This window comes from Delphinus delphis, chromosome 19 (genome assembly GCF_949987515.2).
Source record: "Delphinus delphis chromosome 19, mDelDel1.2, whole genome shotgun sequence".
In the NCBI taxonomy this organism is placed as follows: Eukaryota; Metazoa; Chordata; class Mammalia; order Artiodactyla; family Delphinidae; genus Delphinus; species Delphinus delphis.
The window spans coordinates 49,435,945-49,508,033 of NC_082701.1; positions in this window are offsets into that span (position 1 = coordinate 49,435,945).

Sequence of the window (72,089 nt, forward strand, 5' to 3'; positions counted from 1 at the left end):
TGATCCTAATGAGTATATGAGCACCCAGGGGTGAGAACCACTGGCTTAGAGGAAAAAAAAGGTCATTGCTCAGAGTTAACTTTCAAAAAGGAGATTTTAAAGACTTCCATGGAACAATAGAGCATTTTTGATTTGCAAGAGAAACAGCTCTCTTTTTAAATGCCACCAAAAAAAAAAAAAAAAGATCAAAGCCTGGAGGATGCTGGACAGGAGGTGAGAGCAGTTTTTCCACTCCAAAGGCAATTAAATTCTCTTAGGAGAGAATTTCTAGGACTCTTAGAAAGGAGATCAAGCAAGGGAGACAGAGATGAATTTCCCTCGCTACCAGATAAGGTGGAGAGCAGAGGGTCTTCTCTATGTTTTCCACCTGGAACCTTGGCAACTACCTGGAGGAGTTGGGGGATGATATCAGTAGGATAGAAGTGGTGGCAGAAAGAGCCCTCCTTCTGAGTTGTCCTCCCATGTGGCCCAGAGACCTGTCCCCTGTCTGCATCTAAAGACTATTATTGTACCCAAACCTCATGGGCTTCTGCAGCTCCTGCTTCAGCTTGGGGAGGGGTCTGGAGAGCAGGGGACACCAGCAGTAGGTACAGAGGCTGCCTGAGAGTAGTAAAGGGACCAAGCACCCTTCCCACAAAGGCATGAGAGAGAAGACCAGAAGGCAAGATGCCTTCACCTAGAGGTGACTGAGCAGTGAGTTACTTTGAATCAAAAGTTGGTTCGTTTCTGCTGAGTGGAAATGGGGGCGCCCAGGAACAAGTGAAGCTTACTTATAAAAAATTAAGAAAGTTACATTTCTGCACATCTGAGTATAACTGTAAACCTTAAACCCACTGTGAGGTCCATCCAGAAAAGAAGAAATATACACCGCCAGTGAATAGGAAGAGGTGCTGGGCCTCAGCAGTAATCCAAGAAACACAAATCAAAACACCAGTAATACACCATTTGGGCCCCTGGCTGGGAGGTGTTTTAAAATCTAATACCTGTGTCGGCAACGGCAAAGAAACCAGCCTCTGCTATATTGATGACGAAATGCGTGTCCTCTTTCGTAGGGAAACCTGGGTAATGAGAATTAACAGAATTACAATGAGTACACTTTTGGTGCAGCCATTCTAGAAATTTCACCTAAGGAAATAAGGATTACAGAAAACTTTGGGAATGGACTTGTTAGAGTTTTTATTATTATGATCCTAAAAAATTGGTAAACAAAACTGAAATGTCCAATAATACAGAAATGGACCAAAATATACTGCATTATGAGATATTTGGTGAAGTATTATAAACCATTAAAATAATTTTAGAAATATATTTAGTGACTTGGAAAGGTGTTCATAATATATTGGTAAGTGAGGAAACTAGTTAAAAAACATGTTTACTGATTCCTAATCATTGTATATATGCATAATATATTTATATATAATTGATATATGTGAAAAAATGGAAGGATCTACCTCTACAATATTAACACTGGTCCTCCTGGAGTAAAGGCATTATTATTATGATTATATTTTCTTCTTTATTTTCTAGTTTTTCTACAGTAAACATGCATTATTTGTGACTTTAAAAAGAAACTTCCCATGAAAGGTGGTGGATGAAACACATACATTTGTTCTGTTCTATCTCAAACCCCACTAAAAGAGCAATAAAATTATTTTCTTTGGGCTTCCCTGGTGGTGCAGTGGTTGAGAGTCCGCCTGCCGATGCAGGGGACACGGGTTCGTGCCCTGGTCTGGGAGGATCCCACATGCCGCGGAGTGGCTGGGCCCGTGAGCCATGGCCGCTGAGTCTGCGCGTCCGGAGCCTGTGCTCCACAACGGGAGAGGCCACAACAGTGAGAGGCCCGTGTATCACACACACAAAAAAATTATTTTCTTTTAAGGCATAAGCCCATAAGGTTTTTTGGCTTTGTTTTTTTAAGTGAAAGGATACAGTTGCAACAAAATGTTGGAAGCTGGAGGAGTTATAACTAAGAAATCTGAATTCTCAATTAGGAGTAAAGAAAGTAACCTGGTTTACATCTCAGACCACCCACCACTACTACCCTGTGCCCCTGGAAATGGGGGTTAAAATGTGACTAAAACAATGCCATTGGCTGAAAGTCTATTGAAGTAGTAACAGCTAGATCCCAAGACCCTTTCTTCACTCCCACCGAAGGACTGAAGACTTAGCCTCTGGAAGGTCTATTCTCTGGGGAAACAAAAAGCATAGGGACTGGAGAACACCAAGAACAATTGAGAGCAGAGGGGGTTAGTAAAACTTCACATGTTTGATGTTGCCCCACTGCCAGCCTCTTCCCTCCCTCAGCTCCCAGAAAGTCAAGCAGGACAGGGGAAGACCTTCTCTAGGTCATCTGACAATCCCCAAAGGAAAAACCTGAAGATGCTAACATTGGAGGGGGGGGTCCCCAAAGACCACTATAGTAAAGCTATAATCTACCAGCTCCCCCACAAGCATAGCTTCTACACACCACAACCAAGTCCCCCAGATATTTGAAGAAAACTTTGATGTGAAAGAAACTTAAACAAACATGGGAGCAAAAGCAACTTGGAGGAAGCAGAGACCATGCAAGGAGTGGGAGGGAAGCTATCAATCATAGCAGGGAGGAGAAGATTGTCATCAAAAGAGGAATGAAACAAAAAAAACAACAAATAGCTCTTGAAAGCTAAAATTATGCAGAAATGAAAATAGAAAGGCAGAAAATAAAGTTGAGTGAAATGTTCCAGAAAGTAAAACAAAAGACAAAGATGTGAGGAAAATAGGAGAAAAAAAAATAAGATCTTGGAGGACTAGTCCGAAAGGTCCAACATGCACACAATAGGAGTTTCAGGGAATTCCCTGGTCGTCCAGTGGTTAGGACTCTGAACTGTTACTGCTGAGGACTCCGGTTCAATCCCTGGTCAGGGAACTAAGATCCCACAAACCACGTGGCCAAAAAAAAAAAAAAAAAGTAGGAGTTTCAGAAGTGGGGTGGGAGACAGAACATCATGAAAGGAAAAATTGAATAAAAATTTTCAAAACTGCAGGCCTTAAGCTGAAAGGGGCCATCAGGTGCCCAACAATGTGGATAAAATAAGCCCATACGAAGGCACGTGCTCCCAAAGCATCAGAGCACTGGGAACAAGAGGAAGTTTCCACAAGCTTCCAGACTTCATACAAAGGATCAAGAAGTAGAATGGCTTAAAACTTAACAGCAACACTGGAAAACTAGACAACAAATAAGTGATGTCTTTAATATTCGGAAGGAAATGATTTCCAACTGGTAAGTCTTTACCCAGCCAAGCTATCAATTATGTGTAAAGATTAAATAAAAGTACTTTCAGACATGTAAGATGTCAAAACAAATCTACTACCCAGGTAGTATTTCTCATGAAGACATTGGAGATGTGTTTCAGCAAACAAGGGGAGTAAACAGAGAAAGAGAAACATGGAACAGAGGAAACAGGAGCTCCAACAGGGGAGATTCCCTGCAGAGGGAATCTCCAGGATGCTGGGACAGGAGGTCCCAGATAACAACCAAGCAGCAGTCTGAGAGGACGCACAGCTCAGACCAGAACTGGTCAAAGAAATGGAAAGTCCAGAATTCCCGGTATGTCTGAACACCTTAAGAAGAGATTTAGACAATGGGCAGAGAGTTTGGTGTTGGGTTGGTGATAAGTCCATAGAAAATCAATGAAATAAAAAAAAAAAACCAAGACAATAATGAACTGCATGGAAGATTGGGCAAGAAAGGAAAAGTAAGCCTAAGAGATTAGATGATGCTGCTGTCAAGGGACTTACAGAGGCATCATAATGTGAACATTGCTGGGTGATCTCACCAAAACCATTACCATCTCCCGGGAGGAGAGGGAATGGGGTGGCCAGGGGGACGTGACAGAGGAATATCATTGCCATCTACAGAAGGAAACCAGTAGATAGTGCCTAAAACTGAAAAATCAAGAAGTTGCTACAAGCTCCGTATTTAAAAGATAAAAGATAAATACCAAAATAACGGACTGAGAAGTTGAAAATTTTTGCCCCTGGGGAAAGAAAAAAGGGAGAGGGACTCTTTCTAGTAACAAGCTTCATAGACATATTAGGCTCTTTAAATTAGGTATAACTTTGGACTTCCCTGGTGGCTCAGTGGTTAAGAATCCGCCTGCCAATGCAGGAGACATGGGTTCGAGCCCTGGTCCGGGAAGATCCCACATGCCGTGGAGCAACTAAGCCCGTGTGCCACAACTACGGAACCTGCGCTCTAGAGCCCATGAGCCACAACTACTGAGCCCGCGTGCTACAACTACTGAAGCCCGTGTGCCTAGAGCCCATGCTCCGCAACAACAGAAGCCACCGCAATGAGAAGCCTGCGCACCGCAACGAAGAGTAGCCCCCGCGTACCTCAACAAGAGAAAGCCCGCACGCAGCGACATAGACCCAAAGCAGCCAAAAATTAATTAATTAATTTTTTAAAAATTAGGTATAACTTTGATAAAAATAAAAACAAATTGTACATTTTTATATTGGGCATTTGAACAGAAGGATTTTTGAAGTCTCTTTCAGCTATAACCGTCCGTAACTCGAAGTTACTTTTTTAGGAATCACAATAAGCAGCTTTCTTGAACTTGAGGGCTTTCGGGGTCACTTGTCGATTGTGAAATGACCCCCTTAAGTCAGCAAACAGATCAGATTCTCATTTCTCTGTGTGCTTGGTTTTTGGGTTCATCTTGGCATGGCTGCCCTGAGCCATGTGATTCGGTGGTAAAGCATAGGATGGATGAGATTTGGAGGCAGGTCAGCTTTCCGCAGACTCCCCCCAACTCCTACCCCACATGGACCCCTGAACCTGGCCGGTCAAGGGCAGCTCCTGCCCGCACTGGGGACTCTCCTAGCCCCGCCCTCCCCAGCACTCCCTCTGCATCCTCACAGAGCTGCCGAGTACATTCCCTGCAACAGCACAGATCCAGCTCGATCAGGCACCAGCCTTGTCTTCACCACCTGTTCACCACTGGCAAGGCATCTGTACCCACTTCACATCCACAGTGTGTGCTGGGGACCGTGGCCTTGGGCTGACTCACTGCCGGGAAAACGTGGCCGCTTCCAGCCAGCGAACGGATGACACCAGGAGCCACCAGCTTGGCCATCCAGTGAACACAGCAGCCAAGCTTTTCTCCACCCTTGAGTTAGCATTTATTACTCTTAAAATAAGGCAGTGCTGTGCAGCATTAATTCAGGACAAGAAGCTGCAAATTCCAGGCCCTTTTGAAGGCTTGTTTTCACAATGAATTAATGGGTCTTAATTTAACAGGGTATCGACAAACTGGGCTGCTGGAAGAATTCCAAGAAGCTGCTTTCTGCCCTGGTCCTGACCCTCTGCAGCCACTACACCGACTGACCGACTGACCGACTGACGGCAGCATCACAGTGCAAAATAGTAACAGTAGTAGTGAATATTCACCGAGTGCTTCCTGTGTGTCCAAGTGTGGTGCTAAGTGCTTTATATGCATATAAATTTAATTTATAATTAAATGTATAAATTTAATAAATTAATTTTATGCACTTAATTTTCACAGAAAGTCTTTGAAGTAGACACAATTACTATCTTCACTTTACAGAAGAGAAAATAAGTTTACCAAGGCAAATTTGCTTAAGATCACATGGGTAGGAAGTAATAGTGCCAAAGTGTGAACGCATGTATTGGTAGAAGTCCCCAGAAAAGTCCTCTTTGGGGGATACGAGTGCCCTAAATACAGCATTTTGTAACCAGGTACTTTCCTTTTGCTTGAAGACCGTCCTCCAAGTTAGATGAAACTTACTGGCCTTAAACATAAAGCAGGCTGATTAAAAAAAAAGAATGAAATTTTGCCATTTGCAGCAACATGGATGGAATTGGAGGGTATTATGCTAAGTGAAATAAGTCAGAGAAAGACAAATACTGTATGCTATCACTTATATGTGGAATCTAAAAGATACAACTATTGATTATTTTTAAAGAAAGCAGACTCACAGATATAGAGAACAAACTAGTGGTTACCAGTGGGGACGGGGGGTGGGGAGGGAACCTAGGGGGAGGGGATTAAGAAGTACAAACTATTACGTATAAAATAAGCTACAAGGATACGTTGTACAACACAGGGAATACAGCCAATATTTTATAACTACAAATGGAGTCTAACCCTTAAAAATTGTGAAGTGTTATATTCCACACCTGTAACATATAATACTGCACCTCAACTATACTTCAATGAAAAGGTAAAAATAAAAAAATGTAAAATAAAAACCATAAAACAGGTTGATGCAACTTGATTATGCTGCAGCTCTTTGAAGTTAGGAGCAAATGCTCTGCTTGCCATGTAGAAGAAGTATAATCGCGAAGGATTGCCAGGCCACTAGTGCCCCAGCAGCCACTAGGCGCCTGGCTGTTTTCAGGAAGCGTTAGAATGAGACCCGAGATCAGCTTTCTGGGATAGCTTTGCTGGCGCCATGACCTTGCCAAGACCCTCAGCTGGGTTGCTGTCCCACCTGGCTAGAGAGGTAGCTCCACTTGCTCAGCAACTTGCAGGCTGCAGGTGTCTCCCCTTCCCAGGTATCGGTGGGCCTGCCAGGATGGGTGAGTCGCTGAGAACCCAGGAACCAGTCAGCCACTTCCACACCATGGTACGGCAGGAATTCCGTCATAGCTGGATCTTCTTTCTCTGGGCTTCCATTGGGTCCACCCAGGGAATGGGGCACAGATCTCCGCTCCCAGATCCCATGGACCTCTCAGGTGGTGCTGCCTCCTCAGGGCTATTCCAGGAGGGCCGGGGGTGCCCCACCTGGGACCCGCGTACAACTATACTCTCAGCCTTTTCCGCCACCATTTTGGGTTTTTTTTTTTTTTCCTTCTCCCAGCATTTGGAATTTTTTCAGTTCCAGAGACCAGATGGCAGCTACTTCTCTCAGCCTCCTAGATTTAAACATTTTTGTCTAAATGTCCAAAAGAGCTTTCTATAACATAACCTCCAGGAAGAAATTCACAACTGTTTCCTTTCCGCCACACCATGCCCCTTCTCTGAAGTAAGGAACAAAGATTGATGGGGCTGCTTAAAATTGGAGGGAAGGTTATGCTAAAGGAGGTAAAGAAAGGTCTGTAACGTTTTACAACTACTTTCCTACCATGCGAAGCTCTTCCTCTGTTAATTAATTGATTTACTTATGCAGTTGCATGCTATAGCAGCTCACACTGGCTCTCAGAGCTAATTGTTCCATTTTCAGGGAATCCACAAGCTGACTGGTAATCTATTCATAACTTGAAATCAGCCACGGTAAAAGTATTTACATCACGAAAAGTGGCCAACCCTGCAGGTGGGGGCACACCTCTCCCCTCCACAGAGCCGGTTGTTAAACATTTACTAGCGCACCACTGCTTACCTCCACCTCCTTCCACCAAGAATTCAAGGTGGATTTTACAAAGTTTAGAGTATCAAGGATGTTAATCACTGCCAGTCCCACTTACTTCTACTTTTTTTTTTTTTTTTTGCGGTACGCGGGCCTCTCACTGTTGTGGTCTCTCCCGTTGCGGAGCACAGGCTCCGGACGCGCAGGCTCAGCGGCCATGGCTCACGGGTCCAGCCGCCTTGCGGTACACGGGACCCTCCCGGACCAGGGCACGAACCCGCTTCCCCTGCATCGGCAGGCGGACTCTCAACCACTGCGCCCCCAGGGAAGCCCTACTTCTACTTCTAATGGAACTTCTTCTACCCACAGTTTCTGCTGAATAAGTAGTCGTGTTCTATAGCTCATGTGCCCGTGACCCTGAGCCATTCTTCCCCACATACAGCCACGGCTGACTGCCCTGGGCTGGGCACTTGACATGATGCCAATCTATTCACTGGCCAGAAAACCGTGTCTTAGAGCTGTTGACTCAAAATGATGAGCCTAGAGAGGGTTCAGTGGATGTGCCACTGGAGACATGCAAATTGCCTTGATTTCTAGCCGGAACGGCTGCAGCCGTGGCTCATCCTGCTCCTGTGGTCTCAGGTTGCCCTTGCCTCCACCACTGGGACGGATGAGGGACTTGCCTAAATCCCTCAGGGCGATGGCCCCCCTTATGCCTGCTCCACAGGCCTCTTGCCTCCCGACTTAGGACTTCCTTGTTGCTGCTGAGACAAGAGACACCACCAGACCCAACTGGATTTCCCACACCAACAACCCAGAAATGTCAGGAATTAACACCCTTGGGGTGGGCGAATTTTAACCAAAGGGCTATGGGAGCCAACAGATCGACCTGTCCATTGCTCCCCTTCGCATCTAGCCTAGATCAATGCTTCTCAACCTCAGCACTGTGGACAGTTTGGGCTGGATGATTCTTTGTTTGGGGGGCAGGGGTCCCGGGCATTGTAGGATGTTTAGCGTCATCTCTGGCCTCCACCCACTAGAGGTAATAGCACTCCCCTTAGTCATGACAATCAAGAATATCTGCAGACACTGTCAGGTGTTCTCTGGGGGACAAAAATCACCCCCGGAGAGAACCACTGTCTAGACAGACTCTTTGGAGACGCTGTAGTTTTATATGGCCTCTCTGAGATGACCCACAGTACCAAGGAATCAGCTTGTTGGAAGCTGTGGCAGCTTAGCCACTCTCCTCCAGGTGCCCTCCCTCAACTCCTACTCACGCCCTTTCCCTCACTCCTGCTTCCTGAGGTTGTATTTCGCAATGACGCATACGTTTTCGTCTCAGGTTCAGTTTTCTAGAGAACCTGTCTGCTCCTAAGCAAACCTTTTCTTTCAATCTAGGTCTTGTTTTTCTCATCTGTATAGAAAGAGATTGGATGTCATGCTTTGAAATATTTAGAAGACATGACGTTCACAGGATGCGTGTCAGAATCAGGAGCCCAAGTAGTACCAGCAGGCAAGAATGTAAGAACATCCCTGAAGGACAAAGTAAAGACCTGCATCTGAGTCCAGAAATCTGGCTGTGTTAGCACAGGATGCAAGAATGTGGCTCTGCGTCAACAGGCACAGAAAAGAACTCGGGAAGAAACAAGTTAAGTTCTACTTCATTGAATTAGAAGTGTGAGATGGCTACCGAGAAATAAGTGTCATCTGGGTCACATCAATAGAAACGTGGAGTCCAGAATATGGGAGGTGGCCATGTCACTCTCCTTTATACCGCTCCAGACTCACCTGAAGTACTGAGCCTCCGACACTCTCAGAGGGACATGAGCAAACTGGACTTGACCAAACGAAAGTGGCTGAAGATAATATCAAGGACCAGAATCCACTGTGTTGGAGGAACATTTGGAGGAGCTGGGAGTGTTCCTCCTGGAGAAGAGAAGACAGAGGGGAACGGGAGACCAGCTTCGAGGACCTGAAGGGCTGTCTTGGGTCAGAACGAACAGCCTTCAGCTGTGGGTTCTCATTATCCAGACCTAGTTCAGGAATCCAAATCGATGGAATCCACTGAGAGATGGATCACAACTAAACCTGAGTCTGTGTTTCCCATATTCCTGGCTTAAGCTGCCTTAAAAGGAAAGGGGCTGCACGGATTCTGCAGGGCCTGGACAGAAGCAATGCTCATAATCATAACAGCTCCCACTCATCGAGTGCTTTCTGCACACTGATATGAAATAAGCACTCTACATGTATTTCATCTTTACAGCAACCCCAGTGGCTAGGTCCCATTTACAGTGAAGGAAACTGAGGTTTGGAGAGATTAAGCAACTAGATGGCAGAAGAGCTGGGAATCAAGACCCTATCCTCTGACCCCAAATTATGTGCTTAAATGCTACTGAACTAGGCAGAGGTACCACAGAAAAAGACAGAAGCATCAGCTGAGAGAATCGTAATGGTGATAGCCAACACCTGCATGGCACATAGGATGGGATGGGCCCAATTTTTTTTTTAATTGATGTATAGTTGATTTACAATACTGTATTAGTTTCAGGTATACAGGAAGGTGATTTGGTTTTATATATACACATATAGGTATATATATTCTTTGTTCGGATCCTGAGTGTTTTACATATATCACAACACTTATTTCACCAACTCTTGGAGACAGTGACTATTATTCCCATCTACAGGAGGGGAAACAGAGCATGGAGAACTTAAGCAATTTGTCCAGGGTCACTGGTTAGTAAGCGGTGGAGCTGGAATGCTCCTAACTGCTACACTGCCCCCCACCCCAACCTGAACTAGGACGCAAGGGTCTCTATCTAAGTGGCCTTCTAGATTCCAGCATCTGTGACTCCCTTCTTAGAAGTCTCAGGTACAAACACACCTTTCCCAATGGCTCACTACACACTCTTATCAAAGTCACAAATGGGCAGGGTGTGCCCTTGGCCCCTGCAGTAGCTGGGTTTTGTCCCTTCCCAGCTCCAATCCCATCTGACAGCCATGCTCTTCAGGGGTGGTGGATGCTGCCCTCAGAGACCGATGCCGGCCACCCTAGCCAGCCCCTCCCAGAGCCCCAGCCTCTGAAAACTGCCCCTGCCTCTCTGCCACTTCACTCCAGTCTCCGACAAGGGTGGCTATTTTGGGTGAGAAATGGGGCAGGCAGAAAAAATTTCATTTAAGCAATTAAAGAATAACTGCATTTTTCAAGATTAACTTCATGTTCGCAGATTGAATGCAAAAGGCTGTTAGCCGAGCATTTCCATTTCTGTACCTGACATGAGGAATGGGAATATTTGTTCTGCCCGGGGGGATTACACCTTCCATTAATCTCCGTTTTATTGAAAGTTTAAATAACAGACCGACACAATGTGATCAATTAGCAGCGTAATTCCAAGGAGATGTCATAGTAAAATTAAATCTCGAGCACATCCGCTGCAAAGATGCCTGCAAGTTCTCTCCAGCCTCCCTCCACCATTGCAGTGTGTATATTTTAATTGAAAGTTTATTCTGCTATGTGCCTTGTCTACTAAATTTTAATTTAACACTGTAATGAGAAGGGTGTTCTGAGGAGCTCTTCACAGACAAGTTGAGGAGGTTACACAAATTAAGAGAACGAGTGAGTTTGTGGCACTTTCCAGGCAGCTGTGGCAGGAGAGGAGTCCCCCCCGATTCTTTGGAGAGGATCCCAGGAACCAGAGAATCAGCCCAGGGGACATTTAGCATCTGTGACAGCTAGACCAAAAGATGACCCCACCATAAAGGAAGAGATTTCAGGCAAAACAAGGACTGTGTCTCTTCTCCCTTCTCCTCCCTTCCAGAACCCTCCTAGCACCCCCTATAGGCAAAACCCAATAGGAAAGCAATTGGCCAAGTGAGAATGTGGTCTCAGCCCCAGCTTTGCAAAGGAGAGTAGAGAAGGGCAGGTCTGGAGGGGAGAGGCAGTCACTTTGTAACCAATATAATACTTTGGGGAACATGACTTTGCCCCTCTGACCCTTAGCTTCCCCTGCAAAATAGGAATAATAACACCCAGTCCTCAGGGTTGTGGTGAGAATCCAGCGAGTTGGACTGGGTGGGGGTTTAAAGCATAAGATTCAAAGGTGGGAAGGATTGTTCTTTTCCACTGCTTCTCAGAAAGATCACAAGGGAGCTTCTCTTTCTGGAAGGCTGACCTCAGACGAAAAGCAAAATGTCAGGTAGCTGAGGTTGCAGAAAGGCCTTGACTCGATTGGGAAGTAGTCTGAGGCCCAGACTGAGGAAGCAGGAAGATGGGGGACAGAGCCTGCGTTGTCCCCAACAGCAGGACAAGAGCAGAGTGGGCACCAGCCAGTTATGTTTCAGTAAAGTCAGAAGTCAGTTAATCACAAGGGTCACTTCACGGGAGCCTTGAACTTCAACTCCACCAGACTATATCTAACTTGTCATCATAGCCTAGGAGCCTTGCAGTACCTAGCCCCGGGCATGCCCTCAATAAATGTTTGCGGCTTGGAAGTAAGGGGAAGGGGAGAACTGAAGGCATTAGGCGCACTAGTGACGACTGCTGGTAAAAGATGGTATGGCAGCCCAGCTCTATGAGACCCCCATACAGGACCAGAAGTGAGCACATTTTTGGAAGCCGCTAATGTGGAATCCAGGAGTTTCCAGAAAACGTTTTTTCAAAAATGATAATATTCAGGATTTAAAGAGTTAAATGTCAAAGAGGAGGAAAGAGATGTTGTCTCTCTGACTGCATTCTTCCCACTCCCCTCCTTGCTCTTCACTCCATTCCAGCCACACTGCCTTCCTCCCTTCCTTAAACACACCAAGGAGGCTCCCGCTCAGGCCCTTTGTCTTCGCTGTTCCCTTTGCCCAAAATGTTTTCTCGAGTATTCCCATGGCTTGCTTCATGATTCCTACTCAAATGTCACTCCCTCCAGTGAGACTTCTCTGACCACTGCATCTAAAATAGCAACAATTCCTATCATTCTTGCTTCACTTTTCTCCATTGCACCTATTATCTGCCATTATTTTAAATATCTATTCAGTTTTTTGGTCTGTGCTTCCAGAATATAAATTCCCTGAGGGTATATGTCTTTATTGTTCTCTACTATATCCCCAGCCCCTAGGATAATATGATATAATAGTCACTCAAAAATTATGTACTGAATTATTAGAGAAAAAAAGAATGAGATGTGACTCAAAGACAGTACTTTGAAGGTAATTCCCACACCTCCTAATGCATTGGGTGTAAGTTGTGCTGTGAAAACATTTCTCGCTCTTTGTCTTGCTTCTGCAATCCTGTCCATCTGCCCCAGCTTGAGTCTACAAGGCCACCTGCAGACTCAAACCTGAGGGTGCAGAAGCTTCCTGTCCTCTCTTCCTCTCTTTACAAATTCCTTTCTACTCTCTTTTGACAAAGATTCCTCTCATTCCCTCGCATACACGGTTTACCTAAGTCCCTAGTCCAAGGCAGCTTTGCAGAGCCTAGAGGCACTTTGGTAATGTCAACCAAGGAGCAGAAGAAAAAACACGTGAGATCCACTCCAAAAATTTGGGATCTAGGAGCCCTGGATAGACACAGGGCTCCACAGGGTCCCCTCTGCCATGGAGCCAGGGCCGCGGAAGCCTTCTCCACTAAGCTGGGTTCTAAGTCCAGCACTGCTGCCAGCCCCCTTCCATCCAGGGGGGTTACTCCCCTCATGCTGACACACAGCCCAAATGAGATTCTTTCTCAAAAGCATCCAAGGAAACGCAGCCTAGAATCAGAAGATGCTGTTATTGTTCCCTTGTGGTAACCGGGTTGGCAGCAAACCCAACACAGCAGCCTTAGACACAGACATTCAGCAAACATGCACAGAACTGAACTGAGATCTGTAGAAACCCCAGGGCTGAGACCTCCATTCTGTCATGCACCCCGTTCCCAACTTGAACCCTAACTCCTCTCTCCTCCTCTGCAGTGGGGCACCCTCCTGGATCATGGGAGTCCCGTGGGTGATCACATCGAGGGGCTGCCTATGGAAGATGAGCCTCGCTGACCATTCCATGAATTCACAACTTTGCCAGGCAGCTAACAAGCTCTGTGGCCAGGAAGTGCAGCGGAGTGAAGGCCCAATTACGGCAGAGGAGAGCCTCATACAAAGGGCTTAAATGTGCTTACAAGGCATTTCGGAAGGCCAGGGAGCCCCTAATGGCCTGCCTGCTGTCAGAGAGGCAGGAAAAGGCTGGGAGTGAACAGGCCTCTCTGTGCTGCTGCCTGATGACGTTTGTCATGAATCTCTCTTGTTCAGAGTCAGTCTGGTTGTCAAAAAGAGGCAGGGGGAGGTGGGGCAGTGGGCATCAGTAACAGGTAAGGAGACAAGCACAGCCATCAGGGAATTTCTATAAAGCACAACTCCGGACGGCTTCCCTTCCCCTCCTCAAATACCTCTAGTGGTCCCCCATTGCCTGCAGAACAAAATACCAACTCCTCCCATCTGATGATCAGAAAAGTTCACTTCCCAATTGCTGGATTTCTCAAAGGACGTGGGCACCAGAACTGCCCAGGCATTTGCTTAAGAGGCAGATGTGTACACCCCGCCTCCCAGGTTTGGATTTGACTCTTAGGGTGGAGTAGGGGCTGGATTCTGATGTTTAACCAGCTTCCCCGGGTGATTCTCAACACAGTCATTCATTCATTCGCCAAGTATTCAGTGAATTCTTACTCTGCGCCAGGCACTGTGCTGGGTGCTGGGGAGAAGAGGTAAGCAAAAGGCATTCACTCTCTGTTCCCCCGGAGAGCCACTAGGGGATGGACGTGAATCGAATAATCACACACACGAACGTGCACTCAGTTACAGACTTTGGGTACAGCCGAGTGCACGCTCAGCGCCTGCAGTGGTGGCAAACCTGGGCTCCTCTCGGCTCTGCCTCTGCCTGTGTGACCCTGGGTAAGTTACGGTACTTCTCCAAGTCTCAGTTTCTTCCCCTGTCAAATGGAGCTAATCATGCATCCCTCCCTGTGAAGTCTGGTGCTTCCTAGGGGCACAAGCAATGCTGGCCTTGTGGGGCAGGGAGGTGGCAGCAGGGGTCGGACAGGCATTCGTTAGGATGCAAATGGCCTTAACTGGTGCTCAGTCAAGTTCCGTGGAATTGACCTAAATGTTTACAACTTCTCCTAGTTATACTTTCTGACTTACTGATGCTTGAGGAGAATTTCACCTGGCTTTCAGGGTCCCTTCCTTTCCTTCGGAGGGAACGACTTTAAACCCAGCAAAGAGCAAGTTTACTCCCGAGATTCTTGATGGGTTGAGATTCTGGCTCGTGACCTTGGCCAAGTCACTTACCCGCTGAGCAGGGCCTCCTCACCCAAAGAACAAGTAAGCTGGACTTCGTGATGTCTAAGACCCTCAGCATGGGCAGCTTCTTGTTTTCAGATGGGACTTTTAAAAAATCTGCAGTTATTAATATTTCATTGAAGAATCCCATGTTAGCACTAAGAGCATAGGAAGGACATCATTGCAGAAAAAGAAGATAACCTTCCACAAAAAGAAAAGTTGGCAACACTATACATATAATACACGGCATTTAGTTCTCACTTTGACTATAGCTGGTGAAAGCTTCCCTCCCAGACCAGCCACAGACCAGAGACCCATGTTTGGGGCTAAGAACCTAGTCTAAGGACGGTGGTGATGGTGATGATGATGATAATAAAGAAGAGACCTATCACAGACGTTTACGTAGCAGTCACTACGTACCTGGCTGGCTTCTAAGTACTTTGTATATATTAATTCATTTAACTCTCACTACTACCCTATCAAGTAGATTTATTATTGACCCCATTTTGCAGAAAAAGTAACTTTCTCCAGGTCTCACTGCTAAAAAGCTGTGAAGTTCCTGAGGGAGTTGAAACAATTTTTTGAAGAGTCAGCTCATCATTTGGATGACTTGATAGTTCTTTTCTGCCAGAATGTTCCCTCCAGTGGTCCGTGTTGCCTGACAAGCAGTCAGGGACCAATGGATCCTGCTAGACAGGTCTGCTTTGCCACCGGGCGAGTGAAGCTGGGATGAGATGGGCTGATGCCTCAGCATCCCCAGAGAGAGAAAAGCAATGTTCAGTTCATCACCTCAACGTCATGGCCAAACACCAAGCCACCCGGCATCTCCACAGAAACCCTGCAACAGGGCTGCATTTCAGCCTCAACCCAGAAGCCCAGTTTGGGTCCCTTGGATGCTGAGGGGGAAAGATGTTTCCTTGCCTCCCCTCTTGTCTCCACGTCTTCAGCTGGCCCCCAGTGAGCGTCTGCTGCCTGTCAGGGGCCCCAGAGGTACTCCCGAGCCAGGCCTGCAGTGGCCCACAGCTTAGGAGAAACAGAATAAATCCACAAGTGACTACAATGCCACGTGGACCGTGTCACAGCACACGGGTGAGCAGACACTGTGGCAGACGGGAGGAAGACACATCCACGTCAGCGTGGAGGCTTCTGCAAGGATTGAATCCCACTGGGACTTGAAGGGTGAGTGGCCAATTCGGGCAAGGTGAGGCCATTAGCAGACTGCTGAGGCCTTGCTGAGCCCTGGAACTTTCCAGCCTCAGAAGCAGGGTGGGAAGCCACACGAGCGCTCTCCCCTCCCCTGGGGGACAGCCAGCCTCTCTTCCTCTCACAGAGGAAAGATGCAACTTACCCGGCTGGGCCACGCAAGGCCACCACTCAGAGGGGGCTTAACAGTGGGGAACGGTACGGAGGCACAGATGGCTGGCTAGCAGGACCCGCTTCTTCAGCCGAAAGTGTTCTCGCATTGTACTTAGATTCACGGAAGCATAAACCAGGCAATTTGGATTTGACCTCAGAGGTGACTCTTCGACGCTGGGAAGTATCAGTCTGGCCCAGCAGAAATAACGATCTTTTAAATTTGCCTAACATTATATAGTTACACTTCATTTCATTTGGCTGGTACCTGCAGATGTAATCAGTGTTCACACTCATTCCTGTCATTACCCAAACGAATTCTCTGTGTCACATGGTGTAAAACACACATCCAGCCACCAGCCAGGACTTTTTACCCTAATCTTATGGCGCCCAGGTGGCCAAAAACCTCTGGGTTTGAGGTTTGGGAGGGGCCAAGATTCTGGTCCTTCAGCAGAATAAACTGTTCTCAGTCACTGAGGGAATCAGAGCTAACGGGCAGCCCTAATGAACAGCTCACACAACGCCCAGCTCAGTGGAGCACAGCGGACCTTACAGGAAATGTCTCATCTCCAAACACAAATGCAGTGTCCATCAGAAAGCAAGCAGCATGGGGGACACGCTTGACTGAGAAGGAGAAAAATGCCCGTGACCGGAGGAAAGCGTGCTACTGGAGCAGGGGCCACAGATGTGCCTGCTTGGTTAGGCCTCCCCTCTTGCCCTCCAGTGATCCACCATGGGAAGAAGTTTCCCCAGGTGGCCCTGAACCCAGACCCCAGAATGAATATGGAAGAGCGGTGAACCGGACCCACAGCCTGGAGCTAACGCACCAACCCAGCACAGTCTCAGTTAACAGAATCACAGTCGACCTGCAGACTCACGACCATGAGAATAAATGCTGGTTTTTAAGCCACTGAGTTTGGGAGCCATTTGTTATGCAGCGTTATCCGGCAAATGTTGATGTACCAGGGATCTGAAAGCTCTCAAAAGCACCCAGGAGAGAAAGGGTCAGTGGTAAACAGCAGCCAACACTAGAGGAAATAATTGTCAGATTCCCCACCGGTTATGGGGACCATTCCTGCCCTCTGACCTTTCCTCTTGCCCCAGCCCACCCCCGCGGGCGCCTCAATAGCTAGTGGCGTGGGGAGGGGAGAGTGGGAGAGCGCGGTGGTCAGGGTTATACGGCAGCTTGGCTAGACTGCAATCCCCAGTTGTCCAATCAGATACTAACGAAGGGGTTGCTCTGAAGGTATTTCATAGATGTGAATGAAGTCCATAACCAGTTGACTTTCAGGGATTCTGTCCTAGAAAATCTGAACGGGCCTGATTCCATCAGTTGAAAGCCCTATGAGCAGTGCCGAAACTTCCCTGAAGGAGAAGAAATTCCACCTCCAGAGAGCAGGGAGCTCAGGCCAGGGAGCTCACCCTGCTCCTCCTGACGGCCTGCCCTCCAGATGTCAGCTTTGCCTAGCCAGCCCCACAATTCTGTGAGGCAGTTCTGCTCAGTAAACCTCTTAATACAAATCTGATACTGGTTCTGTTTCTCTAGTTGCACTCGGACTGATACAGATTTTGGTACCCGGAAGTGAGGTGCCACTGTAGCAAACACCCAAAAGTGTCCAAGTGGCTTTGAAACTGGACAGTGGGCAGAGGGTGGAAGAAAATTGAGGAACATGATAGAAGAAGCCAAGATTGTCTGGAACAGACTGTTAGTAGACATGTGGGTGTTAAAGCCCTGCCAGTCAGGGTCTAGCAGGAAGTGAGGGGCACGGTAAGAAAACCTGTATCTTCTTAGAGAACACTTAAATCATCGCTAACAGACTACTGGAAGAAATACGGATGTTAACGATGCTTCTAGTGAGGAAATGAGGCACACGTTATTGGAAGCTGCAGGAAAGGGGATCTTTGCTGCCTAGTGGCAGACAGCTTAGCTGAATTGTGTCCTACAGTGTGTGGAAGAACTGGTAATACAGCAGAACTGGTAAGCAATGAGCTTGGAATGGGAGATGAAATTTCCAAGCAAAGTGTTGAAGGTTCAGGCTAGTTTCTTCTGGCTGCTTCTAGTAAAATGCAAGAGGAAAGAAAGAAATTGAGGAAAAGAACTCTTTGGGGGCTTCCCTGGTGGCGCAGGGGTCGAGAGTCCGCCTGCCGATGCAGGGGACGCGGGTTCGTGCCCCGGTCCGGGAAAATCCCACGTGCCGCGGAGGGGCTGGGCCCGTGAGCCATGGCCGCTGAGCCTGCGCGTCCGGAGCCTGTGCTCCGCAACGGGAGAGGCCGCAGCAGTGAGAGGCGCGCGTACCCCCCCCCAAAAAAAAAAAACTCTTTGGAGAAATGATTTGGGAAAATCTCAGCCTATTCACATTGCACATGATAAAATTAGGGGATTCGCTGTCGGGGTAGCACGCCCTGGAGAGAAGGAGATGTGACCATGGAGACAGAGATTGGAGTGACGTGGGACCACAAGCCAAGGATGGGCAGCCTCTAGAAAGTAGAAAAGGCAAGGACATGGATTCTCCCCTAGAGCCTCTACCAGGAATGCAGTCCTGCGACCCATTTTAGACTTCTGAACTGTAGTATCATAAATCCAGACCTGTAAGATAATAGATCCAGAACTGTAAGATGATACATAACACAAAATCATGGCCACTTGTTACAGCAGCAGTAGGAAGCTAATACAGAGAGGTGAAGAGACAGACCTCTCGCTACTCCCTTTTCCGACTGCAAGCTTGAAACGCAGTTTGGAGCTCTGGGTGTTACTCCAGACACAGGACATTTTAATTACTGAACTGAAACCATCCTGGGGGCTAAGGTGACCAGAGGATATTTTATGATCCAAGTGTACGCTGAGAAGTGTGGGGTTCCTGGAGATCTCATCAGAGCAGGGGGCAGTCAGGCCCCCAGTGACGGTTTAAAGGGGAAAAACTGAAGTTGCGCCATGAAGATGTCCAAGACGCCTGCTCATTCCAGAAAATATTGGTGCTTGAACATTCAGTGACGGAGAGAGATGTGTGGATTTGATCCCAGTGTCGAGAGGATGTGCGGGTAATGGAAGGGCTCCTGGGACCCACAGCCAGAGCTCAGAGATGCCGTCACTGCGGCCACGGCAGGGTCCCGTGGGAGAAGAAGATGCTGCTTCCTCACATCAGCTCCTCTGGACCCTCCTCATGGGTCTGGTCACCTGGCTCTTCATGCCGTGACCTCACTTCATCCTTCCTCTGGGTGGCGCTTTCAGCCTCTTATCGCCCTTCCTGAGCTTTCGCAGCTGCCTCCCCCATGGAGGGGTTGAGCCACACGAATTCCCTCAAGTCCGGGAGCATCGGGGGAATAATCAGCCAGGATCCCACCCACTCAGTCCAGGTCTGTTTTGCTAAACGTGAAAAAGGGACACTCTGGGACACCGCAGAGGACAGACAGACCCCACACAGTGAGGTGGGAGGCTGAGCGGTTTCAATAGCCGGGCAGGAATGACTCTGTATCCGTACTCGGCCACTTTCCAGCTGTGTATCCAGAACAAGAGACCGAACTTCTCTGGACCTCGGTGTCCTTACGATAAAGATCATAACACCCTGCTCATGGGGCTTTGGTGAAGGTTAAAGGGAGAACACGGGATGAGGGGGAAATGCTCGGTAAACTGTAGCTGCAAGAAGAAGAAGTAACGTTCTGGTTAGTGAGGGCACCCCCACCTGCATCGGCAATACCATCGCCACATCTGCCACCACTGCTCTGACCTGCCCCAGCCCCACTGGCCGCTAACGCAAGAACCCCCCTCCTGAAAGCCCCATGGCCACAAACAGTTAATGTGATTATTGCATTTATCCCCAATTTGCAATAGCTTCTTCTCTTTAATCACTCTGAAAGTGTTTCAAATTCCCTTCCTACGTGACTGAAATCAAAGTGGCACCTGTGAAGTCAGAAAGCCTGGCTGCCAGTGCGAGGTGGAGATGTAAAACCGTCAGGCTTTGATGGGGGGAAATTATGTCTTTCTTAATTCCTTTTACCCTATAATTACCAGGCACGACCACGTGGGTTAACAGCAAAAATAACTTGCACAGAAAGACTGTCTGATTCGAGTCCTCACGGGAGACCCTCAGGGGACGCTGCAGTGCAGGCCCCATCCAGACACCTTCCTCCCCAGCTCTCCGAGGCCGCTGACCCCCCCCCCCCCCCACAATGAGGGTCAATCGAGAGACGTCCTTTCTGCCTCCTGCTCCGCCCCTCTGGGCAGCATCTCACTGTGATCATCCTCTCCCCTTTCCTGGCCCGACTGCCCTGTTGCCCTTCTCCCCGCCTCGCCTCCACCCTCAGTCTCCTTTGCAGTCTCCCTCCTCCCCCCTTTAACCCCTGGGCACTGACCTCCCTGAGGTCCTCACAGCATCTCTCTTCCCCTCCTCCCTCCTCTGTTCTCTTTCCTTTTCCTTCCCTCGTCTCTCCTCCCTTCCCTTCACTCCCACTGTTCCAGAGATCACATCTACCCTGAAGACTCCCAAACCAGCCTCCCCAGCGTCCAGACGCTGGCTCACTGTCATCACTGGGATGCCCTGCTGGGTCCAAACCTGCTCCCCCGGACTCCCCCCTTCTCAGAGTAAGGCTCCACCACCCAGGCTGAAACCTCTGAATCTCCTCCATCTTCCCTTTCTCCTGAGTCTGATCCAGTGCCAGCCGACACCACCCGTGCAAGAGCTACGGCAGCGTGCTTTAGAGGAGACTGCAGGAGCTCTGGAGTCATGTGAACCCGAGTTCACATTCTGGCTGTGAACTTGGGACAGGTTACTTCAGTGTCCTTATCCATAAAATGGCAATGATAATTCCCACCACCAAGAGTCTTTTTTTGGGGGGGTGGGGGTGGGGTTGGTGTGCTGCCGGTGGCACTACACAGCTTGTGGGATCTTAGTTCCCTGACCAGGGATCAAACCTGGGCCCTCGGCAGAGAAAGCGAGGAGTCCTAACCACTGGACCACCAGGAAATTCCCAAGAATCATTTTTTAAGAACTAAATGACATAATATGCGCATACGGTTAATACATTCTCCCCGTCCCTTTCCGGCTGCCTCTGCCCTAGTGCAGGCATCATTTTTTACCAAATCAACGGCAACGATCTCAGAACTGATCTCTCTGCCTCCGGACACTCCTCTTCCCGTCCATCAGCCACCCCACTGCCAGAAACTTCTTAAAGCTCATTTCTGACCACGTCACCCTGCTCAGAACCCTTGGTGGCTGCCTGTGGCTCGCAGGTTAAACTCCAGAGCAGAAGCGGCGTGAATCGGACGGAGCGAGCAGAACCCTGAGCACGGAGTCAATTCCAAACCCTCACCTGCCAACTAATCAACAGTTTAGACTTTGGGCCTCGGCTTCCACAGTTTGATGAGACGAACATTTCCTAACTCACAAGACTAAGCACCTACCAGGGTTTCAGCCCGTAGTAGGTATTTAGCAGATTCTGGTTCTCTTCCCCTCTCTCTGCTCGCCTCCCCTACACCCTTGCTGGGGGAGCGGGGGGAAGGTGGACACAGCGCTTCGTGAACAAGCTTCATTACCAAGGTACTTTCTTTTTTAATCTTTCAATGAAACCTCTGGACGACCAAACAGCAAAACATGGCCATCACTGGAGAAAACCCGCAGGTTATAAGCCACATTGATAAAGGCAAATAAATCCTAAATATTGACTGTCTGCCTCCCCGTGAGAAGCCAAGTCAGACCATAGAGGGACAAGGCCCCAGATTAAAGAATATCCCAGGGTGGGGCACCGCGGAGGAGGGCCCAACCTACAGGCAAGCATTCCTACAGGAGAGAAGAATATCTCAGGGTGGGGCACCGCGGAGGAGGGCCCAACCTACAGGCAAAGCATTCCTACAGGGGAGAAGGTGACGGTTGCTTTTTATTGCTTGATTCACTAAGAAACATACTTACGAGTCTATTTTTCCCTAAAAAAAGTGTTTATATACTGTTCACAGTTTCATGCCATAGATCCTCGGCTGGGGAAGGAAATATCTGTGGTTCTTGCTTTTTCTTTCTTCTGAGGAAAAGTCATTTTCATCTAAGCATTTTTTTCAATTGCACCTCAGGGTTCACTGTTAGGGCTGTGAACTCGGCTTCGGTCTAGACTCGCCTTCTTTATTCGCTCTGTGCGTTCACAGCCCCCACCCTCTGTCCAGGGTCGCCCACCTGGTGTCCCCAAAACTTTTCCCTCCTTCCTCTCTACCAACAGCCCACTGGCCAGGCCTACATCCATCCATCCTGCCACTTCCTGCCTTTTTTTAATTGGACTTCTACAGGTCTTTTTTTTTTTTTAATTGTGGTAAAATACACGTAATATAAAACCCTCTGGCATTTCTCCTTAGAGGGAGCGGCCAGTTTAAAAAAGAGAGTGGGTCAGCTGCATTTCTCCTGATAGAGCTCTATCTCTCTGTCCAAAAAAAGAGGGCTGACCTACCACACCGCCTTAGTCTCTTCACAGAGCTCTCTCTCTGTCTCTATGTTAGATGGGGAGGGGGAGGGGAGGGGGAGGGGGAGGGGTGGGGGAGGGGGAGGGGTGGGGGAGGGGGAGGGGTGGGGGAGGGGGAGGGGAGGGGAGGGGAGAGGGAGGGGGAGGGGAGGGGAGGGGAGAGGGAGGGGAGGGGGAGGGGGAGGGGAGGGGAGGGGAGGGAGGGGAGGGGGAGGGGAGGGAGGGGAGGGGAGGGAGGGGAGGGGAGGGGAGGGGGAGGGGGAGGGGAGGGGGAGGGGAGGGAGGGGAGGGGGAGGGGAGGGAGGGGAGGGGAGGGGAGGGGGAGGGGAGGGGGAGGGGAGGGGGAGGGGGGAGGACCCATCCCACCCAGCAGCATTTGTCCTTATGAAGAGCTGCCTCCCTGTCTGCAAAAGAGAGCCGGACATCAGGCATTTCTCCTCAGAGGGCTTTCTCTCTGAGAAAGGCCGGCCATTAAGCCTTTGACCTCATTGATTGTGCGCTGTCTCTGCCTGAAAAGTGGGCTTTCCCTCCTGAATCGTTCCCCATACATGGCTGATCCTCTGTCTGAGGCGGAGGGCCTGACATCCAGCATTCCTCCGCGTAGAGCTCTGTCCCTCTGTTTGAAAAAGTCAGCTGGCCATCCCGAATGTCTCCTCATAGGGTGCTGTCTCTGACTGAAAAGAGGGTTTGAGTCTGCGGCATTTCTCCTCCTAGAGGGCTCGTCCTCTCTCTGAGGTGAAGGGCTGCACAGTCAACATTTCTTTGCATACAGTGCTGTCCCTGTCTGAGGAGGAGAGCTGGCGACCCACCTCTCTCCTCATAGAGCTCTGTCCCTCTGTCAAAAGAGGCAAGCTGAGTTCCCGCTATGCCTCTTCACAGAGCGCTGTCTCTGTGTTGGAGGAGGAGGGCCAAGCCTCTGACATTTCTCCTCCTAGCCAGCTGTCCCGTCTCTCTATCCCTGTCTCTGTCTCTGTCTCTGTCTCTCTCTTTGCAAGTGTGTCTCTCTTTGTCCATCTGTGACTATGGCTCTGATGTATCTGTGCATCTGTTTCCAAATCTTTTTGTCTCTATCTTTGTGTCTCTGCCTCACTCTTGTTCTGTATCTCTGTCTTCCTCTCTCTGTGTCTCTGTCTCTATCTCCCTCTCTCTTTGTCTCTCTCAAACCTCTCTGTCTCTCCCAGTTGCTCTTCTCCTCAAGACCAGGTGTGACCCTGCTGACACTCCCGGTTCGTTGCAGGGAAAACATTGAATGATCATTCTTTGCTCATGCAAGGAGCTCAACTGCTGGAACAAACAATGAGAAATTCAGAATTAATTGGGTGCTGATTATTTGCCAGTGGGAGAAAAAAAAATGTTGAGATATATATGAAACAAAAGACAACCTAGCAACAGTGGAAACCTCAGCTCGTAGCAACAAAAGCAATCCTAATGAAGCATGACAATGTCTGCTTGGTGCAAAGCCGGCAGCTGACCACTGCATGCAAGAGGAAGGCATACAAATATTACAGCTGCCAGGAGCCAAGTGAGGCCATTCTGGGGCACCTTGGGCCGCCAAGAGCCCAGCCACAGCCTCCCAGAACCTCTGTGATGGAGAGTTCAGAGATGTCCACCCCGGGCCCCGCACATGGACACCCCCATTCACTCATTCTCCAGAAAACATTCTCATAAGCACCTGCCTGGGCACTAAGGAGGTGAACTTGACCCAGACAGGATACCTGTATGCAAAGAACACCCAGTCTGGGAAGGAAGGGAGAGCAAAAATAAAACTATAATATAATACAAGAGTTCTAGCACCCGGCACCATGGAGCCCAGAGCATCTGGACCTAATTCTGCACGTGGTGTGCAGAAGGGGGCGTGGTTCACAGAGGTGACATTCGGGCAGAGTCTGGAAAGATGAATAGAAGTTCGTCAGGTGAAGAAGGGAGAATGAGCGTAATATTCGGAGGAGCGCCACGTTGGGAGGCACACAGAGGTGAAAGGGCACACTGGGCGCAAACAACATCAGGAAACCACAGCCAGGGTGCTTCCTCAAAAAGTTAAACATAGAGCTACCATATGACGCAGCAATTCCACTCCTAGGTATGGACCCACGAGAACTGAAAACAGGGACTCAGATACTTGTACACAAACGTTCACAGCAACGCTACTCCCAAGAGCCTAAAGGTGGAAACAACCCAAATGTCCATCAACGGAAGCACGGAGAAAAAAAAGTGATGTGTACGTACGATAGAATGTTACTCAACCACCAAAGAAAGAATGAAGTACTGACACACGCTGCAACATGGATGAATCTCAAAGACATTATTCTACGTGAAAGAAGCCCGACGCAAAAGGTCACATATTGAATGATTCCATTTGTACGAAATGTCCGAAACAGGCAAATCCACAGAGGCAGAAGGCAGACTAGTGGTTGCCAGGGGCCAGGGGAGGGGGCGGGGCAAGTGACTGTTAGTAGGTACAGGGTCTCCCCCTGAGGTGATGACAGTGTCTTGGAACTGGATAGAGGTGATGGTTGCACAACATTGTGAAGTACTAGATGCCACTGAATTGTACATTTTTAAAGGGACAGTGGTTAATTTTAGATTATACAATGTTTACCTCAATAAAATCAAGTAAAAATAAAAGTAGAGAAGCCACAGCTGAGGTTTAGCCTACGGGTGGGAGCTGGGCAGGGCCAGATAACCAAGGGCCTTCCATGCTGCTGCCTCTGTCTCATGGGGGAGGAGGGGCTCTTGAGGACCTCAACCCAGTCTTAGAACATTCAGCCAGAGGAGTGACGTCACTTCAGGTACTTGAGGACATTTCCTGGGGTTGCAAATAGGAAGGGCCAGGAGGAGTGCAGGAGAGGCAGCAAAACCCATCAGGAGGCTGATGCCAGATGGGAGTGTTTTAAGTAAGAGTTAAAAAGATGGGTGGGCAACAGGCACATTTGAAGGACAGGCACCAAATGTTCTTGGACTCAGAAAGCCCCTCAGAAGCCTTGGGAAGGCAAGGTCCTGTCCCTGAGCTGCCTGCTTCAGGGAGGTCTTGACAGGCTGTGCACTGTGCCTCCCCAAAGCCCCGGTTGCAGGTTCCTGGTGGGCGGGGAGGCAGGGGGAGGTGTTGGGTGGCGGGGCGTAAGGATCAGGATCCTGAGACCTGAGACCTGGGCCCTTTGCTCAGTAGCCAGGATGCTCTAGGAGGAGCCGGGGGAGTTGGAGTCAGGGTGTGTACCCTGGCATCACTACCCGCTCACCCCAGGAGGAGTGTCCATCTCAGAGACTTCCGTTCCCTCTGGGGCCAACTTCCAAGTTCTGTGCTTTAAAGATTTGTTTTCATTAGGCCTGCCTTAGTCAGAGGCATTGAACGTTATCTCCATCTCAGCTGGCTCCTTTCCTTTGCTTTTTTCTGTTGACTTTCAGAAACTCTGCCAGCCACATTTGGGCTTTGATTATTTTTTCATAAAGGAAAAAGCAGAGCTAGTTGTCAGAAACAGCTCCTGACAGAAGCACGCGCCTGCCCCTCTGGAGAGAAGAATGGAGAATGGCGAGTGGGCCCCGGGCTGACTCCTCCAGCGTTTCAAGACATTGCTGCACACCTCCTTGCCCAGGCTGGCTCTCATCCATGGCTTTGATCATGAGTGGCACTGCTGGAGGTGCCTGGCACACGGCAGGCCAAATTTGAGGATGGCAGGGACCGGAAACCAACCAGACCCGCCAGCACACCCCATACACCTGAATGGGGGCACCAGGCAAAGATACAGGCAGGCGGGCAGGAGCCGGGGACAGGCTGGCTGTGGCCAGAGGTGCCAGGATGAGGCAGTGGAGTGTGACAGTGAAGGGATCTGGGGCTGCAAGCCAAGCTCATCGTTGCCAAAATGAACCCCACCTCTGCATCCACCCACCAATGTACTTGATGTCCGTCCTCCAGTTCATCCATCCATCATCACTGCATCACTTCATATACCCACCCAGCCAGCCAACCATTCTTCCTCCAAGTCATTTTCCACCCATCCATCCAATTACTATTTACCAAGCACCCATTCTGTCTGGTAACCATGCCTTAACTTAAGAGAAGATTGATTGGAAGATCACAGTACGAATAGACTAGGTCCAGGGGACAGGAGCCCCCAGACTCCCAGAGGAGCTGAAATACACATGAAATTTGAGATCAGACAAAACCTACAATGCCTGGAGTCACAGAGGAAATAGAGTCAGATTTCACATGGGGCCAAGCCATGGGGAACAAAACACAGCAGAAGACCCTGATGGGAAGTGGTACACAAGGTCAGAACTAGACTGCATCCCAGAACAGGAGATGAAGGCTTTAAGACCCCTTCTGGCTGGGCCCAGGATCGATCCTGGAGCTTCAGAGGAGCTGAGCCCACTGGTGGGGTGAGGGCTGAGCCCAGTTGAGAGATTCTGAGGCTTCAGGACAGGACAGAGGCAGGGACTTGGGTTAAGGGGCCCAACCCTTGGGGCCCCCTCCAGCCTAATCTGTGGTCACCTCTGAGCTTCCTCCTCTGGCTGCATCATCGTGGCAGCCAGGGACCAACTCGGGCTCAGAAGCCATTCAAGTGCTTTGCTTGTGAAGCCTCTTCTTACTCACTCTACAGGCAGAGCTGACAGAAAGCAGTGCCCAAGTTCTCAGCCTCAGTTTCCTCAAGATTTAATAAGTCAAAAACCGAAGAGGACCCAGGTAGGCCCTCGGTGATCGAAACCTGTTATTGATCTCAGTATCCAAAGGGAAATCTCCTTCCTGAAGTGATGTGATGATCGGGAGAACAAGGGCAATTCCTGAGTTCCTGAGTTCCTAAGTAAGCTCCAAATTGTGTTCAGAGTTCACAGCAACTTGCCAGAGTATTTTGGAAGGAGATATACTAGCAAGTATCACAGCCTCCCTGGGGTGGGTATTTGACAGGCAGGCCTGGAGTTCAGAAGGATTACACCACCAGGCACCAAGTCCACTGGAAGTTTTACATTTGTTTCCATGGTTCCCTGGATGCTCCCTGCAATGCAGAGAGGGAAGGAGAGCCATTTCAGGGAGTGGAAGTTTGTATTGGTTATGCCACTTGTCCAAAGTCATTTAGTTATGAGTGGCCCCACCAGATGGAGACTCAGTTCTCCCGACTCCAGCCTCACTGCTCTGACCACTGCATCATGCTTCCCCCTGGGGACAGACGTGAACAGAGATCAAACAGGACTCTAGTTACTAGAAGGTAGTGCAGGAGATCAGAGCTAGAAGGGGATGGACATCAAACCTATCTGTGGAGTCCCTCCCATCAGGAAACTTGCACAAGCTTCTTAGCCTCATCCACCAGAGGGCAGACAGCAGAAGCAAGAACTACAATCCTGCAGCCTGTGGAACAAAAATCACATTCACAGAAAGACAGACAAGATGAAAAGGCAGAGGGCTATGTACCAGACGAAGGAACAAGATAAAACCCAGAAAAACAACTAAATGAAGTGGAGATAGGCAACCTTCCAGAAAAAGAATTCAGAATAATGATAGTGAAGATAATCCAGGACCTCGGAAAAGGAATGGAGGCAAAGATCGAGAAGATGCAAGAAATGTTTAACCTACTAGACCTACTAGACCTACTAGAATTAAAGAACAAACAAATAGAGATGAACAATACAATAACTGAAATGAAAATACACTAGAAGGAATCAATAGCAGAATAACTGAGGCAGAAGAACGGATAAGTGACCTGGAAGACAGAATGGTGGAATTCACTGCCACAGAACAGAATAAAGAAAAAAGAATGAAAAGAAATGAAGACAGCCTAAGAGACCTCTGGGACAACATTAAACGCAACAACATTCGCATTATAGGGGTCCCAGAAGGAGAAGAGAGAGAGAGAGAGGACAAGAGAAAATATTTGAAGAGATTATAGTTGAAAACTTCCCTAACATGGAAAAGGAAATAGCCACCCAAGTCCAGGAAGCACAGCAAGTCCCATACAGGATAAACCCAAGGAGAAACACGCCGAGACACATAGTAATCAAATTGGCAAAAATTAAAGACAAAGAAAAATTACTGAAAACAGCAAGGGAAAAATGACATATAACATACAAGGGAACTCCCATAAGATTAGCAGCTGATTTCTCAGCAGAAACTCTACAAGCCAGAAAGGAGTGGCATGATATACTTAAAGTGATTAAAGGGAAGAACCTACAACCAAGATTACTCTGCCTGGCAAGGATCTCATTCAGATTCCATGGAGAAATCAAAAGCTTTACAGACAAGCAAAAGCTAAGAGAATTCAGCACCACCAAACCACTCTACAACAAATGCTAAAGGAACTTCTCTAAGTGGGAAACACAAGAGAAGAAAAGGACCTACAAAAACAAACCCAAAACAATTAAGAAAATGGCCATAGGAACATACATATCGATAATTACCTTAAACGTGAATGGATTAAATGCTCCAACCGAAAGACACAGGCTTGCTGACTGGATACAAAAACAAGACCCATATATATGCTGTGTACAAGAGACCCACTTCAGACCTAGGGACACATACAGACTGAAAGTGAGGGGATGGAAAAAGATATTCCATGCAAATGGAAATCAAAAGAAAGCTGGAGTAGCAATACTCATATCAGATAAAATAGGCTTTAAAATAAAGAATGTTACAAGAGACAAGGAAGGACACTACATACTGATCAAGGGATCAATCCAAGAAGAAGATATAACAATTATAAATATATATGCACCCAACGTAGGAGCACCTCAATACATAAGGCAACTGCTAACAGCTATAAAAGAGGAAATCGACAGTAACACAATACTAGTGGGGGACTTTAACACCTCACTTACACCAATCATCCAAAATGAAAATAAATAAGGAAACAGAAGCTTTAAATGACACAATAGACCAGATAGATTTAATTGATATTTATAGGACATTCCATCCCAAAACAGCAGATTACACTTTCTTCTCAAGTGTGCACGGAACATTCTCCAGGATAGATCACATCTTGGGTCACAAACCAAGCCTCGGTAAATTTAAGAAAATTGAAATCATATCAAGCATCTTTTCTGACCACAATGCTATGAGATTAGAAATCAATTACAGGGAAAAAACCATAAAAAACACAAACACATGGAGGCTAAACAATACGTTACTAAATAACCAAGAGATCACTGAAGAAATCAAAGAGGAAATCAAAAAATACCTAGGGACAAATGACAATGAAAACATGACGATCCAAAATCTATGGGATGCAGCAAAAGCAGTTCTAAGAGGTAAGTTTATAGCTATACAAGCCTACCTAAAGAAACAAGAAACATCTCAAATAAACAATCTAACCTTACACCTAAAGGAACTAGAGAAAGAAGAACAAACAAAACCCAAAGTTAGCAGAAGGAAAGAAATCATAAAGATCAGAGCAGAAATAAATGAAATAGAAACAAAGAAAACAACAGCAAAGATCAATAAAACTAAAAACTGGTTCTTTGAGAAGATAAACAAAATTGATAAACCATTAGCCAGACTCGTCAAGAAAAAGCGGGGGAGGACTCAAATCAATAAAATTAGAAATGAAGAAGGAGAAGTTAAAACAGACACTTCAGAAATACAAAGCATCCTAAGAGACTACTACAAGCAATGCTATGCCAATAAAATGGACAACCTGGAAGAAATGGACGAATTTTTAGAAAGGTATAACCTTCCAAGACTGAATCAGGAAGAAATAGATAATATGAACAGACCAATCACAAGTAATGAAATTGAAACTGTGATTAAAAATCTTCCAACAAACAAAAGTCCAGGACCAGAGGGCTTCACAGGTGAATTCTAACAAACATTTGGAGAAGAGCTAACACCCATCCTTCTCAAACTCTTCCAAAAAATTGCAGAGGAAAGAACACTCCCAAACTCATTCTATGAGGCCACCATCACCCTGATACCAAAACAAGACAAAGATACTACAAAAAAAGAAAATTACAGACCAATATGGCTGATGAATATAGATGCAAAAATCCTCAACAGAATACTAGCAAACAGAATCCAACAACACATTAAAAGGATCATACACCATGATCCAGTGGGATTTATCCCAGGGATGCAAGGATTCTTTGATATATGCAAATCAATCAATGTGATACACCATATTAACAAATTAAAGAATAAAAACCAAATGATCATATCAATAGATGCAGAAAAAGCTTTTGACAAAATTCAACACCCAGTTCTGATAAAAACTCTCCAGAAAATGTGCATAGAGGGAACCTACCTCAACATAATAAAGGCCATATATGACAAACCCACAGCAAACATCATTCTCAATGGTGAAAAACTGAAACCATTTCCTCTAAGATCAGGAACAAGACAAGATGTTCACTCTCACCACTATTATTCAACATAGTTTTGGAAGTCCTAGCCATGGCAATCAGAGAATAAAAAGAAATAAAAGGAATACAAATTGGAAAAGAAAAGGTAAAACTGTCATTGTTTGCAGATGACATGATACTATACATAGAGAATCCTAAAGATGCCACCAGAAAACTACTAGAGCTAATCAATGAATCTGGTAAAGTTGCAGGATACAAAATTAATGTACAGAAATCTCTTGCATTCCTATACATAATGATGAAAAATCTGAAAGAGAAATTAAGGAAACACTCCCATTTACCATTGCAACAAAAAGAATAAAATACCTAGGAATAAACCTACCTAGGGAGACAAAAGACCTGTATGCAGAAAACTATAAGACAATGATGAAAGAAATTAAAGATGATACCAACAGATGGAGAGATATACCATGATCTTGGATTGGAAGAATCAATATTGTGAAAATGACTATACTACCCAAAGTAATATACATATTCAATGCAATCCCTATCAAATTACCAATGGCATTTTTTACGGAACTAGAACAAAAAATCTTAAAATTTGTATGGAGACACAAAAGACCCCGAATAGCCAAAGCAGTCTTGAGGGAAAAAAATGGAGCTGGAGGAATCAGACTCCCTAACTTCAGACTATACTACAAAGCTACAGTAATCAAGACAATATGGTACTGGCACAAAAACAGAAACATAGATCAATGGAACAAGATAGAAAGCCCAGAGATAAACCCACACACCTATGGTCAACTAATCTATGACAAAGGAGGCAAGGATATACAATGGAGAAAAGACAGTCTCTTCAATAAGTGGTGCTGGGAAAACTGGACAGCTACACGTAAAAGAATGAAATTAGAACACTCCCTAACACCATACACAAAAATAAACTCAAAATGGATTAGAGACCTAAATGTAAGACCAGACACTATAAAACTCTTAGAGGAAAACATAGGAAGAACACTCTTTGACATAAACCACAGCAAGATCTTTTCTGATCCACTTTCTAGAGTAAAGGAAATAAAAATAAACACATGGGACCTAATGAAACTTAAAAGCTTTTGCACAGCAAAGGAAACTACAAACAAGATGAAAAGACAACCCTCAGAATGGGAGAAAATATTTGCAAATGAATCAACAGACAAAGGATTAATCTCCAAAATATATAAACAGCTCATGCAGCTCAATATTAAAAAAACAAACAACCCAATCCAAAAATGGGCAGAAGACCTAAATAGACATTTCTCCAAAGAAGACATACAGATGGCCAAGAAGCACATGAAAAGCTGCTTAACATCACTAATCATTAGAGAAATGCAAATCAAAAATACAATGAGGTATCACCTCACACCAGTTAGAATGGGCATCATCAGAAAATCTACAAATAACAAATGTTGGAGAGGGTGTGGAGAGAAGGGAACCCTCTTGCACTGTTGGTGGGAATGTAAATTGGTACAGCCACTATGGAGAACAGTATGGAGGTTCCTTAAAAAACTAAAAATAGAACTACCATATGACCCAGCAATCCCACTACTGGGCATATACCCAGAGAAAACCATAATTCCAAAAGACATATGCACCCCAATGTTCATTGAAGCACTATTTACAATAGCCAGGTCATGGAAGCAACTTAAATGCCTATCGACAGATGAACAGATAAAGGACGTGGTACATATATACAATGGAATATTACTCAGCCATAAAAAGGAACAAAATTGGGTCATTTGTTGAGATGTGGATGGATCTAGAGACTGTCATACCAAGTGAAGTAAGTCAGAAAGAGAAAAACAAATATTGTATATTAACGCATATATGTGGAACCTAGAAAAATTGTACAGATGAACCAGTTTGCAGGGCAGAAATTGAGACACAGATGTAGAGAACAAACGTATGGACCCCAAGGGGGGAAAGCGGCAGCGGGTGGGGGTGGTGGTGTGATGAATTGGGCGATTGGGATTGACATGTATACACTGATGTGTATAAAATTGATGACTAATAAGAACCTGCTGTATAAAACATAAATAAAATAAAATTAAAATGTTTTTAAAAAAGAAATAAAAACACTTGCCTTGTGCAGACAGGCAAATTTATGATAAAAAAAAAAAAAGACCTATCTGTGGCACCAAGATGACCCCTCTGTGCTCACCGAGAGCCAGGTGGGTAGTGGCAACGTGCCACAAGCTTCAACAAGCCAGCAGCCTCCATCCTGATGGAGCTCCCTGGGTGATCTAGCCAACACACTAATCTAGAAATTTGTTCATTAAAGATTTACTGATGTTTCTTTGGTTTCCTCTATAAATTCCACCCTTCCTTTCTTCTCAAGGATATTTGAAGCCCCTTCTCTGTCCGCCATATTCTTTCAAGACTAAGTACATGGTAGGCATTCAATACCCGCCTGTAAATGTCATCCTGGCATGGTCTTTAAATGCAGTCATCAAAAAGAACACTCTGGAAGCGCCACGCTTACTCCGTCCCAGGTTAGTAACTGAAGCCAAAAGAGAGCTTCCTTTTCCAGCCATTCCAACAGGACTGAGTCTCATTGAAACTACTCAGATCACGGGCCCATTCCTGAGCGGACGGTGGGGCTGGGACCCAAGGCCATCTGAAAGTGGGGGATATGTCACCCTGACGACTAGACTGAGAGAAGAGGAGGTGAAGTGAGATGTCACGGTGGAAGAAAGGGGAGTGGATACAGGTAAAGCTACCAGCTCTGCCCCACAGAGGGGCACGGGCTTCAGGGTCCTGATGGAGCATCAGAGCCCAGAGAGGCTGGGGCCTCTGCCATTCTGGTGTGGCGTGGATGGAGCCCCATAAGCTCTGTCTGCACTGCCTACAACCACCCCAGCAGTGGACGCAGAGGCAGCCCTAGGCTCGCCCAGGACCAAGAGGAAGCGAGGCAGAGAGGAGAGAGAGCTCCCGGGCCAGCCCCTTGTGCCTCCTCTTTGTACAAAGGCCAGACATGCCACCATCTAACTCCACACAAGCCAGGATGGCTGGCCGCTGCCGAAGGTCAAGAGGAAACAGCCCTCCCCTTCCCAAAGAGAAGGGGGTATTGCAACTCTGGGAAGTCTAGGCAAAACTGTAGGAAAAGGTCACTGTGGAATAAATTATGTAGATTAAAAGAATGCCCAGATCTACAGAGGCTGGGTCTGCACTGCAGCCTCTCAGTTTTTCTCTTTCATCATCAGCCTCTAATTCTGGGACATAAAACTACAAGCTCATTGATAATGATCAGTGATTTATTGGAGAAAGCCCAGCCCTAATTAAGAGTGGGAGAAGCTGACACTGCTTTTCAACTTCCCACCAAGGTCCAGCAAGGAAATTACCTGGTTCTGCCGAGCAAATAACAGCAGCGGGCACGCACAGGCCCGGGCTACCTAATGCACACGCTCTTGCTGAATTAATATGCAGAGAGAGTGGCTTCGAGGGTTTGCAATTTGCTGGTAATTGGGATATTGGTGGAGGCTGAAGGAAAGCAGCAAGCCAGTGTGTGAACACGGAGCTGCGCCGTCTGCTCTTACAGGGGACCGAAGCTTAAGACCCCTTCTGGCTGGACCCAGGAACCATCCTGGAGCCTTCAGAGGAGCTGAAGAGGTTGTGAGACTTCAGGACAGGACAGAGGCGGAGACTTGGGCTAAGGGGTCCAAGACTTGGGGCCCCCTCCAGCCTAACCTGTGTTCACCTCTGAGTTTCCTCCTCTGACAGCATCATTGGTAGCCAGGGACCAACTGACCCAGAAACCACTTACATGCTTTGCTTGCGACGCCTCTTCTTACTAACAGTACAGGCAGGGCTGACAATTATCTGTGCCCAGGATCAAGAACCACCTTTTCTCTTTCCAAAACCATACACTAAAATTCTAAATAAACAAACGTTCAACTTAAAATATAGGTGACCCTAAAATAAAGAGCTATTTTATACTTCTAGCTTAAACCAGACCTAACTTTGCTACAACTATAGGCTGTTAAATTATCTTGACATCAAAATGGTGACAACTATAACTATATTGCTTGCTATTCAAGGATCTTATAAAATCTATTATTTTGTCCATGTATGTTTCCCTTCATAATGGCAGATTTCATGTATTATCAAATTTTAGCAAATTAGTTATAATACTTAAGTCCTTTAATATACGAAGAATAGAGGAGCAGAAAACTCAGTTACAATAAACTAAACTATGTTGGAGAAGATTTGCAAACAAGACCCATGGACAACTCTCCCAGTAGCTGCCTGGGGGTCAGGGATCAAGGGTCAGTGTGTAGCCAGAGCCTGGGTCTTTGATGAGAGTCAGAGCTCAGTTGGTAGTCAGGGTTAGAGGTCAGTATGTGGCCAATCAGAGGTGACTGGCCCATGTCCAGGATGGGGGACTGAGTTGTTCCAAGCCTGGGGTGAGGGACGGAGGATCCGTCTGTTTCTCCGTCTTATCTGCTGCACCTCCCTGCCTCCCTTCTCATGCTCCCGGGCAGAATCTTTTCTCCTGTGTATTTCTCATTTCTTGCTGCAGACACAAGAAGAGTTTGAGATTGACCTTGCAGCCTTTGACTGTATAAACAGACACTAAACTACTCCATCACTATGGCATCCTCAGGGCATGTTTCGACCCTGTTTGGAATCATCACCAGGGAAAGGCAGGTGGTGGCATTCCCACTGGGGAACGCCCCCTCTCCTGGCCCTGTGGCCCTGAGCACAGGCTCCCACCAGGGCTCTCACCTCTCAGTGCTCCTAATCAAAGCACCGAGGAGATTAGCAGAGAAGACTTCTGATCATACGGTGGCTCCTCTCAGCTTAAATGTCAGTGATGGACCCGCCCCATGCCACCCCGCAGTGGTCTTCCCACCACGGCTCCAAGAATTCTTTCCAGAAGTAGGGTCCTGGTGATTCCAACCAGAAAGATACTAGGGAGAGAGGTGATGCTTTGCTCAGCATGGTCAAGATGGAGGTTCTGGTGAGTCCTGCCGTGGGGTGGCCAGCCTGGAAGTGAATGGATATCACATGCATTCCCGGTACTGTGACCAACCCTCCAGGTTTGCCTGAGACTGAGAGGTTTCCGGGGACATCGGTCTTTCAGTGCTAAAACTGGGACAGTCCCAGGCAAATCAGGAGAGTTGGTCACCCAAGATTCCTGGGAACATCAGCTCATCTCGTCCCTGGGATGCAGGACCATCCTGATCCTTTCAACTCTGAGTCTCAGATAAGGGAACAGAAAGACCGGCCAAGCGGAATGTTTGCACTCGGGGAGGAGGCAGGACAGAAGGGCAAGAAAAAGAATTAGATCATTGAGGGTTTGTAAATTGCCAGGTAAGCTTGGAAGCAGGTCTTATATCTGGACCCAGGTGGTATTTAGGCTTCTTTCCAGATTGATTTTCATTTGAAAATATTATTGATCTTAGCAACACTAGATCAGCAATAATTCTGATCACTTCAGCCTCTTGTCAGGAAACTTGTATTCTCTCCCTAATAAAAGTAGTAAACAATAACAACTGCTACGCTATTTAACAACAGTTAAGATAGGGAGGGTGGGAGGGAGGGAGACGCAAGAGGGAAGAGGTATGGGAACACGTGTATATGTATAACTGATTCACTTTGTTATAAAGCAGAAACTAACACACCATTGTAAAGCAATTATACTCCAATAAAGATGTAAATATATATATATATATATAGAAAGCTTACTAACTGTTGTCTTAGTCACCTCAGGCTGCCATAACAAAATACCACAGACTGGGTGGCTTAAAGAGCAGAAATTTATTTCTCACAGCTCTGGAAACTAGGAAGTCCAAGATCAACGTGTCGGCTGATTTGGTTCCCGGTGAGAGCTCTCTTCCTGCCTTGCAGACGGCCACCTTCTCACTATGTATTCACATGGTACATGTTCTTGGAGAGACAGAGAATAAGCAAGCTCTCCAGGGTCTTTTCTTATAAGGACTAATCCCATCACGAAGGTCCCATCTTTATGACTTCATCTAAACCTAATTACCTCTCGAATGCCCATCTCTAAATACCATCACGCTGGGGTTTTGGGCTGCAACCTATGAATTTGGGGGAAACACAATTCAGTCCCTAGCATCTGCCAGGCACATGGTAAGCACTTTGCATGCAATATTGCTTCTAATCCTCACAACCCAATGAGAGAAGTGCTATTGTTACCCCCATTTTACAGATAAGAAAGTTGAGGGCTTAGAGAGGTTAAGTAAGGTTAACTTTGCCAAAGCCACACAGCAGGTAACTGGAGAGCACACAGGCTTAACCAGGATGCAGGCAGCAGGAGAGGCCCAGTCTCAGCCTAACTTAGAGTCAGCCTAGAACAGCCCAGTCATATCTGGGCCAGTCTGAAGGTCTTGTGCATCTATGTACACAAGGGATGGAGGAACTTCCTGGGGAAGAGCTCACTCTGACAAAAGAGTCAGACCCACACGCATAATTCAAAGACCAAGGGCCCGGGTTCGGGAGGAGTGATTCTGAGTATGGGTCATGCCACTCAGTGACTCAGAGAACGAGAAAGAGATGCAAGAGTAATAAAACACTGGGAGCATTTCTGGGAGCATCAAGAGCCCAGGGCATCCCAGCAGTGGTTCCCGCAGCCTCGGAGAAAACAAGGTAAAGAAAGGACCACACCCTCAGTACCAACATCACCACCACACGCCGGCAGTCCTGACCCAGGCAGCACTCTGCATTGTTGCTTCTCCCTCTGGGCGGACAGGGCCACGAGACGTCACCACCGTGAGCAGCGCAGAAGAGAGAGAAACACAGCTCCACGGGGTCCCTGAAAGGACTCATTACAGAGCACCCGGAATCCACCCCCTGGGCACTCACAGAATTCTCTAGGAGGAACTGAGCCCAGACCTGCAGCAGTTCCTGCACCCAAAGTGAGAACTGACTCTTACAGTGATCTCATTTTCACCTTCTGCAGAACCAGACCCGGGAAAGCATGAGCTACATTTATATCACTTTCTTGCTTTAAATACATACCCTGTACTAGTCAGCTCAGGCTGCCATGACAAAATACCATAGAGACTGGGTGGCTTAAACGACATTTATTTCTCACAGTTCGGTGGAGGCTGAAAGCCCAAGATCAAGGTGCCCAGAGATTCAGTTCCTGGTGAGAACTCTCTTCCTGACTTGCAGAGAGTCATCTTCTTGCTGTGTCCTTACACGGTGGAGAGAGAGCTCTTGTGTCTCTTCCTCTGCTTATAAGGGCACCGGCCCTATTAGACTAGGGCCCCACCCTTATGACCTCATTTAGCCTTTATCACCTCCTCACAGGTTCTACCTCCAAATACAGTCCCACTGGGAGTTAGGGCGTCAACATATGAATTCAAAGGAGACACAGACATTTATCCATCACACGCACACACCCCAAACCCTCTCCCATTGAGCCTCACGAGCAAGGCCAGGCGGGTGCTGCTGTTCCCACTTTGGACATGAGATAACTGAGGCTCAGAGAGTTTCAGCAACTTACCCAAGACTATTATTAATGACACATTCATCTTTTAAAAACATTTCTCTTATTATCTCTAAATCATCACGTAACAGACCTATCAGTGCCCTGCCCCATCCCCTCAGCACATGCCATTCCAGGGTGTGATGAGTGCGTCCCGCTGCGGTCACCTGGGGGCTCATCTCCCCCAGGTGCTGCCCTCAGCCATGGAGGACGGGAACTGGAGGATCAATACTGCAGCTTCCCGGCCCCTCTGATAACATAACTTTCAGAGTGTGTTCTACACAGTCTCCAGAGCTGCCCAGCAAGGCCACACCAACATTGCCCACGGTGGTAATCTCCTCGATAACCTCTCCATGTGGCTCCTCTCCCTTCCCTGTCTCACCTCCCCACCCCCTACCTGAGATCCCCTCCCAGACAAATTACTTGCACTCAAATCCTTGTCTCAGTGTCGGCTTCTGGAGAAATGCAACCTAAGCCCATGTTTTTGGACAAGATTTAGAAATGATAAAAACTAGACTCAATTCCACTCAACAAATGTTTTGAGTGCCTACTGTATGCCAGGTACTCTGCTAGGCACGGGAAATTAATGCCAAGCTGGATAGACCATATCTAAACCTCATAAAATTTATAGTCTAGAAGAAATTAAAACTCTTCTGTATCTTCTGAACTAGAAAGAGCCATTGTTCTTTTCTCCAGATACCGGTAATTCCAATCTTGTGATTCCATGCAATTATATTCATATCTAGTTACTAAATCTGTATAGTGCCATAGTTTTGAATCCAGATTTTTTTTTTCTTGTAATGGTACAAATCTTTTTCCATGTCTCTAATGAGTCTTTAAAACGTGGGTTTTCATGGCTATGAAATATTTCCTTATCTACCATTCCCCAATTGTTTCCAATGTTCCATGATTACAGATAACACCGTGATTAACTTTAAACAGATTCTAGGCGTTCTGTGATATAATCATAGTAGCAGTTTAGAAAAATTGCCCTGGCAGCTCTGTGGAGGCAGATTCAAGGAAAATGGGAGCAGTAAGACCAGTTGGAGCTGGTTGAAACACTCCAGGTCAGAGATGACGAAGCTTAAACCCCACTGTTGGTGGTAGAGGTGAAGCAGGTGGAGGATAGAGATTAGAAAAACTAGCCTCCTGAGAGGCTTCTCCATCTCCACTTACAACCTCTTGTCATCAGTTTAGAGCTTGTATGTTCTTTACTTGTCACCTTATCAGTCTTGGCTTCCCTACTTAATTGTCAGTCCCTTCAGGGAGAAGCCTGTCTTGTTCTCCAGAGTCCTCAGAAGTCTAGTACAGATCTAGACACGTATTACCAGAGTGTGATGCCCTTCTTCCTTTGATAGAAATAATTCTGGGAACCTAGCTATGCTTCTCAAACTAGCCTTCAGATTACAGAAATGACAGAAAGTCCACCAATGTGAGTACTTATGTATGAGTCATCCAGGGAACCTGGTAAGGTGGGCAGAACTGGTCATTTGAGCAGGAAAGGATTTGATCATTAGACACAGATACAGGTCAGTCATCTCTGCTCTGCCAATGAGCCATGATCTGGAGGATGCTCTGGGAGTCAGCAATAGGAATTCAGAAAGAGATGCTCCTGGGTACCATGAAACTGAGACAGCGGTGGTGAGAATGAGCCAGGGCTAAAGTGGGCTTTCTAGAACCTTTCTTCAGGGTGTCCTGGGGAGGGCAAGGGAGGCAAGTGTGAACTTAGGATAAGTGTATAAAACCCAGATGGGAAGGAGAAAAGATTTCCTCCCTCCACCCCGGGAGGCCAGGATTTGCCAAGAGGATGAAGTAGCAGTAAAGTGAAAGTTCAGTGGGGTGCAGAGCAGCCCCAAGAACAAAATTTATTTCCTGAGCACCATCTGTATGCCAGGCCCTGTGCTGGTGAGGGAGACATAGTGGTGAACAATACAGGCAGGATTCCTGCCCTCATGCAGTTTATAATCTACCAGGAACGGTCTAATGTATCAAGGAGACTGAATGCCCAGGCACCTCCCTATAAATGATCTCACTTCATCCTCTCACAACCATCCTATGAAACAGGTAGTATGGTGCTGCCCATTTTACAGGTGTGCAAATCGAGGCTCAGAGAAGTTAAATTAACCAGCCAAACATTCAGTTGGTGAGTGATAGGACCAGACTTTGAACCAAGATATAGCTAATTCCAGAGTTCTTCCCTGCCTTCGGGTAGAACAGTGGTTCTCAAACAAAGGCGATGCCTTTCCCCAAGGATGTTTAGCAACATTTTTGGTTATCAGAACTGGGGGAGATGTGCTACAGGTCTCTAGTGGGGAGAGACCAAGGGTACTGTCAACATCCTTCAATGTACAAGATAGCCCCTCACGACAAAGAATGACCAGACCCATAGTATCAATGGTGCCAGTGTGGATGAGTCCTGGGTTGACATGTGTGCCATAAACACCATAAGCAGGGGCTGAATTCCCCCCTGAGACTCCCAGGATTTACCTGAATGCACAGCCAGTCTGACTGGTGAAGCCAGCTCTAGGCCCCAGGTGTGAGTGGCCATGGCGGGCAGAAGACCAGCCCTAAGACACAGGGAGGGCAGCGATGGATAAACGTCCCAGTCCCAGATAAATGACGCCTGCAGGAGGGACAGGAGGTGAGGTGGGAGCTCTCAGAATGGCTGCCCCTCCTCCCACAACCCCCCAAGATGTTTATCCTCAACGGCACATTCATCAGCTCCTTGAAAGATACAAACACAAGCAGTTCTTGGAGCCATTTGCTTTCCCCGGACAACACTGAGCTAATATTTGTTTTAGCAAATGGCTGAGCTGTTCATCTTCTCTGGCAAAGGAGATTTGTTTTCTTCTCAGGAAATCACTGAGATTCGAAGTCAGAGATGCCTACATCTGGAGGACCAGCGTCTCCTCTAAGGCCTGATGCACAGGAAAGCATGCTCTATGATGAAGAGGCAGGAACAGAGTGAAACGGAAGCAACATTGGCTGTGGTCCTACTGTGTGCCAGATTTTATATGCATGGCCCCATTCACGAGAACCCTAAGAAGAATGGCATTCATTTCGGGGGGAGGGTTCCATTTTACAGAGAAGAAAACTTAAACACTGAGAGGTTAGGTAACTTGTCCCAAGGCCACACAGCTGTGAGGGACACTGATGGAATTTGAACACCCATGTGCATCTGACCCAAAGCCCCTACATGTGCAGCCCCTACGTGATGCTGCACCAGACAAGAAGCCTTGTCAGCAGAGTAGAACCTTGTGCATCTCCCTGATGGGACTGAGAAGAGTCATGCAGGGAGCAGGGATTGAAGAACCAGTCAGTAGAAATCTTTACAGACCCTGATCCTATCAGGAATCTTTGTTGCAAGTTCAGAAACCCAACTCAAACCAGCCTAAACAATATAAGGATTCATCCACTCAGGACTTGGACGTTCTTGAGGAAAAGCAGTCTTCAGGGATGGTTGGATTCAGTGGCTAAACAATATCGTCAAGGACCTGGTACTTTTTATTTCTTTCTGCCTTCTTTAGTGTCAGCTTCCCTCATGGTGGCAAAATGGCTGCAGAAGTTCCAGGTATCCCTTCTATATTCCACCATCTGGAGAGAGGAGGGTTAGCTTTCAATGGATCCCTCAGGCCAGTGAAGAACCTTCTCTCCTATAACCCCCTGGGAAACTTCTCCTCACATCCAGATGGCACAGTCTGGGTCATATGCCCCTCCCTGAGCTAACCTCTTTGGCCAAGGGAAGGCCTTGTACTGACTGACTTAAGCCTGGGTTAACTGAACAAGACACTGTAGCAAGGGGGTGAGATTAGGAACCTGACTGAGTAAAAAGAAATCAGAATAAACTCTTGGAACTAGAGTCGTGTCAATGCTCTAAAGACAACACGGTCACTGCATGTAGTCATCTCACCCACGCGTGAGGGATGGAGGAAATTTGGGGGAGAGAACCACCAGGTCCAGTATGGGCACCAAGCAGACCAGGTTCTGTCTGGAGTCAAACTGGGGGTCAGGAGGTTGGAAAACATGGCTGTGACATGAAACCTGCTTGAGAGGGTCAGCCAGTACAGCTGCGTGTAATGAGAGGCAGAGTAAGGACAAAGAGCCTTCAGATACACAGCCAGCTCCAGGAAAGCCACTCCCCTCCATGTGACAGGGGCAAGACCCCTCTAAGATCACGATATATGGCCCATCAGAGAGAGAGGAGGAGGATCTGGACGCAGTGGTGTTTCTTTGAGGAAAGGCAGAGGACCTTACAGGAATGAATGATTCCTACAGTCCAGATTACCTATTTCTATAAACCCATCAGCTCCATGAGAGCAGGAACTGAGTTCTTCATCTCTACCCCTAGAGCCCAGTATACAGCCTGGCACATAGTAGGCACTCAGCAAAAGTGTTGAATTAATTAGCATAATCAAGAAAGTAAACCTTATGAATATATATATATATATATATATATATATATATATATATATATATCAAACTTTATACTACTCTGATAGGCGTGAACATGCTTTCTTCTCAGGCACACACAGAACCTCACAAAAATCAAACATATATTAGGTCACAAAGAAAACATCAGTGAGTTCCTTAAAGTAGGAATAGTGTTAACAACACTCTCTGACCACAGGGCAATAAAATTAGAAGTTAGAAAAATTTCTAGTTTAAACAATGTTTGAAAAGACCTTCCCATCCGAAACCTTCTTATTAGTTATCTGTTGCTACCTAAAAACTATTATTACTGACACAAAACTTGGCAGTTCAAAACAACAAACATTTATTGTCTCACAACACAGGTTTCCTAGTTCTGTCTGCAGAGAGGGCCTAGAAGGAATGACACCCCAGCATCAATAAGCATACCGAAAAACCAGATATTGGCTTCTAAGTATCATTCTCCATTAACTGGAACCATAGCTCCTTTTTTTGAAGCTATCAATTTTTCTAAGATGTGCAACATGATGATCTAAGATATGGATACATAGTTAAATGACGACCACTATCAAGTTAATTAACACATACATCACCTCACACAGTTACCATTATTGCATGTGGGGGGGGGGTAAGCACACTTAAGATTTACTCTCTTAGAAAATTTCAAGTATACAATACATTATTATTAACTATAATCACCATGCTATATATTAGGTCCCCAGAACTTATTCATCTTATAACTGAAAGTTTTACCCTTTGACCAACATCTCCCCATCTCCCCCACACCCCCTTCTCTAGCAACCACTGTTCTACTCTCTGGTTCTACGAGGTCAACTTTTTTAGATTCCACATATAAGTGAGATCATATGGTATTTGTTTGCTGTGCCTGGCTTATTTCACTTAGCATAAGGAAACCATGGCTCTTTGAAGAATGGTTGATTCCAGAGCTGGACAGGCAAAGTACAAGATGATCCTGGGATCATCGGAAAGTAAGGAAATGCTAAATAAAACTGATGGAGCATGTATAGGATATAAGTGCTAACTTAACAAGGCTCACAATGGTCAAATCTAAGATAGCTTGAACAGGATAAATAATGATCATCATGGATTATAATCTATAGAATAAAACAAGTGTCCATGAGCCAAAACTAGTATGAATAAAATGAATGAATGAATAAAGGAAAGCCCTTTCTTACACTGGAGTTCCAACTAATAAAAATAGATGGATTGGACTTCCCTGGTGGCGCAGTGGTTAAGAATCCACCTGTCAACGCAGGGGACACGGGTTCAAGCCCTGGTCCAGGAAGATCCCACATGCCACAGAGCAACTAAGCCCATGTGCCACAACTACTGAGCCTGCGCTCCAGAGCCCGCGAACCACAACCACGGAAGCCCTAGTGCCTAGAGCCCGTGCTCCGCAACAAGAGAAGCCACCGCCATGAGAAGCCCTCGCACCACAACAGAAAGTAGCCCCCCCTCGCCGCAACTCGAGAAAGCCTGCACACAGCAATGAAGACCCAACGCAGCCAAATAATTAATTAATTAAAAAATAGAAGGATTGATGGAAATAGAAAATCACCATTTGGCAAACACCATAGTAGTAATGTTTCTGTCAAGAATCATTAATGGATGCTAAAATCAGTGGGCAAAATGTAAAACGATAGCTAGTGGGAAGCAGCCGCATAGCACAAGGAGATCAGCTCGGTGCTTTGTGACCACCTAGAGGGGTGGGATAGGGAGGGTGGGAGGGAGGGAGACGCAAGAGGGAAGAGATATGGGGATATATGTATATGTATAACTGATTCACTTTGTTATAAAGCAGAAACTAACACACCACACTAAAGCAATTATACTCCAATAAAGATGTTAAAAAATAAATAAATAAAATAAAATCAGTGGGCCAAAAATATGATGAGAAATAGGATATTTACAGTCTCAAAGTATCCTCCCAAAGGATATTTATTAAGCAACAAGTGGAAACTGATAACTTTAACATCAGAGAAGCCTGGTAGACACCACCTGAACCCAAAGGATCAAAGGTAACATCAGCAGTGATGGAACATCTCAACACCATGTGCCTCCTGGTAGGAAGCACTGAGAAGGATGCAGTATCACTTCTGTGGTATTCTTGCCAAAAATATATAACCTGAGTTAATCATAAAGAACATCAGATAAATCCAAATCGAGGGACATTCTACAATACAGCTCACCAGACAAAGACAGACTAATTAAAAGAGACTAAGGAGATGTGACAACTAAATGCAACATGTGATCCTGGGTTGGATTCTGGGCCACACCAAAGACATTCTGCAACAATTGGGAAAATTCAAATAAGGTCTACGATTTGAATAATAACATTGTATCAATATTAATTACCTGATTTTTATCATTGTACTGTGTGTATGACGTTAACACTTGGGAAATCTGGATTAAAGGTTCATGGAAATATTTTGTACTACTTTTGCAGTATTTTTCTAAGTCTGAAATTGTTCCAAAATGAAAACCTTTTAAAATTTTAAAAAGAAACTTCCCCCCAAAAGATCAGAAATGTCTATTATTCAAACTTGTTTGCTGTTCAGGGTTGCAATCTAATAACATCCCTCTATCCCTCCCAAACCTTTAATACAATGACACCCAATTCCTGTGCTGGTGGTCCTTTGGGGAAGGGAAGTCACCTGTGAGCAGGTGCTGAGCAGGGCTGATGGAGGCAAACGGCCAACTGTACAGAGGAGAAACCAATTCAACTATCGTTGCACCCCTACTATTAGTCACTCCCTAAAAAATGGAAAGGGAGGTAGGAAATTGGCAGGATACGGGTCATAAGAGAAGAGGGAGAAGTCATGTGTCCCAAGATGGAGGAGAAGAAGGAGTTACTGCAGGGGGCAGGGATGCTGAGAGGGGAGAAAGGCAAATCAGGAAGACTTGAAGAATAAGATACTGACAGGTGGAAGGAAATAGTAAGGCAGTCACGTCAGGCTCAGGAGAGAGAAAACACACACATACAAACTGAAAAATAGCCTGTGCGTGTGTGTGTGTGTGTGTGTCTGTGTGTGTGTGTGTGTGTCTGTGTGTGTGTGTGTGTGTGTGTGTGTGTGTGTGTGTGTGTGTCTCCCTCTCCAGCCCCACCTCTCCCTGTCTCTTCCACCCAGGTGCTCTTCCATCTCTCAAGACCACGAAAAATTCCAGGAGACTGTAGTACAGAGGAGTCTGAGCTTGAGAATCGCCTTCAGAGCAGATCAGGAACAGCTCACTGCCCTTCTCCAGATAATCTACTCGAAAAGTGGCAGCCAGGAGATAACCCCCAAACCAACAAATGTCCACCTCAGAGCTGATGCCCCAAGGACAACGGAAGCCTGTCCTTCCCCAGCTCCTAAGCAGCTCAGACCCAGGGCTCAAGTGTGACGGCTCCTTCGTAAGTACAGGTCCCATCCTGGGGCACTAGAAGGGGGAGGGATGGGGGAGAATGAAGAAAAGTCACCTGTAGGACCGAACCAAAGTCCCAGGACCTGACTCTTCACCCTGTCAGATATCACCGAAACCCCCAGTCTTCAACATCTCCCAAATGACTAAGAAACGAGGGCTGAAGCCATGACCTCCTTTAGGCCTTCCAGTAAGAAAGGTCATGAAACAGAGATGGGGACAAGACAAAGGCACAGACAGAGACAGACAGAACGAGGAGAGACAGACAAAGGAGACAGGGAGAGCAAAGGTGGTGTGGATAGAGACAGAGGAGGTGGCAGCAGGGGGAAGGGACAAATAAAGCATTAGAGCCTCTGAGATGTGGGGACAAAGACAGGGTCATGATAGGGACAGAGATGGAGGGGAGAGGGGAGGACAAGAATGGAGCAGGGAGAAGTGGCAAGACGAGACCCAGCAATAGTGACAGGGTCAGAAACAGGGAGAAGTCAAAGTAGATGAAGGTCAAAGACCATGAGAATGAAATACAGTGATGGGAGGGGACAGAAATACTCTGAAAGAAGGGGGAGTTTGGACCAGATTATCCACTCTTTTCTATCCAGCCTTTGAGTCCTTGTTTCTCTGACTCCAAAGGAGGAGAAAGAAGACAGAAGAAAAGGGTAGAGAGACAGATGAGGGGAAGAGAGAAGAGGGAAGGGGAAGTCTGAGAAATTAAGGAGCTGTGGGGATAAATGAGGCGGTGAGAAGAGAGACGATGTCAGCACATTAACCTGGAGGAAGGAGAAGGGAGAGAGTGCCGGCGAGAGGTGGGGAAAGTCAGTGTATTTGTCTTGGGGTCCTTGGGACTCCCTGATCTGTAATAAACCTGTCTCAGTAGCGCCAGAGGACGAGCTCTGCCTTCAAGGAGTTTGGGGCTCAGGCTCCCATGTAGTAGGAGTGCTGATGGAGTGTGTGGGCCACCCCCCCCAAGCTGGATCTGGGGATCTGACACCTACGGAGGGTGGCTGTGAGCATAGGCACCTCGCCTGCTCTCCCAGGGGAGGTGGTCCATGGTGGCTGGCTTCATTTCTTGACTTCCTTCTGCAACCGACTTCCTGATTCTGTCTAGCACTTATTATTTTTAAATGAAAATGTATTAAAATTACTTTTATGTTGAGAATTATCTGAGAATTTCACAGCCCCTCTGGAGAACATCAGTGGTATCCTAGGGGAGCTGCAAACGGAACTGGGAACCCTTCTGAGGCAGACATATGCCATCTGCCAGCTTCAGAGCTGCCGCCAACAGGCAGTGACAGAGGCCCCTGGAGGGGCGGGCGTGGGAAGGGACCCTGAGTGACGACAAGCTTTCACCCAGAGGTGAAAACCAGTACGTGCCTGGCCTGACAGAGGGGCCAGGTCAGGGTTCAGCCTGTGAGTATAGCAGCTTTGTCTGTGGCCAATGCCATTTGTCAGGCAGAGTCCACTCTCTAAGGTCAAGTCGTGAAGGCACAAAGATTCCTACAGGAGTCCTGTGGCTCAGACTACATCACCTCCCCATTATCCCACATAGCTGAGGTCCCGTCAAAGCTGATACCCAAGCCTACACGCCATCAGGCTTACGTCGCCAGCCCCGGGCCTCCCAGAGAGCTCCTCTCCCCAGCCCCTGCATCTCCTTCTGCCACCAATCTCCCAGAAATTCTGTAGTTTTATCAAAATCAGACCTGCCCAATGGCAGGCACTCTCACCCCCAGAAGTTCCAAGAAGGGGCACTCTTTATCTCTGGCTGCCCAGTGTGCCATGCCACGGTGGCTCTGGCTAAAAACAAACAGGGTCAAGGACAGATCTGCTCACTCTGTGAGACTGCTTCCTTCGATCCGTCAGATCTGCTCCAAGACGGGACAGCAATAGTGCACACGTGCCCACCACTGAGTCTATACCAGGCTCCGACACCTCAGTCCATCCTCAGGACAACCCTGGAGGCAGATTTTAGTCTATTGTCTCCCTTTTACGGATTAGGGAGCAGAAGCTCAAGAAGATGCATCAACTGTCCACGTGACAAAATAAGGGGGTCCACCACTCGCCCTGGAGGCGGGAGGGGTGCAAGCTGGCTCTGACTGCCAAGCATCAAATGGGGGTGTTTAATCAGATGGACTCTGAGGTCTCACTCAGCCCCAGCTTCTGTGAATCTATGGCTGAAAGTATCACAGGCAAAGGGAAAGAAGGACAGAGAGCAGATCACAAGCTCTCCTCACAAAGAGAAGCGTCTTTGTGCGGAAACACACCTCCGTGGGTGCTGGGTTTTGAAAACAAGACCCTCTGTGCATAGCCTGGAAGGTCAGGACCTGGATAAAGATGCGGCTGACCAGCTCTGTGTTAACTATGGGGAGAATGGGGGGCTGGGGGATGGAGCCAGAGAGAAGCAGGAAGGAAGGCAGTAGAGCCTGGAGCCCAAAGAGACAAGAATACCAGAAAAGTTACTTAGTAACCAGGAACGGCCCAGGGGCTTCTGTGCCCAAGGATTCCTAAGATCCATGTTACATCCTTTACTGTGCGGGTCTGAGAAAGAAGCTTCCCCAATGTCCCAGCACTTTCCTAAGTTGTGCTTCACACACACCTTGACGCTCTGGGGCAGTGAAGAAGATGGGGAAGTGCCCGGTGAGGTGATGTGATCCCCAGAGGGGCGATTCAGTGGAGAAAAGGCACAGAACGTTCAGGAGTGCCACAGGGTGATCAAGAACTCAGCAGAGGCTAGGGCTTAGCACATCCTTGAGGTGTTAAGAGAGATGCTGGGTTTCCTCCTGCACATGGGATGCACTTCTGGTCTCAAGAATGGTAGCCCAGGCTGCGGCCAACCCCACACCCCCAAATCCATAGAAATTCTGTAGATGCTATAAAAACAGACATGCCGTGAGAGTGGGGGAGTGAGGAGTCTATGGGAACTCTGTGCTTTCTGCCCAATTTTGCCGCGAACCTAAAACTGCTCTAAAAAATAAATTCCAATGAAAAAGTTAAAAAGAAGAATAAATACAAAATAAAAATAAGTATGTACACACACAGTCTCGCTTGAAAACTGGGGAGGGACTCGTTAGAGACCTGGAAACTGAGAAGACTTTGTACGAGAAGGAAAGATGTAGAAGGGATCTTCGTTTCCAAGTCGAAGAGGGAACCACAGGCTGCTGGTATACAGGACCACGCAGGAGAAATTGTAACACAAGAGGAAGACGGGGATGTGGACCGCCTCTAGGCAGTGCAGTGAACGTGAGGGCTTGGGGGGCAGAGAGCAGTGGCCAGGGAAGCTGGCCGTACCTTGGAAGAATGGGGACCACTCACCTGCAGAAAACCAGCCACTGAGGTACCCTGCCCCGTGGCATAACCCATCCCACCACCCTCAGTGTTCACTAAAACGAGCCAGCTCCCTACGCAACCCCACACGGGCTGCACGACAGTCGAAGAGGCAATCTCAGCTGTGGAGATGGGTGCATAGTCGAGAGTCACCGTACTCGAGAAGGGACGTGAACCAATTTGACTTCACCCTTGAAAGTCAAAAGAACCTTGGGCAGACTGAGGATTCAGGAATTTCTAAGAAGCAGCTATGCTTCCAGAACCATCCTTCACTGCCCTTGGCAGAAGCTGACCCTAGGCTGGAAGTCCTTAAGACTGACGAGACAGGTGGTCTGGGTGATACAGGGAGGATGGGTGGGAAAGTGGGAGAAAGTGATGAAATCAGCACTAGACTATGGGGGCCCAGGGGTCTAGGCTTCGTTCTCTGGCCACTTCCCACCCACATGTCCTGGAATCTCTCCTCAGCTCAGGCAGAGCTCCCTAAATGAATCCTTTTCGCTTGCAGAAAATTCTTGACATAATGTTAGCATCTTCAGGGGGCATCAAAGGCGAAATGAAACCCTGGAGGTGAGTGGACCACAGCAGGGGAGAGAATGGATCACTTTCTAGATAGCAGTTTCTATTCATGGCAAGCCGAGGTCTGTATTGCAAATGGGGTTTGTGCTTGAGGAGAGAGCAGGCGATGTGGTTAAAGTGACGTTCGGCTACTGACTAAGGATTACAACCAACCACGAGCCACTCTTGGAGCGACACATTAGATTCACACCCTGAGGCCGGCTTCACCGGCCAGCAAGCTCGTTAGCACTCTTCTACCTCAGCAGCTTCCAACTCAAGAACCATGGCATACTGCAAAGGACTCCTGAATCCGTATGTACTCGAAGCATTGTGTGCAACCTCGACAAATTGTACGCTTCTGTATCAATGCACAATTGAGTTTCTAGTCGGTACCGATGCTTCAGAGTTGCTGAATTCAAGGCAGCTTTTTTTAACATTGTTTGTTCAATCAACAAGATGAACCTATTTGTCGGGCAGGAATAGAGATGTAGACGTAGAGAGCAGACATGTGGACATGGCGGGGAAAGGGGAGGGTGGGACGAATTGGGAGATTAGGTTTGACATAAATATATTACCATGTGTAAAACAGATAGCTAGTGGGAACCTGCTGTATAACAGGGAGCTCAGCTCGGTGCTATGTGATGACCTAGTTTGGGGGGGAAGGGGGGACGGAGGTCTAAGAGGGAGGGGATGTAGGTATGCATTCAGCGGACTCACTTCACTGTACAGCAGAAACTAACATACCATTATAAAGCAATTATACTCCAATAAAGATGTAAAAAAAATAACACAACATTATAAAGCAATTTTACTGCAATTAAAAAAATAAATAAAAATTTAAAAAAAGAATGACTACAAATATTGCTGCTAACATGTGAGCCCATAAGATTTTTTAACAAAACAAAGGAATCCCCGTATTTCAAAAGGTGGCGTCCAGTGCTCTATCCAGAGAGGTCCCCCTATGCCAAAGAGCAATTTGTTTTGGAAGAAACGAGAGGAATTAGATATAGACTGGGGCATTAGATATGGTTGGCTATGAACAGACATGAGAGGTATGGTGGGTATAATGAGAGGGGAGAACAGGAGAGGCATAAGTTAGACATTGCACAGGGGTATATGATGGTTGGGCCTGGTGAACGGGTGGATAGGAACAGCTCTGGGTCAGCGTGAGCGTGCGTGGGTGTGAATGGGTGTGGGTGAGTGTGAGTGTATACAGATGAGTATGAATGGGCTCGAGTGGGCAGAGACAATGATGCTCCCCCAGCAGTCCATTCTCTCCCCACACCTCCCAGCCACTTCTTGCAGTTAGGCAGGACCCACGTGACTATTCAAGAGGCTGTGGGCAGAAATGACTTGTGCCTCTTCTTGGCTAAAGCACAGAAGAGCCCATTTGTGACCCTCTAGGCGTCTCTTCTTGTGCTGCAGTGACCGCAACATTCCAGATGGCAGAACTTCATCACTTTGTGTCCCTGTGTGACCATGTGAATTCAACCCTGACCCCTGCTAACCAAGGCAGCATGAATGAGAAATAAACTGTAGTTGTATTAAACCACTGAGATGTCAGAGTTCATTTTCCTGCAACATGGCCTAACCTGTCCTGGCTAATGCGGTGGTTTGGGGAGGATGGGTGTCTGAGTGGTGAGTACGTGCGGTGATAAACTAGTATAGGGAGGACTTCATTCATTCAATCCATTTATCCAACAGATTTTTATGAGGCAGGTACTAGGGATTCATTAGTGAACAAAATGATCAAAATGCTGGTCCTATATGGAGCTTCCATTCTAGTGGGGGAGAGACAAACAATAAACAAAATTAAATAAATAGTATATTGGAAGAGGATCTGTGTTATGGAAAAAAATAAGGTATCTTAACTGTAACCCTGGCTAACAATAGCTGTATGGTTAGACCTTAACAGAAAATGGGCAGAAGGGGCCCTAAGAACCAAATCTGGGCTAAGGTCATGGCCTCTCTTGGCCTGGCTGGGAGAACCTCCTTCCCTGCATGAAACCCTGAGAGAAAACATGAAGGAGGCTTCAAGGCCATCGGTGAATTTTGCAGCTCTGGCTTCTGAGAACGAGTCCATTTCATGGATTAATGAGGGGAACATCGAGGCCAGATAGAGCTTTAGCTGAGCAGAGGAAGGGAGGTTTTCTGTCCCAGTGTGTCTGACGTGAATTTGCCTTGTACCTGGGACAGAAAGGCGGACTATGAAAGTGTGCTGACTTTGAACTGTGCCGTTTTTATCTCCTTACTTTCTTCCCATTCCTGAGCTTGGATCTCATGGTCTCCAGACTTTAATCCCTGGGGAGGGGGCGGTGGCGTGACATCTGTTGTTGCTTCCCTTTTCTAAGAGCATACACTGGCATTCACGGTTTCCAGACTTTCATTTATTCTCTCCAGGATAAAGATCTCCCAATTTGGTAATTACTAGCAGCATCCCCTCCCTGCCCCCACTCACCTCCTAGAAACTTATGCAGTAAAGAAGGAGAGCCTTGCTGAACCTGGCTTAGCAGGAGAGCAGGAGAATGGGAGCAGCAGGGGGTTTCAAGAACGACATTGGAAACCACACGTCGAAGGCAGTGCCAGGCAGACTGTCTCAGACCCCTGGGAGGAAGATGCAGCCCAGACCGTCACTTGATTGTGTTGAAATTAAGTACAGTTCATTAAAACACAATATTTAGGTATAATAATTCGGTAGGAGCAGCTTTGAAGAATTGAAGATGCATTTAATTTACTGTATTACTGCATTACTGTATTTACTGTATTACTGCTCTGTTGTGAATACTAAGAGCGAGACAAAAGCAATTTTTGAAGTTGAGTAAATAATGATTAATAAATTTTCAACATGGAAGTTCCTTGCTACCAGGCTTAATTCTCCATACACAGGCCTTAGCTCATGCATCCAGACATTTGGTGACTAAGTGTATCTTAAGTTCCTCCACAATCCCCATGATTTTACACTCATCATGTGCGTCAGTTTCCAGATACCAGTCACAGGCTCTGATCCCTACCTTCCGTTCAAGACAGATCCCGGAAGCTCATAGATTCCATGTTATTTCCAGATAACTTTTTAAATATCAACTTCATAGTAAAACTATTGATAATTATGTCCAACACAAAGAATTTGTTAAACCTTTCAGAATAAACATTCATATTTTTCCTAGATACTAACAACTCTATAAAATAAGTACTCTACCCTCCTAGTTCAGGAAAGATGTGTTGGTCCTAGGCTCGACAGAACTAATCAACAGCTTTGTGTTGTACTAAATGAATGGCAAGTTACTGGCCACCTAAGAAATTCCAGTGTTGAAATAACATGTCATAAGGGTAAATAGAATCTAAAGAAAAAGAGTGTCCATCAATTGTCCCACATGATCTCAACAACTCTTCTGTGGGTGGGTATCACCATCCAACTCTGTCTCAGAGAACATGAGTGCCCACTCAGGAATGGAACTGGAAACCAGTTCTACTGATCCTGACTCCAGATGTCAAACGCAGGCCATTGGTATCACTTGTCTGTAGCCTCAGCTCCAACAACACCCTAGTTACCTTCTTACATTCTTTTTATATCTTCTTAATTACACAAGTAATTTAAAATAATTATCAGTGAAAAATACAAATTTCAATCATTACAAATAAAGTAAAGCAAACTTCCCTCTACCATATCCCTTAATTCCAAGCCCTTTCCCCAAAGGTACCACTGGTCTCTCTTCGGTGACTATACTTCCAGAACGGTGTATATATAGATATAGATACAGATACATACATAATGAATATAGTATCAAATTATACAAATCCTTCTTTCGTGTTTTGGTGTGCGTGTGTGTGCTATTTTTACTCCCATGTGATCCTGATAGACAACCTGGATTGAGGACGACTGAACCAGGAGCGCAGGTAGAGCGCTAAGTGGAGGTGAGAGGCAGCATCCTTACCCTGTTCCTGACTTATTTTGTAGGTCTCTTGTAAATATCCTTTATCAAATGAAGGAAGTTTTCTACTATATATAGTTTGAGGAGATTATTTTTAACAGGGAATGGGGTCTTATTTTTTATTTGTGCTTCATCTATATTCTTGGGCTGAAAGATTAATTTGATCTTAAGCTCTTTTATTTTTATAAAAGTAGTATTGGGGCTTCCCTGGTGGCGCAGTGATTGAGAGTCTGCCTGCCGATGCAGGGGACATGGTTCTGCCCCGGTCCGGGAAGATCCCACACGCCGCGGAGCGGCTGGTCCCATGAGCCATGGCCACTGAGCCGGCACGGGAGAGGCCACAACAGTGAGAGGCCCACGTACCGCAAAAAAAAAAAAGTACTATTTATGGTTACAAATTTTCCCCAGAATACTATTTTGTCTATAACTCACAAATTTTGCTCCACAATATTATTTTTATCAGTATATAAAGAGACTTTAATATTCCTTCTGATTTCCTCTTTAACCCAAGAGAAGTTCAAAATGTGTATGTGATTTTCTAAAACTTTCACCTATGTAGGATTCTTTGGTTATCCTTTTGTTGTTAATATCTAATTCTATTGCATTTTGCAAATGGAAATGGCCGTTTAAATCAGCCTATATGAAAATGGCCTGCTTCTGCCTTCCAGAATTTATTGAAATTTCCTTTGTGGCCCTACTTGGGTTGATTTTTAATCTAAAACATAACTACAAGTAATATAATTGAAAAGAAAACTATATTGTCTGTTAGGCACAAAACTAATAAAATCAAGGTTTTTGTTTTCTACTCAAGTTCGCTTTTTTCTTAATTTCTTAAATCTATTTGCTATGTCAATTTATGAGTGAAGTATGAGGCTTTGTCCATTTTTTCTTGCATTCACATTTTAGTTTTATATATGACTGTGGCTTTGTACATTTCTCCTTGTATTTCTACCTGGTTTTGCTTTAATATTTCAAATCTATGTTGTTGGCATGTAACAGTTCATACTAGTGATCATTCTTTGATGTATTATTCCTTTTTTCTATAAACAGGGCTTCAATTTACCCTTTATAGTGTTTTTTACCTAAATTCCACTCTTCCTGATATTAATATCACTATTCCAGATTTATTTGCTAATATTTCTTTATATTTTTCTTTATTTTCAACATTCCTTTGTCATTGGGTTAAGAATTTCTCATGTAAACAGCACATATCTGGATTTTAGGTTTTTTACTCATTCTGTGAGTCTCTGTCTTTTAATAAGTCGACTTAACACCTTGTTATGGTTACGTAGACTTACTCCTGTCAAATGATTTTGTGCTTTCCACACTTTCTCGTTGTTCTTATTTTTCCCTTTCTGGCTTTGGTTGAATTGATGAAATCTGCTTTGTTTCACCTTTCTTCTAGGTTTGGAATTTACACATTTTATGTATTCTCTCACTGGTGTTCTTAGCTTTTAATCACACATACTTAACTTACATTTTTTTAATAATAACAATAGTAAAGGGAGTGAGAGGAAATTTGGGGAGGTGATGGATATGTGTATGGCCTTGATACTAGTGATGGTTTCATGGGGGTATACTTATCCCCAAACTCATAAGTTGTAAAATTAAATATGTGCAAATATGGCAGCTTTTTACAGGTAAATCATACCTCAATAAAGTGGTTCTTAAAAAACTTACTTTTTTCTAATACTATTCATTAGCATTACGTAAAAGAAAAAAACATAGGGGAAACTATCCTTGACATTGGTCTTGGCAATGATTTCTTGGGTAAGACACCAAAAGCCCAGGCAACAAAGGCTAAAATAAACAAGCTAAAAGCTAAAATAAACAAACTTAAGTGCTTCTGCACAGCAAAGGAAACAATAAATTGAAAAGGCAACCTACGGAGTGGGAGATAATATTTGTAAATTATATATCCAATAAGAGGTTAATATCCAAAATAAATACAGAACTCATACAACTCAATAACAAAAAAAGCAAATAATCCAATTTTAAAATGGGCAAAGGACCGCAATAGACACTTTTTCCAAAGAAGAACATACAAATGGCCAATAAGAATATGAAAATGTGCTCAAAATCACTAATCGTCAGAGAATGCAAATCAAAACCATGCGATATCGCCTCACACCTGTTAGAATGGCTATTATCAAAAAGACAAGAGATAAAAAGTGTTGGTGAGGATGTGCAGAAAGGGAACCCTTGTGCACAGTCAGTGGAAACATAAATTGGTGTAGCCACTACGGGAAAACAGTATGTCAGTTCTTCAAAAAATTTTAAATAGAACTACCATCCGATCTAGCAATCCCATTTCTGGGCCTATACCCAAAGAAAATGAAAACAGTATCTCAAAGCAATATCTGCACACCATGTTCAATGCAGCATTATTCACACTACACATATACACACACACACACACACAGTAGAATATTATTCAGCCATTAAGAAAAAAAACCAGGAAATCCTGCTTTCTGTGACAACATAAATGGAACTTAAGGGCATTATGCTAAGTGAAATAAGACAGACAGAGAAAGACAAACACTGTATGGTATCACTTATATGTGGAACTTTTAAAAAAAGCCAATTTCATAGAAAGTGAGAGTAGAATAGTGGTTGTAGGGACTGGATGGAGGGGAAAATGGGAAGGTGTTGATCAAAGGGTACAAACTTTCAGTTATAAGAATAAGTTCAGAGTAGCTAATTTACAGCATGGTGCCTAGAGTTAATAATATGGTATTATATACTTGAAAATTGCTGAGAGTAAATCTTAAGCATCCTCAACACACACAAAGAGTTAACTGTGTCGGAAGTTAGCTTGGGGGATGGGGATGCCCCACGTTCATTGTCCACCGTCTTGAATTGGTGATCTAGTTACTTTTTAAAGTTTCTTATTCTCAAATTGCCAGTGTGTATCAACAGAGGCTGTTATTTGGGGGAGGATCATGAAACAACGAACAGATAGTGCTGTGACGTGCATGCATTTGTCTCTGTTAAGCAAACAGGAACGTTCTGGCAGCCAAATATTTTGACAAACGTTTGCAATTTCCTTCTTGTAATCTCCCTAAGGAATAGTTTTTCTTAAGCCCAGAGAGTCTGTGGATAGTGGTTGGTCTAAATATACGAATATTATGGTCGTATTTTCCTGATTCTTTGCATGCCTGATAACTTTTTTTTTTTTTTTTTTTGCAGTACGCTGGGCTCTCACTGTTGTGGCCTCTCCCGTTGCGGAGCACAGGCTCCGGACGCGCAGGCTCAGCGGCCATGGCTCACGGGACCAGCCGCTCCACGGCATGTGGGATCTTCCCGGACCGGGGCACAAACCCGTGTCCCCTGCATCGGCAGGCGGACTCTCAACCACTGTGCCATCAGGGAAGCCCTGACTGATAACTTTTTATTGGATACCAGTTCACCATTCCCTCCTGCTGAGGCTGGAGCCTTCTTAATGCTCCGCTCAACACACCTTGTGAATCACGGGGTTTCTAGTCTGGCAGGTGGGAATAGGCATTCTCAACCCTGTGCGAGCACTGAGCATTGTTACTTCGAATCCGTTGGATGGTTCTTTCCCTGGTCTCAGGTAGTTTCCTCAAATGCAGGCCCTGGTCAGTTCTCAATTGAACACTTGAGTGGGACCCTCTGGAGATCTCCAGAGCTCTCTGTCTGTGCAGCTCTCTCCTCTCCACATCTCCTGGACTCTCAGTACCAGTTCCTCAACTCAGGAAATCTGTTGGGCTCTGCCTTGGTTCCCCTCCCTGTGCTGAAGCCTGGAAACCCAATCAATATGGATGGAATTAAAAGTGGGGAAAGGGAGAAATTGGAACAATCAAGACTTACCTGGGGGAAGATGGCAGAAGAGTAAGATGCGGAGATCACCTTCCTCCCCACAGATACACCAGAGATACATCTACACGTGGAACAACTCCTACAGAACACCTACTGAACGCTGGCAGAAGACCTCAGACCTCCCAAAAGGCAAGAAAGTCCCCACGTACCTGGGTAGGGCAAAAGAAAAAAGAATAAACAGAGACAAAAGGATAGGGACGGGACCTGCACCAGTGGGAGGGAGCCGTGAAGGAGGAAAGGTCTCCACACACTAGGAAGGCCCTTCGCGGGCGGAGACTGCGGGTGGCGGAGGGGGAAAGTTCGGAGCCACGGAGGAGAGCACAGCGACAGGGGTGCGGGGGGCAAAGAGGAGAGATTCCCGCACAGAGGATCAGGGTCGACCGGCACTCACCAGCCGAGAGGCTTGTCTGCTCACCCGCCGGGGCGGGCGGGGCTGGGAGCTGAGGCTCGGGCTTCAGTCGGAGCGCAGGGAGAGGACTAGGGTTGGCGGCGTGAACACAGCCTGAAGGGGGCTAGTGCGCCACGGCTGGCCGGGAGGGAGTCCGAGGAAAAGTCTGGACCTGCCGAAAAGGCAAGAGACTTTTTCTTCCCTCTTTGTTTCCTGGTGCGCGAGGAGAGGGGATTAAGAGCGCTGCTTAAAGGAGCTCCAGAGACAGGCGCGAGCCGCGGCTAAAAGTGCGGACCCCAGAGACGTGCATGAGACGCTAAGGCTGCTGCTGCCGCCACCAAGAAGCCTGTGTGCGAGCACAGGTCACTATCCATACCCGCCTTCCAGGGAGCCTGTGCAGGCCGCCACTGCCAGGGTCCCGGGATCCAGGGACAACTTCCCCGGGAGAACGCACGGCGCGCCTCACGCTGGTGGAACGTCACGCCGCCTCTGACGCTGCAGGCCCGCCCCGCACTCCATGCCCCTCCCTCCCCGCGCCCCCCCCACCCCCCGCCGCCGGCCTGAGTGAGCCAGAGCCCCTGAATCAGCGGCTCCTTTAACCCCGTCCTGTCTGAGCGAAGAACAGACACCCTCCGGTGACCTACACGCAGAGACGGGGCCAAATCCAAAGCTGAGCCCCTTGGAGCTGTGAGAACAAAGAAGAGAAAGGGAATCTCTCCCAGCAGCCTCAGGAGCAGCGGATTAAATCTCCACAATCAACTTGATGTACCTGCATCTGTGGAATACATGAATAGACAACGAATCATCCCAAATTAAGGAGGTGGACTTTGAGAGCAAGATTTATGATTTTTTCCCCTTTTCCTTTTTTTGTGAGTGTGTATGTGTATGCTTCTGTGTGAGATTTTGTCTGTATAGCTTTGCTTCCACCATTTGTCCTAGGGCTCTATCCGTACGTTTTTTTTTTTCTCTTAATAATTATTTTTTTATTTTAATAACTTTATTATATTTTATCTTACTTTATTTTATTTTACTTTATCTTCTTTCTTTCTTTTTTTCCTTCCTTCCCTCCTCCCTCCCTCCTTCCCTCCCTCCTTTCTTTCTTTCTTTCTTTATACTTCTACTAATTCTTTCTTTCTACTTTTTCTCCCTTTTATTCTGAGCCGTGTGGATGAAAGGCTCTTGGTGCTGCAGCCAGGAGTCAGTGCTGTGCCTCTGAGGTGGGAGAGCCAACTTCAGGACACTAGTCCACAAGAGACCTCCCAGCTCCACATAATATCAAATGGCGAAAATCTCCCAGAGATCTCCGTCTCAACACCAGCACCCAGCTTCACTCAACGACCAGCAAGCTACAGTACTGAACATCCTATGCCAAACAACTAGCAAGACAGGAACACAACCCCACCCATTAGCAGAGAGGCTGCCTAAAATCATAATAAGTCCACAGACACCCCAAAACACACCATCAGACGTGGTCCTGCCCACCAGAAAGACAAGATCCAGCCTCATCCACCAGAACACAGGCACTAGTCCCCTCCACCAGGAAGCCTACACAACCCACTGAACCAACCTTAGCCACTGGGGACAGACACCGAAAACAATGGGAACTACGAACCTGCAGCCTGCAAAAAGGAGACCCCAAACACAGTAAGATAAGCAAAATGAGAAGACAGAAAAACACACAGCAGATGAAGGAGCAAGATAAAAACCCACCAGACCTAACAAATGAAGAGGAAATAGGCAGTCTACCTGAAAAAGAATTCAGAATAATGATAGTAAAGATGATCCAAAATCTTGGAAATAGAATAGACAAAATGCAAGAAACATTTAACAAGGACCTAGAAGAACTAAAGATGAAACAATGATGAACAACACAATAAATGAAATGAAAAATACTCTAGATGGGATCAATAGCAGAATAACTGAGGCAGAAGAACGGATAAGTGACCTGGAAGATAAAATAGTGGAAATAAATACTGCAGAGTAAAATAAAGAATGAAAAGAACTGAGGACAGTCTCAGAAACCTCTGGGACAAATTAAACGCACCAACATTCGAATTATAGGGGTTCCAGAAGAAGAGAAAAAGAAAGGGACTGAGAAAATATTTGAAGAGATTATAGTTGAAAACTTCCCTAACATGGGAAAGGAAATAGTTAATCAAGTCCAGGAAGCGCAGAGAGTCCCATACAGGATAAATCCAAGGAGAAATATGACAAGACACATATTAATCAAACTGTCAAAAATTAAATACAAAGAAAACATATTAAAAGCAGCAAGGGAAAAACAACAAATAATACACAAGGGAATCCCCATAAGGTTAACAGCTGATCTTTCAGCAGAAACTCTGCAAGCCAGAAGGGACTGGCAGGACATACTTAAAGTGATGAAGGAGAAAAACCTGCAACCAAGATTACTCTACCCAGCAAGGATCTCATTCAGATTTTTTTTTCTCATTCAGATTTGATGGAGAAATTAAAACCTTTACAGACAAGCAAAAGCTGAGAGAGTTCAGCACTACCAAACCAGCTCTACAACAACTGCTAAAGGAACTTCTCTAGGCAAGAAACACAAGAGAAGGAAAAGACCTAAAATAACGAACCCAAAACAATTAAGAAAATGGGAGTAGGAACATACATATCGATAATTACCTTAAATGTAAATGGACTAAATGCTCCCACCAAAAGACACAGATTGGCTGAATGGATACAAAAACAAGACCCATATATTTGCTGTCTACAAGAGACCCACTTCAGACCTAGAGACACATACAGACTGAAAGTAAGGGGATGGAAAAAGATACTTCATGCAAATGGAAACCAAAAGAAAGCTGGAGTAGCAATTCTCATTTCAGACAAAATAGACTTTAAAATAAAGACTATTAGAAGAGACAAAGAAGGACACTACATAATGATCAAGGAATCGATCCAAGAAGAAGATATAACAATTGTAAATATTTATGCACCCAACATAGGAGCACCTCAATACATAAGGCAAATACTAATAGCCATAAAAGGGGAAATCGACAGTAACACATTCATAGTAGGGGACTTTAACACCCCACTTTCACCAATGGACAGATCATCCAAAATGAAAATAAATAAGGAAACACAAGCTTTAAATGATACATTAAACAAGATGGACTTAATTGATATTTATAGGACATTCCATCCAAAAACAACAGAATACACATTTTTCTCTAGTGCTCATGGAACATTCTCCAAGATAGATCATATCTTGGGTCACAAATCAAGCCTTGGTAATTTAAGAAAACCAAAATTGTATCAAGTATCTTTTCCGACCACAACGCTATGAGACTAGATATCAATTACAGGAAAAGATCTGTAAAAAATACAAACACATGGAGGCTAAACAATACACTACTTAATAATGAAGGGATCACTGAAGAAATCAAATAGGAAATTTAAAAATACCTAGAAACAAATGACAATGGAGATACGATGACCCAAAATCTATGGGATGCTGCAAAAGCAGTTCTAAGAGGGAAGTTTATAGCAATACACTCCTACCTTAAGAAACAGGAAACATCTCGAATAAACAACCTAACCTTGCACCTAAAGCAATTACAGAAAGAAGAACAAAAAAAAAAAAAAAACCCCAAAGTTAACAGAAGGAAAGAAATCATAAAAATCAGATCAGAAATAAATGAAAAAGAAATGAAGGAAATGATAACAAAGATCAATAAAACTAAAAGCTGGTTCTTTGAGAAGATAAACAAAATAGATAACCCATTAGCCAGACTCATCAAGAAAAAAAGGGAGAAGACTCAAATCAATAGAATTAGAAATGAAAAAGGAGAACTAACAACTGACACTGCAGAAATACAAAAGATCATGAGAGATTACTACAAGCAACTCTATGCAAATGAAATGGACAAATTCTTAGAAATGCACAACCTGCCAAGACTGAATCAGGAAGAAATAGAAAATATGAACAGACCAATCACAAGCACTGAAATTGAAACTGTGATTAAAAATCTTCCAACAAACAAAAGCCCAGGACCAGATGGCTTCACAGGAGAATTCTATCAAACATTTAGAGAAGAGCTAACACGTATCCTTCTCAAACTCTTCCAAAATATAACAGAGGGAGGAACACTCGCAAACTCATTCTACGAGGCCATCATCACCCTGATAGCCAAACCAGACAAGGATGTCACAAAGAAAGAAAACTACAGGCCAATATCACTGATGAACATAGATGTAAAAATCCTCAACAAAATACTAGCAAACAGAATCCAACAGCACATTAAAAGGATCATACACCATGATCAAGTGGGGTTTATTCCAGGAATGCAAGGATTCTTCGATATACGCAAATCAAACAACGTGATACACCATATTAACAAACTGAAGGAGAAAAACCATATGATCATCTCAATAGATGCAGAGAAAGCTTTCGACAAAATTCAACACCCATTTATGATAAAAACCCTGCAGAAAGTAGGCATAGAGGGAATTTTCCTCAACATAATAAAGGCCATATATGACAAACCCACGGCCAACATCGTCCTCAATGGTGAAAAACTGAAAGCATTTCCACTAAGATCAGGAACAAGACAAGTTTGCCCACTCTCACCACTCTTATTCAACATAGTTTTTGGAAGTTTTAGCCACAGCAATCAGAGAAGAAAAGGAAATAAAAGGAATCCAAATCAGAAAAGATGAAGTAAAGATGTCACTGTTTGCAGATGACATGATACTATACATAGAGAATCCTAAAGATGCTACCAGAAAACTGCTAGAGCTAATCAATGAATTTGGTAAAGTAGCAGGATACAAAATTAAGGCACAGAAATCTCTGGCATTCCTATATACTAATGATGAAAAATCTGAAAGTGAAATCAAGAAAACACTCCCATTTACCATTGCAACAAAAAGAATAAAATATCTAGGAATAAACCTACCTAAGGAGACAAAAGACCTGTATGCAGAAAATTATAAGACACTGATAAAAGAAATTAAAGATGATACAAACAGACGGAGAGATATACCATGTTCTTGGATTGGAAGAATCAACATTGTGAAAATGACTCTACTACCCAAAGCAATCTACAGATTCAATGCAATCTCTATCAAACTACCACGGGCATTTTTCACAGAACTAGAACAAAAACTTTCACAATTTGTATGGAAACACAAAAGACCCCGAATAGCCAAAGCAATCTTGAGAACGAAAAACGGAGCTGGAGGAATCAGGCTCCCTGACTTCAGACTGTACTACAAAGCTACAGTAATCAAGACAGTATGGTACTGGCACAAAAACAGAAAGATAGATCAATGGAACGGGATAGAAAGCCCAGAGATAAACCCACGCATATATGGTCACCTTATCTTTGATAAAGGAGGCAGGAATGTACAGTGGAGAAAGGACAGCCTCTTCAATAAGTGGTGCTGGGAAAACTGGACAGGTACATGTAAAAGTATGAAATTAGATCACTCCCTAACACCATACACAAAAATAAGCTCAAAATGGGTTAAAGACCTAAATATAAGGCCAGAAACTATCAAACTCTTAGAGGAAAACATAGGCAGGACACTCTATGACATAAATCACAGCAAGATCCTTTTTGATCCACCTCCTAGAGAAATGGAAATAAAAACAAAAATAAACAAATGGGACCTAATGAAACTTCAAAGCTTTTGCACAGCAAAGGAAACCATAAACAAGACGAAAAGACAACCCTTAGAATGGGAGAAAATATTTGCAAATGAAGCAACTGACAAAGGATTAATCTCCAAAATTTATAAGCAGCTCATGCAGCTTAATAACAAAAAAACAAACAACCCAATCCAAAAATGGGGAGAAGACCTAAATAGACATTTCTCCAAAGAAGATATACAGACTGCCAACAAACACATGAAAGAATACTCAACATCACTAATCATTAGAGAAATGCAAATCAAAACTACAATGAGATATCATCTCACACCAGTCAGAATGGCCATCATCAAAAAATCTAGAAACAATAAATGCTGGAGAGGGTGTGGAGAAAAGGGAACCCTCTTGCACTGTTGGTGGGAATGTAAAATGATACAGCCACTGTGGAGAAGAGTATGGAGGTTCCTTGAAAAACTACAAATAGAACTACCATATGACCCAGCAATCCCACTCCTGGGCATATACCCTGAGAAAACCATAATTCAAAAAGAGTCATGTACCAAAATGTTCATTGCAGCTCTATTTACAATAGCTCGGAGATGGAAACAACCTAAGTGTCCATCAACGGATGAATGGATAAAGAAGATGTGGCACATATATACAATGGAATATTACTCAGCCATAAAAAGAAACGAAATTGAGCTATTTGTAATGAGGTGGATAGACCTAGAGTCTGTCATACAGAGTGAAGTAAGTCAAAAAGAGAAAGACAAATACCGTATGCTAACACATATATATGGACTTTAAGAAAAACAAAATGTCATGAAGAACCTAGGGGTAAGACGAATAAAGACACAGACCTACTAGAGAATGGACTTGAGGATATGGGGAGGGGGAAGGGTAAGCTGTGACAAAGTGAGAGAGAGGCATGGACATATATACACTACCAAACGTAAGGTAGGTAGCTAGTGGGAAGCAGCTGCATAGCACAGGGAGATCAGCTCGGTGCTTTGTGATCGCCTGGAGGGGTGGGATAGGGAGGGTGGGAGGGAGGGAGACACAAGAGGGAAGAGATATGGGAACATATGTATATATATATATATATATATAAAACTGATTCATTTTGTTGTAAAGCAGAAACTAACACACCATTGTAAAGCAATTATATTCCAATAAAGATGTTAAATAAATAAACGTGGGGAAAGATGGGAGTTAGAGACAGGGGCTAGGGATGAGTTCCATGACACCAGGACATGATACTAGACAGATAGTCAGAGGCCTGATAAAAAAAGGCCTGATAAGAAGCTTAGATTTCATTCTGGAGGAAATGAGAAACAATCAAAAAAGAAAGAAAATGTGAGCAGCCGTAGGGCATCCTCAAATTTACCTAAATAACAATAGCATTAGCTCACAGTTATTGAATGTCGATTATGAACCAGATCCTTTTCTACATGCTTCCCACTTCCCACTTTGAAAATTCACACAACAACCTTACTAGGTAGATTCTGTTGTCTTCATTTCACTTACAAGGGAAATGAGACGCAGAGATAAAGTAGTGTGCCATAGGTGAAAGCACATGACTGGTTCAGAGCCCATGTCCCCAGTACCACTGCTCTGGCTACAACATAAAGACTGCTTGGATGAAGAGCAGAGGCAGAAACAAACACAGAAAAAGATGCTCAACATCACTAACCATCAGAGAAACGCAAGTCAAAACCACAAGGAGGTATCACCTCACACCAGTCAGAATGGCCATGATTAAAAAAATCTAGAAACAATAAGTGCTGGAGAGGGTGTGGAGAAAAGGGAACCCTCTTGCCGTGTTGGTGGGAATGTAAATTGATACAGCCACCATGGAGAACAGTACAGAGCTTCCTTAAGACACTAAAAATAGAACTACCATATGACCCAGCAATCCCACTACTGGGCATATACCCTGAGAAAACCATAATTCAAAAACACATGTACCCCAAAGTTCATTGCAGCTCTATTTACCATAGCCAGAACATGGGAGCAACCTAAGTGTCCATCAACGGATGAATGGATAAAGAAGATGTGGCACATATATATACAATGGAATATTACTCAGCCATAAAAAGAAACGAAATTGAGCTATTTGTAATGAGGTGGATAGACCTAGAGTCTGTCATACAGAGTGAAGTAAGTCAGAAAGAGAAAGACAAATACCGTATGCTAACGCATATATATGGAATCTAAAAAAACGGTCCTGATGAACGTAGTGGCAGGGCAGGAATAAAGGAAAAGGTGATATCATTTGGGCATGCCATGTTTGCATTCCTGGGCTGGGTTTACATTCCTAGGTCATGTGGAAGGAGGTGTCCAGGAGACAAACATGTAGGTCTGAAGCTCAGGGCAAGAATCCAGGTAGGATAGAGTATCGTCTCTGTCCAGGCATTAGTAGTTACCATGGGATAGGTTAGGACCTCGCAGAAAGAGGTAGACAAGATGATTGGCTCTGTCTGAGGATCCAGCTAGGGACTGCAACATAGAATCAGGATGAATCCTGACTCTATCAGGGTGTAGTGTCAGAATAAATCATCCCTTCTTCTTTATTCCTAACCACAGAAACTAACCAAAAGAACAACGTCCATCGTACACCCTGTGACAGCCCATCACACTCTGAGGCTGAATGTACACCACACCACATAAAAGGTAACACGGTGAGATGAAAAAAAGTCAGATTTCAGAATCAGACAGACCTGAGCTTGAATCACGCCTCCACCATCTACCAGTCATGTGACCTTGGATAGGTCATTTTATTTCTCTAAGTCTCCATTTCTTTTTTTTAAAAAATGCAGTTGATAGTGCCTAACTCACAGAGCGGATGTGAGGATTAAACGGACAAATGTATGGAAAGCATCAAATAGACACTCAGCAGATACTCAAAACATGATAGATTATCCATCTCTCCTCCAATCTCAGCAGCTTGTTTCTTCAGAGCACATTTGAAGTCACTTCATTCTTGGAATATCTGCCACCCAGACCCTCACCAGCTCCTTCATTTGTGCTGGTGGGAAGCAGGAAGGCTACAAACCACATGGCAAAGAAATCATCCTTAGAGAAGTAGCATGTTTAGTGGGAAATGTTTTAATCAGACAGTTCTGAGTTCCAGTACAGACTCTGATACTTGCTAGCTACATGATCCCAAGAAAATCATCTAACCAGTCTGAGCCTTAGTTTCCCCATCTGTAAGTGGGGGTAACAACCTTACCTCACAGGACTGTTCTAAGGATTGAATGAGATCCCATGTGCAAAACACCCACGGCAGGGTCTGGCATACAGCATGTGCTCAATAAATGTTAGCTACTACCATAGGACCCAGCAATTCCACTCCTGGATATATACCTGAAAAAAACAAAAACACTAATTCAAAAAGATACATGCACCCCAATGTTCATTGCAGCACTATTCACAATTGCCTAGATATGGAAGCAACCTGTGTCCTTCAACAGATGAATGGATAAAGATGTGGTATACACACACACACACACACACACTAGAATACTACTTGGACGTAAAAGAGAAAGAAACTTGCAGTAACATGGATGGACTTGGAGCATATTATGCTAAGTGAAATGAGTCAGACAGAGAAAGACAAATACTGTATGCTATCACTTATATGTGGAATCTAAAAAATACAACAAACTAGCGAATATAACAAAAAAGAAGCAGACTCACAGATAGAGAGAACAAACTAGTGTTCACCAGTGGAGAGGGGGAAGGGGGGAAGGACGATATAGGGGTAGGAGATTAAGAGGTACAAACTATTAGGGTATAAGCTACCAGGATATATTGTACAACAGGGGAATACAGCCAATATTTTATAATAACTATAAATGGAGTATAACCTTTAAAAATTGTGAATTGCTATATTGTAACTTATATAATGTTGTACAGCAACTATATTTCAACAAAAAAGGAGAAAAAAATGTCAGTTCCTATCATCTTCAGCTTTCCTTCTATTCTTTGTCCACAGAAAGTCAGGAGTTATCCTTCCCCTATCTGGAAGTCCAAAGCCCTATCCATGTCCTTTGAAAGGAATGGTCACATTCTGTCTCCTGTGACCTTTATTTCTGAGAAAATTCTGCCTTCCTTCCAGACAGGGAGGTGCCTGCAGGACAGAGGCTGTGTCTGACCAACCTCTGTCTTCCCCAGACTGCCTGGTCCACACGAGATACACAGTAAATGTGCACAGAATAAAAGGATGAATGAATAACTAAATGAATGACACTGCAGTTACATCAGAAGCTGAGAGTGAGAGAAAATTAATTTGCAGATGGAATTATTACATTGTGCACCCAATCTGGAAAAACAATGAGGCACAGCTTGTAGGAGTTTCAAACACTTTCTCAGAAATTTAATTGCCAGTTAATTTTCCTGCAAAACACAATAATCTCTGTAAGCTAAAGGAAAGATGCAGCTCTAAAAACCTCATTAGGCTCTGCCTGGAACTGCAGTGGCTTTTTCTGAGTTAGAAACTTGAAAATGCAGGCTGCTATAATTGTCACTATCTTTGGACATGAACAGGAGGCCCTTACCCTGATTCTTCCTCTCCTTGTGTCTCACTGAGAGGGCATGGATCCCACCTGTGACTATAGAAGTGGGGGTGACCTGAGCTGAGCCATTCTCAATCCTTCTCCCACCATGTTCTCTTGTGATCAGAGCTCAGCCTATGCTGAGAGTTGGGGTTCAGCCTGTGACCAGGATCAGGGCTCAGTCTACGCTGAGAGTTGGGATTCAGCCTGTGACCAGTATCAGGGCACCGTCTAGGGCCAAGACCCAAGCTCAGCCTCCACCCATAGTCACAGCTATGGTCACACATCTATATAGTTGCAGCTGAAATTAGAGGTGAACCAATGGGACAGACCTGACACCAACACCTGAGGTGCCTGCCACACTACTCAATAAATAATTACTGAAATGAATTAAATAAATGCTAGATGATTCCTCAGAGTTCCAAGATGAGGTGGGACATGGGGAGAAGCAGGAGGGAGAGGAGATGGGAAGGAGGATGTCGTCAGCCCTGATGAAGAAGGATCCAGAATTGAGGTATTCCAGAAAGAGTTAATCTTGCCCTGACCCATTTAAGCAACTTCTTAGCCGAGGAGCTAGATTCTTTACCTTTGGCTGCACGGTCACCCAAGCAGAGATCACAGAGCCCCAGACAGCCCGCCTGGAGACGTGTGCCCCCCGGGCCAGGTTCTGTTAGCTCCAGGAGCGGTCACCTGCTTGGGTGTCACAGCTAAGTGGGACAGCATTTCCCGGGCACTCTGCTGATTAATAGTGTGTAAAGTGGCCATCTCTCTTGCAGTGGCTGGGGCGCCCTGACTCAAGCCCGGGAGATGCCGCTGCGCCAGCAATGAGCTCATTCTGTGAGCACCAGGGAGACTCTGAGAGTGCTAAATTTCTCAGTCACTCCTCCTTTGGTGCGTGCATGACTTCTCTGCATCTGTTTCTTCCCTGTTCAGTCGCCCCTCTCTGCCTCCTTCAGTGTTCCGTCTGAAGGACACCTTTGAAATGAGGGATGAGATGTAATGAAGCTAGATATAAAATTAATCAAATATGACACAAGAATTGATGTGGAATGCAAACCTGTTGGTAGATTATTCACCTCCTTGGGACGGAGTTCTTTGTTTACTGTTTGCAGCATTTGTCAAGGACTCCGGCAAGGAGCAATCCCAGGGATTATTTTTCAGAATGAGGACAGGAGAGGTAGAAATCAGTTATTCAGGAGGGTGGATCCAGTATTTAAATGCACTGAGATTCCTGTAGGTTGATTTTTCTTGTTCTGATCTAGTTATAAAAAGTGTCCAAAGATGGCTTTGAATAACCTGATTGCCATGTATTAGAGCAGAGCCATTCGTTTCTTTGTTCGTTCATTCATTCAATACTATTGACTGAGCATCCACTCTGTGCCTAACTCTGTAAGCCAACCAAAATATGGATAATAATAGTTGTTGCAGTAATAACAGTAGTAGCTGTTGTTAGTTAATACTGAACATTTATCATGTGCTGGACCTTGGGCTGAGCACTTTGTAAGCAGCATCTTATTTAATTTCACATACCCTAGGAAGTAGCTACTATTAGTGTCCTCGTTTGACGGGTGAGGAAACTGAGCCACGAAACAGCTAAGTGACTTGCTCAAAGTTAAGCAGGTAGTAAGTGGTTCAGTCCATGGAGCGAGCAAGTCCGTTCAGATCTTCCCTCCTCATTACTTAAATCGTGGACAGAGTGACTAAGAGACTCAGATGTGAGTTGGGATTCATGTATTTCCCCAGACAGAGCCTAGATAAGACATTCCTGCTCTTCTGCCTCTGGTGGTGCAGTGGTGCTTCTTTATGTCAAGCCTTCAATACCCCCCACCTTGTGCCAGGAAATCCCCTGTAGCTTAAGTTACCCAGAATTGGCTTCTGTTGCTTAAAATCAAAGAACTGTAACTGGTCACAGTTGTTAATTCCCCGTCGGAGGCACGGAGGCCACGTGGACATAGGATAAGCTACAAGGAAGGGATTCACATATAAAATGGTGTGACACTGTATTTTCCAAAGTTGGCTCAAATGATGTCTGCTGCCCCACACCCTCTTCTGGAATCTCGCCTCTTCTCCATTGACATTTGTGACTGCCTCAGCCAATGGAGCACGATAGAAGTAACATTATGTGACCTCCAAGGCTAGGTGACAAAGTGCCACGCACGTTGCCTTGCCTCTCTTGGGATGCTTACTCTTGGAACGCAGTCACCGTGCTGTGTGCAATCCCAAAGCAGCCTATGTAGAGAAACCACATGGGGATGCCAAGTACAGGGGCTCCGGCACACAGCTCAGATGACGGCCTGTGTCAGCCTCAGATATGAATGAAGACATCTCCAAAGCCATCAAGTAGCAATCCCCTACCTCCACCAGCTTTCAAGTCTGCCCGGCTGAGGCCCCAGACATCGTGGAGGAGAGATACACTATCCCTGCTGGGTCCTGTCCAAATTCCTGACCCACAGAATCTTTAAGCGTAATAAAATGGTTGCATTATATCATTCAGTTTTGCGGCATTAGTGACTGGAACTGATGGGCGTTGGAAGAGGTGACCTTCAGAGTCATGACCAACCTGGAAACTCTTAGCCCAGTCACTACCCATAGGAACTACTCCCCACACCCACAAATATGCCAAGGCAGGGCTGCTCATTGCTAATGACCTCTCCACTCTGAGGACCCCAGTGCTTCAGAGGCCAGAGTCTGAGTGACACCTTAAGCCCAGGGTCTGAAAAACCAAGCCCATGTACTCAGCAGACAACCCATTTGCTAAGAAATTTCAGGACCGGACAGAGAAGAAGCACCTTCTAGGGAAGTATCCCATTTAGAAACTGGAAGAACAAGAGGAAAAGCATAAATTCCTCTGAAGGGTGCCTCCTATTTGCTATTCGGGGAAGGAGCATTTGTATCTAAGGAACATCAAACAAACCTTTATGGGCCAGGGAAAGACAGAGCAGGTGAAATAAACAGGGTATGCAAAAATGATAGCATCAGGAAGTTATCCAGAGAGAAACAAAATGTCCTGAGCCAGCTGAGGATTTCATTAAAGTAAGTCTTTGTTAAAAGTAATACTCTGTTCTTGTCACCACTGCAATCGGGCCATCTCTTTCCCAAAAATGGAATGGTATTCACACTCGGGACAAGGACAGTCAAGACCCTCTCTGTCTCTGTCAGGTGTGCGTGCGTGTTCCCATCCCCAGCACTCTGTCGTCGTGTCTTTGTCTTTGTGTTGTGGCTAAGAGGGCAGATTCCTGAGTCAGGATCCTGGGCTCAAATCCTGTATGGCCTCGGGAAAGTTACCCACCCTCACTAGGCCTCAGTTTTCTCATGTGAAAAAAAAAAGGATCATAAGAGTAGCCATCTGGTGGATGGGGTTTAATGAAATACTAGTACAGTCCTTGACACCAAGGAGATTTCAATTTGATTATTATCTTTATCATTATTGCTAAGTGATTTTCCAGACCTGTGTAGGGAGCTTGGTTGATCACGCCTGGCATCTCTGTGTGTATATACATTTCCGTATCCGTATGACTGCCTTTACTTCTTTCCCCACCTCATTGACATCCCAGTCCTGTTCCATCTGTGTCTGAAATGTGACCCTTCCCTCTTCCCTGGCTGAAGGGAGTTGGAAGCCATTGAAGCGCCATGGAAGAGGTAGGAAAACTATGAGTCCAGCTGGTTTACGGTTGGCCTGGGAATTAACATCAGCTTCTGTAATGAATAACTTCAAAATCTCGGTGACCCCATGAAAAGATGCTCGACATGGCTAATTATTAGGGAAATGCAAATCAAAACTATAATGAGGTATCCCCTCATACTGGTCAGAATGGACATCATCAAAGAGTCTACAA